Source organism: Cynocephalus volans, chromosome 2 (assembly GCF_027409185.1).
Source record: "Cynocephalus volans isolate mCynVol1 chromosome 2, mCynVol1.pri, whole genome shotgun sequence".
Classification (NCBI taxonomy): Eukaryota; Metazoa; Chordata; class Mammalia; order Dermoptera; family Cynocephalidae; genus Cynocephalus; species Cynocephalus volans.
The window spans coordinates 97,139,574-97,200,521 of NC_084461.1; the positions used below are offsets into that span (position 1 = coordinate 97,139,574).

General features: G+C 39.0%; 1 protein-coding gene and 1 pseudogene across 1 annotated transcript; both read left to right on the forward strand.

The window, feature by feature from the left end:
• Positions 1 to 4,442: 4,442 nt before the first annotated feature.
• On the forward strand, positions 4,443 to 4,883 carry LOC134370547 (transmembrane protein 230-like; annotated as a pseudogene).
• A 42,423-nt stretch (positions 4,884 to 47,306) lies between these two features.
• On the forward strand, positions 47,307 to 60,355 carry TSLP (thymic stromal lymphopoietin; the record flags this gene model as incomplete). The annotated part of the gene is made up of 7 exons (XM_063087618.1): positions 47,307 to 47,486; positions 48,362 to 48,406; positions 48,994 to 49,128; positions 51,120 to 51,282; positions 56,873 to 56,923; positions 58,581 to 58,729; positions 60,194 to 60,355. Coding segments are annotated over 7 exons (885 nt in total), but the record flags the coding sequence as incomplete, so codon positions are not given.
• Between the last annotated feature and the right edge of the window lie 593 nt (positions 60,356 to 60,948).

A 60,948-nucleotide genomic window follows, 5' to 3' on the forward strand; every position in this document is an offset into this window, starting at 1 on the left:
GTCCAGATCACAACATGTTTCTGAAAAGTGAGATTCAAAATGTTTGAGATTAGCACAAAATTAAGACATTTGTGCTTATCTATAAAAATATTCTCCACGAAAATAATAAGCACAGTGTGTACCTACAATTTTCTTTAAAATAAAAAAAAAAACACAAAGGCACATACAATTTACTGTCTTTCTCATTTATTTTCAGATATTCTTAATTTCTAGTTTACCTTAGACTCAAGCTAAAATGACTTCGACCTATCCTGAAATTTGTTCTTCAAGCCAAAAGTCCATTAATTCACATGCATGTCTTTTCTCTGTAACAACTTTGATGCTTCAGAGCAATTGCATTGCTTTTCTCTGTCCCTTTCAGAACATTTACAATTCTGTTTCAAAAGTAACTAAGTTCACATCTAGCAGGATGGCTAGAATCAAAAAGTCATATAATAACGTGCTGATGAGGATGTGGAGAAATTGAAACTCTCCTCCACTGCTGGTGGGGATATAAAATGGTTCAGCTCCTTTGGAAAGCAGGCTGGCAGTTCCTCCAACAATTAAGCTTAGAATTACCATATGAGCCAACACTCCCAGCACTCCTGCTACTTAGATATATACCCAAACGAAACGAAAACATATGTACACACAAAAACTTGTACATGAATATTTACAGCAACATTATTCATAATAACCAAAAGATGGAAACAATCTAAATGTCCATCAACTGATGAATGGATAAACAAAATGGGGTGGGGTGTATCTACCAATGTAATGTTATTCAGCCATATAAAGGAATGAACTACTGACACATGCTACAACATGGATGCACCTTGAAAACATTATGCTAGGTGAAAAAAGCCAGTCACAAAAGATCACATATTATATGATTCCATTAATATGAAAGGTCCTTAATAGGCAAATCTACAGGGACAGAAAGTAGATTTGAGGTTGCTTAGGTCTGGAGGAGATGGGAAACCTTCTCACTAAGAGTACAGGTTTATTTTTGAGGGAATTAAAATGTTCTAAAATTGACTGTAGTGAGATGGTTGACACATATTTGTGAATATACTAAAAACCACTGCATTATACACTTTAAATGGGTAAGTGGTTGTAAATAATAGAAAATCCATCCACAACTGGCTTAACAAAAAAAAAAAAAAAGAGTTTATTGGCCCACATACCAGTCAAATAATTTCTTGCTTCTGATGGAGCTTGATCCAGGATTCAAATGATGTCTACTTCCTTGGTGTCCTAACTAATAAAGACAAGTTCTGATATATAAAACCACGGTAACCGTGTTTCTTAACATAAGCCTGTATTCCAACTAAGTATACAAAAATACAATTTTCATTTACTTATTTTTTTTTTTTTTGTAGCTGGCTGGAATGGGGATCTGAACACTTGACCTTGGTGTTATAACAAGATACAATTTTAAACTGTGACTTTTAGAATGTTTAGCAATCTTTTATACAATCACTTCACTTCACACTTAATGGAAAACCATCAAAAGTTTTCCATGTCATTTTTTCTTTTTTGGCAGCTGGCCAGTGTGGGGATCCAAACCCATGACCTTGGTGTTATGAGGTTGTACTCTAACTAACTTCTATGTCTTAAATACGGATTTTTAAAATCTATGGAAAAATAATTTTGTCTTAATAAAATGGAATGATTATATTCCAAAGTCAATTAAATGATTGCAAAAAATAAAGGATTTCTTTCCAAAAAAAAATAAAATAAAATAAAAATAAAAAAAATAAATGGGTAAGTGGTACAGTATATGACTTATATTCAATAAAACTGTCTTTAAAAAGTAATTAAGTTTGCTAGGAATCTGTAATTAATAATTTATTGTATGTTCTCGATTGACCAAAAGAGGGGAGCTCAAATGCTGTCATCACAAATTTTCTAATTACCCTGATTAAATCATCATACATTGTATGCATGTATTGAAATATAACCCTGTACCACGTAAATATGTGTAATCAATCTGTCAATTAAAAAAGAAAACAAAAAGGAACTAAGTTGTGTTCTTAGAACATCCAATCAAATCTCAAAACACATCCTCTGATCGTTGTCTTGTTCCTCCTCCTTAAGAAAAAAAATGGAGAAGAACAATAATGGTGATTGCTGTAGCTTAATTATGGGATTATTTAAAACCTTAAGATGATCTTCTTCCAATCAGCAAGAAATATCTCTTCTCTCAAAGGAGAGACATTTCTTGTTTGTATATCCCTTCCCCACAAATTCATTCACAAATAGGAATAGGTATTTCTCCATCAGATTTTAGCTAATTAAATTTTATTAATGAATCTTTTATTTAAAGCTCTCATTTTGATCTTTTTTATAAAATTAATTTAATGAACAGTAAATACATATACAGTAGGGAGGCCTATAAATATATCACCAGCCATTGTCAGCAGAGGCTATGTTTTCTGACCTCCCAAAGAAAATGCCACTCTGCCTCACCTGATATGAAAGAGAAAAGAATAAAATTTGTAGAAGCTGCAGAAAGAACACAAAAATAGGTTGCATCTTGAAGGCATTTTGAATCCTTATTTATAAAAGAAAAGAGAAAGAGAAAGAAAAAATATAAAAATAATTGGCTACATCTAGGCCAGCATGAGAAGGCAGACTTATGTAGTTACATGCATCAGTCTGAGAGGAAGGCTCTATTGCTAGTAACTGCATTCAGGTAGAGCTTCTCAATATAATTTCTCCTTCTTGCATATAAAAATTCAGTCTCTAATTTTAGTGGTTTTTAAACGCACTGTATATTAAAAATATTTTCAACTTTTAAGTTCATGGAAAGTGACCAAATCTTATCATTAAACATGTATTTTTTTGTAGTTGCTATTTTGCTGGCAATGGTTAACTTGCTGTTTTTTTAGCACTTAAAGCATTAACCCAAATAGTAAATATATATTTGTATGTAAAAGTTCTTTTTCTTCTCTAATGTAAAATTTTGTAATTCAATTTCCCTGCGTTTATAAAATTATTTAGATTTTAGTTCTGTTGCATTACTTCTGTTTTTACTTCATTATAGCATAAAACATACACTAAAGTTTATGTAATTTATGTATTTAGTGTCTTTAAACTGATCAGGGAAATCTTGAAAAATTATTTTAAGGATTTAAGTGAAGTATGACAATTTATAACTTGCTTAATGATTATCATTGGACAAATGTGTTGGATTGCACATATTTTATTTTTTATTTTGTAAGCTTAGAAATCAATGAAAGCTTTATTCTTTACTAAAAACGATACATGCAATAAGAGTTTGTGTATTACATATTCAGAACTATTTAAAAGCATAAAAGAACTATAAAAAGAACATTTTGAAGGGCCAGAAAATGTGCTTTTAATATTTACTTTTGAGTTTCTTTTTTGCCAAGGTAAAAAGAAGTCAGTCTTATAATTCTCACTATCAAAAAGGAAGAAAAATACAAGTGTCTCACCAGAACAAAGGTTTTCTGGTACTGAACTCTAAAGTTTTCTGTATCTTACTAAAGAGAGTTAAAATTAAGGATGAGTACAATGTTAACAATAAAATGTTTATAGAAAATATAGTGGAGTCTTCAGTATTGTTTTCTGTAATCATCTTCAAAAAAAGAGAGGAAGGAAGGAGGGAGGGAGGAAGGGGAAAAAGGAAATGAGATGAAAGCAGGAAGAAAAAAAGAAAAAGAAAAAAAAAGACTCTTAAGAAATAGAACAGCAAAAGCAATTTTGCAAGACAGTAGACTCATGCTGCCTCCAAAAATATGCATTTGTGGTAGTCAGATTTAATTGAAGTATATAATTTAAAAATCATAGGGAAATAGAATGAGCAATTTTAATTTGTATATCATAAATATCACTTTTCTTTTTATATGAGCTGAAGAATAGACAGTACAATGGTATAATTGTTATCCAGAGTCTGGCATATGAATATTTTGGTTATCAATTAAAGCCAGATTTGCATGTTGTGGAAAACACAAGAACATGTAATAAAATGAAATTGATTACAAAAACTAAAGAGACCAGAAAGACCTACTGATGCAGATATCAAGCTTCTTCCAATTCTGCTTATATACATAGGAAAATGTTCCAATGGAATATAACAGTAAGGAAAAGAAGCTCTTCTTATTCTTTTGACAGAGGAAATAGTAAAACTCAGGAGACTGTAAAAATAGATGGAGTTTGTCACTTTTTCATTCTCTCCATAGCCAGCATATTTGATAATTAATACTAAAATGATTGTCAGAAGTGCCATAAGAGTATCCGTCTTGAGTTTTGTCCTCAGTTGAGTCTGCTGTCATAATTTCAATATTCTGTCCGGGCTTGACTTCCGGTGGCGTGCTGGTCCTTGCTGGGGACAGCAGGGCAACTACTTGGGCCATGCCATGCTGCCAACCGCGGCCGAGCTCTGTGCGCGCCAGCAGCCTAGGGCGACTCTCCAGCTGTAGTTGGATCAGCATGGTATGATGCCATCTCGTACCAATCTGGTTACTGGAATCCCCAGTAGCAAAGTGAAATATTGAAGGCTATCCACCACAGATGATGGCTATATTGACCTTCAGTTTAAGAAAAGCCCTCCTAAGATCTCTTAGAAGGCCATTGCGCTTGCCACTGTGCTGTTTTTGATCGGAGCCTTTCTCGTTATCATAGGTGCTCTCCTGCTGTCAGGCTGCATCAGCAAATGGGGGGCAGACTGGGCCGTTCCAGGCCTGATCACTGGCATTCTGGTGTTCCTGCCAGGATTTCACCACCTGTGCATTGCCTACTATGCATCCAAAGGCTACCGGTGTTGCTCCTATGATGACATTCAGACTTTCATGACTAGCACCCGCCTCAGCCCTGAGGATAAGAGTCACAGTGGGACTGTACCCAACTTTAAGATGTTGAGCACAAACTATGGCTAAGGGCTAAGGAAGTCTGCAGTTTGCAGATGTATAACAAAACGATGGCCAGATTTTATGGGTCTATCCCAAAGACCTTAACTGAGCTTTCAATTAGCTAATTAGGATATGCTCTATTTTTCATCTTCCGGCCCTGGCAAAAGCTCCTGATAAGTTTTTTTTACATGGATATGTATCATGGAAGAATAGCAGTGTTAACTGTCTGGGGAAGCTAGAGGTCATTCTGTAGTGGGAAGTGCTGAAGCTGCCACCCTCTTAAGAGGTGAGCGTTTCTTTTACGTAGTCTTCATTGTTGGTTTGTTCTTGTAGCAAATGGAAGACTGCAGTATATCTAATTTTTTATTACTGGGTGATTTATTTTTAAAATACCTAAGTATCTTATCTCCTACACTTATCTCTAACTTCATGTTCTAGTGGAAGACCTTGGTAAAATCAAATATCAGTGGGGGTCCATCTGTAATATTTTTTTTTTACTCTCTTTGTTATTGACAGCAATCAGGAATTTTTAAAACCATAGAACAGGTTTTCAATAGGTAAACACATTCTCTGTTTACCAATTTTTGACCAGCTCTGATCTGGTTTACCAGTAGATTGGCCAGCGTATAATTTGGGTCATTTCTTCCTTTGTAGATCAAGATGTTTCATATAGTATGCCTTTAAGAACTGGACTTTTTTCTGTTTCCTCATGAAAAATGTAGATAAGTGGCTATTTAGAGTTTATAACCCTGTTGCTAGCACCTTGTGTTATGATGTCATTCTGCTAAATATTGTCGTATTCAGCCTAGATCCCTAGAGGACTGGATTGCCTTAGACTGATTCTGTTTCCTAGCTTGCAAAAAGTATCTTATATTCGAAAGAAATTAAAATATAAGAATCCAAATCCTAGACTTAAAATGAGTTAACTTTAAACATTTTAATGATTTTTATGATATCTTCAATCCCAATAAGCAGGACTGCCTTTGTTTTTAGGTAACTGGCACTCTGGGTCAGCCTCTCCTTTCCAGTTTTCTTTTACTCTGAGGCTGTAGACTTGAGCAACTAGAAGCCTGGATGTGCTATCAACTGAGATTTGGAAGGCTGTTGGTAGAACAAGTTTTGGGGGGAAAACGAATTGAGGTTTGTAAGTGTTAAACTTTAGATGTCTACTTGACATCCAAGTGGAGCTGTTGAGGCAGTTGCAATGTGTCTGGAGTTCAGGAAGGGGTCTAGGCTGGATATAGAAATTTTGGAGTCTGTGTTAGGACAATATCTTAAGAGCCATGGGGCTGAATGAGATCATCAGTGGAGTGAGTGTACTAGAGAAAAAAAAAGGACTCAGGAAATTAGGGACAAAGAGAGGGTGACCTGAAGCAGCCTCCAATGTTAGGTGCATTTGGTAATGGAAGAGTAGGCTGGAGAGTCCAGTTTTCTGGACTTGGACCTTGATAGCAAAGATGTGAGTTTATATATAAAGCTTTATCTTGGACAATGTTTGCAAAGCAAAGCTTAAACCAGAAAGTTTCAGGCAAACGAAATTCTTTGGTTCTTTTTTAAAGGTAATGATGTTGCTGATAAGAAAAAAAAATCAAAATGGAACAGAAGTGTATAAAGTGAAAAAGTAAGCGTGGGAGGAGGGGAGAGTGAACATTTGTTCCCTCAACCCACTTACCAAGGCTGTCCAATTAAGTTTCTTGTATACCTTTCCCGAAATGTTATAAGTACATAAACATAAACTTGGACTCGTTAAAAACAAACAAACAAACAAAAATTCTGTCTGGGCTTCTTGCTTTTCATGCCTGAGTCTGGCTATAGTAATCAGGTGTGGTTCCCCAATCCCGTTACTGATATATCATAGTACTCACACATGAAGGGGATCTTCAACCTTTTGAACACAATAACAGAATTTGTTAACTGAAGTTGAATCATACTGTAGAATGAAAGCTGAGAATATTTTATTATACATGCTTAAATATAATAAACCATGCAGACTCTGAGGTGAGTTCTGATAATCAATTTCTAGTTCACCCTTATGAAAACATATTTGGAATACTTCACAGTGTGGTTAAGGAAATCCTCTCCACTCTACTGCTCTTATTTTGAATTGCATGACATCTCTTCACACATCACTCTTGACTGGGAGTCTTTTTCTTGCTTTAAGACCCTTTTTCTTTTTTTCTTTCTCAAAACTAAATTTTCATTGAGACTTCATCAATGTGTTTTATAGAAGCTTTTCATCCTTTCTACATAATCTACAGCAGCGTTTCTCGAACTTGAGCAGCCATCAGAACACCTGGAAGGTTCATTAAAAAACGGATTGCTGAGCTCTGTTCGTAGGGTCTTTATTCTGTAGATCTGGGTGGGGCCTGAGAATTTACATTGTTTACAAGTTCTTTGATGTTGCTGATACTACCAGTTAGGGACTACACTTTGAGTTCACAGAATGTGAACAGCCTGCTCTATCAGTTAACACAAATGGTTGCATTTGGCTATAGCATTTGGCTCCCACTAACCTCAGAACTGTGTGTGCATATTCTCTTTGTAGCTACATATTCCTTATACGATCAGTGTTTCTCGTCTTCCAGGGACAGAGAATTTTAAATCTTAAATTCCTAATAGCCAGAATAGAAACGTGCTGCTTGGAATTCAAGATGAGAACTCCATCTCAGCTATTTAGTGCCAGGATCACCACCATCAAACACTGTTTCCCTTGAAAGCTCTGTAAGAACCCAAATGCCCCAAGGGATCACACCCTGATCACATAAGTCCTTCTCGGCCACACCCCATCATGGCGCTGGTTGCCCTTCTCTTCCGTACTCTCCTTCCCGCCGGCGCGAATCGCACACCAATCAGCTCACCCCAAGCCCCAGCGGTATGCTAAGTAGGGATTGTATTTTAAGCCAATCAGCCTTCCCTAAAAGCCCTATATATGTGTGTGTGTGCCACCTAATAAACGAGCTCTCTCTGGTGGATCGTCAACTGGTGCCAACTTGTCCTTTCATTTGGTGCCGAAACCAGGGACGGAGTTTCTCTCTAGTGGCGACACTTTTTGGATCGCAGCGGCAACACTTTCCGAGCCGCCCCTTGGGGCTCCCTCGAGCTGTAACACTTTTCAAATCGCAGCGGCAGCACTTTTCGAGTTGCCCCTCGGGAACTCCATCCCGCCAGGACCGGCCTCCCTTCCACCACTCACCACTGACGGTCCACCCTCGTCCATTCTTTTCGGAGCTGGCTCCTTCCGCTCACCACCGGCTCATCATTAGGTAAGCCCCCTTTCCTAAAGGGCACCAGCCCTTTTTCAGGCTACCACAGGGAGTCTAGCCGTGATCGTCCAGTAGCCCCTAACGCCCATACCCCACCCCACCACAGTCTTCATGACCACCATAAATTCCCAAACTATAACAGGTTCCAAAGCCCCGGTAAACTTTTACTTTCATTTTTGGAGGTTAAAAGCCCCATTCTGTTCTCTCCTTCTCTCTTTCACCCTCCTGTCCACCACTCTCTTCTCTCCACTTCCTGGGTCCAGGACCCGACCAGAAAATCCTGGCGCTAGGTTCCTTCAGGCACCGGGCTTTTGCCCTAGAGAAGTGGAGGTCTGAGTGACGACCCACACCTCCCTTCTCTCCTCCTGGTTCATACCTGAACCTGCCGGGACTGATGTGACCTGCTGGGGATGCCCTCTAGGATTCCACCTTTCCCAACCGGCTGAAGGATCTGTCTTATCTGTCTGATTTCTGTCTAAATTCCTATTAAGAGACCAGAATGGGCGCTTCCTCCTCCTCCCTAGGGGACTCTCCACTTCAATGCCTTCTGAAAAACCTCACCAACCTTTCCCTCAGGCCGGATATTGAGCCCAAACTCCTCACCAAATTCTGTACACAAGATTGACCTTATTATCATTTAGATAATCAAAACACATGGCCCCCTGAGGGCACACTAGATCCTAACATTCTATGAGACCTCTTTAAATACTGCCAGCACCTAAAAAAATGGAAGGAGATCCCCTACATCAAGGCTTTTTGCCTCTTGGCTCAGAACCCTGCCCTCTGCTCCTCCTGTGCTCCCTCTCAAGTCCTTTTAGCCTGTAAACCATCTTCACAGTCACCCCTCGATTCTTCCACCTTTGACCCTGCTGATGAATGCCCACCCTACCGACCTCCTCCTCCCCCAGCGCCTCCGGCGCCTGCTCCTCCTCCCCCGTCATCTGCGTCACCTTCTGCACCTCCTGCACCATCCACTCCTCTGTCTTTACCCTCACCTACTCCTGACCCACTAAGCCCTCCTTTCACCCATTCCCGAGGACCACCCCCCACCCCTTTAACAATTGCCCCATTACGTGAGGTAGCTGGGGCTGAAGGAGTAGTTAGGGTCCATGTTCCCTTTTCCCTAGCTGACCTTACAGAATTAGAAAAAAGACTAGGCTCTTTCTCTACCGACCCTACCACCTACATTAAAGAATTCCAATGGATCCTGCAGGCCTACAGCCTCACACATCATGACATCTTCATGCTCCTAGCCAATACCCTCCTCCCTAAGGAACGCTGCAGGGTCTGGGATACAGCCCAAACCCATGCCACTGACACCCATCATACCAATCCGGATCACCCATCAGGTCCCCAAGCAGTCCCAGAACAGGAACCTAATTGGGATTATAACACAGCCCAGGGAATCCAGGCTCGAGACCGTTTTGCCTCTTGCTTAATAATTGGCCTCAAAAAATCGGCTCGCAAGGTCGTCAATTTCCAAAAAATTCAAGAAATTGTCCAAAAAAAGTAAGAAACTCCCTCCGAGTTCCTCAATAGATTAACTCAGGCCTTTCAACAATACACTAACTTAGACTCCAACTCAGAAGATGGCCAGCATGTCCTTTTGACCTATTTCCTGGCCCAATCCTACCCCGACATTAAAACTAAACTTAAAAAATTAGAGCAGGGTCCTGCAACCCCTCAGACTGAAATCCTGTCAGTGGCCTTCAAGGTTTTTCATAATCGGGAGGAGGAAAAAGAACGTCGAAAACAAAAGGCCGACCACGCCAACTTCCAGATGTTGGCCCGGCTTATCAAACCCCCTGGGCGCCCTCCCACAGCCTCCACCTCTAAGCCTCCACCTGGAGCCTGCTTTAAATGTGGAAAGGAAGGGCATTGGGCAAAGGCTTGCCCCACCCCCAGGCCACCCACAACTCCTTGTCCAAAATGCAAAAAGAAGGGACATTGGGGATCTGATTGCCCCCTTGCCCGAAGGGGTGAGGGACCAACTGCCCCAAAGTCCCCCGAACCGTGGACACCACCTATGGTGGGCCTCGCTGAGGAGGACTGAGGGAGCCTTAGGCCCTTCCCGACCATCTCTATAACAAAGCAAGAGCCCAGGGTATCCATGGTTGTGGACGGCCACCCAATATCTTTCCTCCTGGACACTGGAGCCACCTTTTTGGTCTTAAGAGAATATAAAGGCCCCACCACCTCCAGCAGCTCTCCTATAGTCGGGGTAGGAGGTAAACAAATCTTTCCCCAAAAAACCCCTCTTTTAACCTGCTGCCTTCAAGGCACTCAATCCGTTTTCTCCCATTCCTTTCTAGTCATGCCACAATGCCCCGTCCCCTTGTTGGGTCGGGACATTCTATCACAGCTTCAAGTCTCCATTACTTTGCCCCTGTCCTCTTCCTCTTCCCCCGTTTCCTTCCTCCTAGTGCTAGTTCAAGCCCAGGATCCCACTAATTCCACCCCTCCAAAGAAGTCCTTACCCATGCCAACGCACCCTGTTAACACCACAGTTTGGGACACTGCCAGCCCCGCTCTGGCCCAGTGTTCCCCTGTACACATAAAACTAAAAGACCCCTCCAATTATATTTGTCAGGCTCAGTATTCATTAACCACAACAGCCCTCCTCAGGTTAAGCCCCATCATTCAGGACCTATTAACAAAGGGATATCTCCATCCCAGTCACTCCCCTTTCAATACTCCCATACTCGCTGTAAAAAAACCTAATGGCACCTTTCGTCTTGTCCAAGATCTCTGCCTTGTTAACGCCTCTGTCATTCCCATTCACCCCCTTGTATCAAATCCATACACTCTTCTTTCCAAGGTCCCAGCGACCTCTACTCATTTCTCAGTTCTGGACTTAAAGGATGCCTTCTTTTCCATACCCCTGGAAACAGATACTCAGGACATTTTTGCCTTCACATGGACTGACCCCCACTCCCGTCACTCCGAACAACTCACTTGGACGGTCCTGCCACAGGGATTTCGGGATAGCCCTCATATTTTTGGGCAGACCCTAGCACAGGACCTCAAATCTTTTCGCTTAAACCATCCAGAGTCCACCTTATTACAATATGTGGACGATCTCCTTCTATGCAGTCCTTCATGGGAACAATCCCAAGCTGACACTGCCCATTTGCTTAACTTCCTAGTGGGTAGGGGATATCAAGTGTCCCCGCCAAGGCCCGAATCTCCTTACCGTCTGTAACCTACCTTGGTTTTCTCCTCTCCCCGGGAAAGAAGGAAATCACCCTGGACAGAAAACAGTTTCTTACTGACCTGCCCATCCCCAAAACCAAAACAGAGATCCTATCTTTCCTGGGTCTAGCCAGATATTTCAGAGCATGGATCCCCAATTTCTCTTTGCTAGCCCGATCTCTCTATAATATGAGTAAGGGTCCTCCTGAAGAACCTTTACTCTCCTCACCTCAGTGCCCTTTTCTCAAGCTTTGGCAGGCCCTTCTAACAGCCCCTGCACTTCATCTCCCTGATCTAACTAAACCCTTTTTCCTCTATGTTCATGAAAATACGGGACAAGCTCTAGGCGTCCTAGGACAGAATTATGGCCCCTCCTTTGCCCCCGTAGCATACCTATCAAAACAGTTGGACCCCACTGTACAAGGCTGGGCAACCTGTCTAAGAGCCCTAGCAGAGGGGCAGTTACTGCATAAGGAGGCATCCAAATTAACATTTGGGGCACCTCTCACCATTCTCTCCCCACATCACCTCAAAGACCTCCTTACCTATAAGGCTCTCCAATTCCTCCCACCTTCCAGAATCCTAACCCTCCTATCCTCGTTTCTGGAAAATCCTGCCCTATCCTTCACTACCTGCCCACCCCTAAATCCGGCCACCCTACTGCCTATACCAGATTCCCCCAGAACCCCTTTGCACAGCTGCGTAGACAGCCTTCAAAATTTTATACCCTACTGCTCTTCCATCCCTGAGGGACCCCTATCTCAAGCTGATCTCACATGGTTCATGGATGGGTCCTCATTCAAGGAAGGAAACACATTATGCAGGGTATGCCATAGTCTCCCTTGATTCGGTTATAGAGGCCCAACCTTTACCCAAGGGTACTACCAACCACCCAACCTTTACCCAAGGGTACTACCAACCAGCAGGCCGAACTTATCGCTGCCACGCGAGCCTGCATTCTAGCTGAAGGAAGAACTCTTAACTTACACAAAACCAACTTCCCATTCCTCCATACGGCTCCCAAGGTTCACAGACACCCTCTCAGCCTCAACCGCCTAATGATGATAAGTCCTCTCTCTTTCGCTTGCTCCATGACCTGTTTCACTCTAGCCCCCAAGCTTTATCCCAGTTTTTACAAGCCTTCTTCTCAATCACCCCATCTGACAAAGCCCTCTTGCAAAAAATTTCCTCCTCATGCACAATCTGCCAGCGTACCAATCCTAACACCCCTCTCAAACCTGGGCCATACCCCTCCCACCAGGCCAGAGGTCTCACACCCACGGCGACTGGCAAGTCGATTTTACACACATGCCTTCTGTCCGGCGCCTCAAATACCTCTTGGTGTTTGTTGATACCTTTTCAGGATGGGTAGAGGCATTCCCAACATCCAATAAAAAGGCCTCCACCGTAGCCCAGACTCTCCTTTCCCAAATCATCCCACGATTTGGGATGCCCACTTCCATTCAATCTGACAATGGACCTGAATTTACTGCCCAGATAATACAAAAACTCTCCCAGTCACTCTCTCTCCCCTGGCACCTACATTGCCCTTACCGACCTCAGGCATCTGGAAAGGTAGAGAGAACCAACAGAACCTTAAAGGACATACTAACTAAATTGTCTCTGGAATTACACCTTGATTGGGTCCGTCTTCTACCTCTCGCTCTACTCAAGACCAGAGCTCTCCCAAAAAAGCCCTCCAATCTTTCCCCTTTTGAAGTCATGTATGGTAGGCCCCTCCTACCCCCGGGGATCACAGCAACTGAAGGACCCATACCACCCACCATGGCCTTATCCTTGCTCTCCCACCTTCGCACCGAATTATGGAAGTACCAGGACTGGCTACTTCCAGATCCGTCACTTTCCAAAAATAATCTTTCACTCAGCCCAGGCCAATACACTTCCCCGGAACCCAAAACCCCCCTAAACCCTAAGTGGGAAGGCCCGTGTCCTGTCATCCTTTGCACTCCAACTGCTGCTAAGCTTGACCTGCCAGGTAATCATGTTACTCCATGGATTCATATTTCCAGGCTGAAGCCTTACACTCAGGATCCACCCTCGGCCACCGAGAACTCAAATAACAAGCTGCAAAAGAACTTAACACACCATTCTTTTAAGTGTATCCCTCATCCTACCGACCCTTTCAAACTCCGCCTATTCCGGACCTCAGCCTTACCCCCAATTCCGGAGACATGAACCTTCTCCTTGGCCTTCTCCTGTTCTTTTCATTTCACCCAGGGAGCTTTCAGGCCCCTCTGCTAGCTCCCCAGGGTCATCCATTTACACCTGGCAACAGATCGTTTCTGAAACACTCATCTTTCTCTCTCTCTCCCGGAAATTGTTTTCTCTCATGCAACCGCTCCTGGCGGCCGTCCCCTTAAATGCTTCCCTTCCTCTCGATGTTACCTCCTCCCCACCATCAGAACCCCTTAACCTTCCGGACGTCCCTCTCTGGGAGCCCAACAACAAACACAATAACACTTTGTTGCCCCGTCACTGTTTCATCGGAAACTCTTCCTCCCTAACTTTTCCTCCGTCTTATCATAATCTTAACACAAGCATTCATACCCACACCATCGCCTCACCAGTCTCTTTCTTCGGATGCAATGGAACCCTCTCTACCTCCATCCTGCCTAATCTTACTGCCCCATGCCTTCTTGTCACCATCGTCCCTCAACTCACTCTGTACACCAGTTCAGAACTATTCCATCTTCTTCATCCCCCCTCAAGGCAAAAAAAGGGCTGCCTTTCTCCCAATCATGGTTGGTATTTCCCTAACAACATCAGCGGTCAGAGCTGGCCTGTCAGGAGGAGCCTTAGGACACAGTTTATGGGCGGCCGAAGACATAAATGCTAAACTTGAAGGGGCTCTGACCTCCACTGCCGAATCTCTTTCCTCTCTACAGAGACAAATTACCTCTTTAGCTCAGGTCACCCTCCAAAACTGTAGAGCACTAGACCTCCTCACCGCAGAAAAAGGAGGTACTTGCATCTTCCTTGGGGAAGAATGCTGTTATTATATCAATGAATCCGGTCTAGTAGAAACAAACATCATCAAACTCACCGACTTAGCTTCCAGCCTACGAACCACATCCAGTTCTAACCCTTTTTCTTCTTTTATCTTAAACCCTATCCTAACTTGGATTTGGCCCATTTTGGGACCTCTAATCATTATCCTCATAACCTGCCTTTTCTTGCCCTGCATCATTAGGTTTCTTCAAACCCAAGTGGGAAAAATCTCTAATCAGGCCTTTAACCAGCTTTTGCTTAGAAACTACCAGCTTCTAGGTACCGATGAACCCCCCGCCTCATCTCGTGAGCGCCTCAGCCGATGCTGAAGAGACACCACCTTACATAGGAAACCCATTCCTACACGCCCTCACCACCGATGCCTGGCTGCTCCCTCCAGTCTCCAACTGCGAACAATGGAACCGGTGCATATTCGACTTGTGGCTTCAAGGAATGTTTATGGACTTTTCCCCTTTTGAAATTACTTGTTTCTCCACCCTCCTTTGGGGTTTCATAATGGGTATTTATGTACCTTCCTCCCTTTGCCCCCCCCCACAATGCCCCAGTTCAGCAGGAAGTAGCTTGATGACTTCAACGTCCCCTTTCCTAAAACAAGAAAAAGGGAGGAATGTAAGAACCCAAATGCCCCAAGGGATCACACCCTGATCACATAAGTCCTTCTCGGCCACACCCCATAATGGCACTGGTTGCCCTTCTCTTCCGTTCTCTCCTTCCTGCGGGTACGAATCGCACACCAATCAGCTCACCCCAAGCCCCACGCAGTATGCTAAGTAAGGATTGTATTTTAAGCCAATCAGCCTTCCCTAAAAGCCCTATATATATATATATGTGTGTGTGCCGCCTAATAAACGAGCTCTCTCCGGTGGATCGTCAACTGGTGCCGACTCATCCTTTCAAGCTCAAGGTTTGAGTAAATCTCTTCAAACACAATACAATGTGGGTTACACTGAAGCTAAGAACAGAGAAAAAGAAAGCTTCATTTCCACATTAATTCATTCATTCAAGAAAAGATTTATAATATGAGAAAGCACTGAGCTTTAGCAATAAAGACGTGAACAAGACATAAATATTCCATGCCTAAGTGATCACACAGGTAAGTGTGACACTTGTGATGGCAGAAGAAATAGAGCTATAGGAGCACACAGCAAAGAGCTCTGACCTGCTTAGAGAAGCCCTCCCTGCAGAATATTTCAATTGAGACCTCAAGGAAGAGTAGGGGACAGCTAGTCAAAAGCGAGTATGCTGGAGTGCGCAGGACCAAAGCCATGTTGAGAACTAAAACCACCTGGGCTGTAGGAAAATTTTAAGGGACATTATTTTTTCTCCTCTCTTTCTTTCCATGCCCTGACTTTATCTTGCTTGCTAGGTAGAAAAACAAGGCCATTGAAAGCTAATCAGTAACTTGCAAAATTAACAGTTCTTCTTTTGCGGCTTGCAGAGTTCCAAGAAGTGATCAAACCAGATGTCTGCAAGCTGACCTTAGGCAATAACAAGGAATCTCAGCCCCACCTATGAGATAACAGGAGCCCTCAGCCAGCTAGAGCTTTGAAAAGAAGCTGACTCCAAACGCATTCCATTCCCTCCACCTTCCTACCTTTAAAAACCCCTTGGTAAATCTGAGTTTTGAAGATGGGTTAGTATATCATCCCCTTCGGATTTCTGGTCCTGAACAAAGCTGCCTTCCCTTTTCACCAACATTTGACTTTTGAGTCCTTTGTTTCTGTTTGGTGCAGGCAGCCGGACTTGGGCTTTGTAAGAGGCAGAGTATACGAACAGCACGTGGGTAGGTCCAGAGTCAAAAGTGCTCTGTGGTGCTTTCTAGAGATGAAAGAAGTTCAGAGGAGGTAGAGAAGAGAAAAAGGAAGAATGGTTCAAAGCTGAATAAGTCATCAAGGTCTTATAACCCCTGTCACTTTATCCTTGGGAATATCCTTGAGATTCTGGATTTTATCATCAGGAAGATGGGGAAACACTGAAAAATATAAAGTAGAGCAGCCACAGATTAGGATCTTTGTTTTTATAAAAACCTTTCTGTTTGCTGTGTGGAGAACATGGAAGCATCACAGAATTAGAGGATGCCAGACTTCACATGACTCTGCCTCAAGTTCAAGCAGCTGAGTGTGAATCATTATCTAGGACAGAGTGAAAGTAGTTTCTAATTATCCAGCTGTTTTTGAGCCCACTCAATCTGCACGTCTGCTGTGACCTGAGGCAAGAGGTCCTTATGTTCATTCTGTGAAACTTAAGCTGAGTCAATTGTTCTGCCTGAGTTTCTCATCAGTAAAGTGGATATAGTGATACCTGTCTCATTAGATGGTTAACGGAATTCATGGAGATACATCATCTGAAAGAGTGGAATATTTAATCAAAATCTATCCAATACTTGTAGTTCAAGTATTTAGGGTGGTTTGGCTATTTTATTACTAATAAAGGATCATTTTTAAAAAATTGGCTCAGGGTCCAGCAAACAATCGTATTAGTAGAGTTCAACTAGTATTGATTGTGCCTACATGCTGTACTCATAGTTTTTGTTGAGCTCTTTTACCTGCCTGTAATTCTGCCGACTGGGCCAATTGTCAAGCTAGGGCTGAGTCCAGAGCCTGCAGACCCCTCAAGCCCTTTGTCCAGACCGGGTCACAAACCCTCCACACGCCAGGCTGGGTCAACAGACTCCTCACACCCAGGTCTATGAGCTAGGTAACTGGCAAAAAGGTCCTTGGAGCCATAGGTTTGAGAGCATGGCTGTGTGGGGCAGATGCCCAAGGCAGTCAACACCAGCCAGGGTGACAGTGCCACCGCCCATGTGCATTAACTCCACACATACACACACAATTTGCTTACAAAGAATGTGCCACACCACCCCCAACCAGACACAAGGCAAGGGGCCTGACCAAATTATTCCATTTTCCCAACAATCCACTCTTTCAGGACCCCTCACCATACAATCTGCGCGTTCAGAATCTTCCGTGATGTTCCCTTAGTGAGGATAGATGGCCCTTACATTCACATGTTATACATTCCATCCCAGTTCCAAAAGTCTTTAGCATGTTGCAGCACCAACTCAAAAGTCCAAAGTCTCATCTGAGATTAAAAGCAGAAGTTCTTCCAGCTGTGAACCTGAAAAACAAAACCAAATTTATCTACTGCCAAGATACAATGGTGGAACAGACATTGGTTATACATTCCCATTCCAAAAGGGAGGAATAGGCCAGAAGAAAGGAAAAACAGGCCCCAAACAAGTCCGAAACCAGCAGGGCAGACATTATGTCTTAAAGCTCCAAAATAATCTTCTTTGACTCTAAGTCCTGCATCCTGGGCACAATTGGACATCTGGGCCCCCAAAGCTTCAGGCAGCCTCATTCCCACAGCTCTGCCAGGTGCAGCCCAATGGGCCATGCTGGTGCCTGTGGCTTTTCCAGGCCTGCGTTGCATGTTACTAGTGGTCTTACAGTTCTGGGTTCCTGGTGGCAGCCCCGCTTCCTTGGCTCTACTAGACATTTCCCTGGTGGGGGCTCTCTATGAGGGCTCCGACCCCACTTTTCTGCTCAGCATTGCTCTAGTAGATGGCCTCTGTGGTGGCTGTCCACCACTGTGGCAGTTCTCTGCCTGAGCCCTCAGGCTTTCCCATACATGCTCTGGAATCTGGGTGGAGGCTGCCATGCCTCCACAGCTCTCATGTTCCACTGGCCTGCAGATTTAACACAACGTGGATGCCACAGAAGTTTCAGACTTCTACTCTCCAGAGCTGCTGCACGAACCACACTTGGGGCCACTTGGGGGAGGGCTGCTCCAGCCAAAGCAGCTGGGATGCTGGGGGCAGGTTCCTGAGGGCAGGTTCCCAGGTCTGTCCTTTGGGACAACTCAGCCCTTCTAGGCCTCAGGGCCTGTGATGGGTGGGGCACCCTTCCAGACTTCTCAAATGCCTTTGGGGTTTTTCTCTCATTGTCTTGGCTCTCAGCATCTGGCTGCCTCATCCCCAGCTCCTGAATTACTTGAATCAGCTCGGCTTACACTGGCTATTCACTCACAGTCTTGGGCAGTTCTGCAGCATTCGCCCACAGTTCGAACAACTGCATTCACTCAGTCACTCTTTTCTAGGGTTTATATGGCACCCATCAAGCCATCTGCTTTCTCGGGTTTATACGTTACCCACACAGCCATTGGGTTTAAGTGGCACCCTGAGAGACTTCTGCCTTCAGACAAATGCGACATGCATCTACTATATCATCTCCAGAGCACATTATACCATCCACCCCTAGGTCCCATTGGCTGTTCATGCTTCACTTTAATGAGCAGGTTGTTCCAGGAGATGCACAATCTCCCCCTACTCACCACTGGGTTCATCATCTTCCCTAGTGTGAGAAGCAAGAGTGGCCAGTCACTGCACGTCATCCTCCAGGACATTTATCCATGCTTCCAACAACTCTGTTTTCTGCTGCAAATCTCGATCAGTTTTCAGAATAGTTAACAGTAGCCAGGCTCTGGTCAGCAGAAAAGTGGCCACCAATAACCACACACTCAAGGATAGCCATATTTCCTCCCCCTCCCAAGGGGTTTTGCATTGTAGTACCTGGTCTATGCCGCCTTGCAGTACAGTGTGCAGCAACCATATCCCAGTCAACAGGAAGGTGGCCATGGGGCAGAGCATATTCGAAAGTAGCCACATTTCCTCCTTCTCCCAAGGGCTTTTTGCTCCTGTACCTGCTCAGAATACTGTCTCAGACTACACTAATTGTAGTGCTCTTTTACCTTCCTGTAATCCTGCCGACTGAGCCAATTGTTGAGGTAGGGCTGGGTTTGGAGCTCGCAGACCCTTCAAGCCCATTGTCCAGGCTGAGTCCCCAGACCCCTCACATGCCAGGCTTGGTCACCAGACCCCTCACACACAGGTCTATGAGCTAGGTAACCGGCAAAAAGGTCCTTGGAGCTATAGGTTTGAGAGCATGGCTGCATGGGGCAGATGCCCAAGGCAGTCAATGCCAGCCAAGGTGGCAGCACCGCCCATGCTCACTAACTCGACCCCCACACACACACAATTTGCTTACAAAGAATGCACTGCACCACCCCCAACCCAATCCAAGGCGAGGGGACCTGACCAAATTATTCCATTTTCCCAACAGTCTTATAAAAAAGGAAGACATTTGTCAAGCAGCATGACTACAGCCATTGCTGGGTTGAGGCAATAGCAACACTAATTGTATGGCTAGGCATTTCATAACTAAAGCCAAAATATTTCATTATTTTAGTTATACTAAGTTTCTATCTGTATTGTCAGGACTAGGGCTCAGACCCTTCAAACCTGTTGTACAGACTTGGTCACCAGACCCCTCACACGCAGGTTCATGCTAGGTAATTGGGAAAGATCCTGGGAGCCGTTGGCAGATGATGTGAGTTCAGTCCTCAGCAGCAGCAGGAACAGCACCCTGGGGGGGGGGGTATCCTGGGGGGGGGGACCGTGGATCAGAGCCACTCATCCTTTATACTTAAGTCCATAACCCAGGACACCTGAGTGCACATATGCACTTACACCAGACAATAACCAAGGAACAAATGGGCGCATGTGCATATTTACATCAAATGCTCAGCAAGATTCTGAGCATTTGAGGGGCCCTGACCATTTTCTTTCACTTTCCCTACAACATTTAAACAAGTAAGTTTGTCATCCTGAGAATCACACTCATTCAAGAAAGGACAAGAACCAGAGTAGAGCAAAAAGGACAAGGGTTCAACAGAGTACTTGGTTTATGAGATTAATATTTTTTTCCTTATGAAGACTGTTGTATTAGTAACATTTTCTCTTTTTGATCATAGTTTCCACAATAACAATCTTGTTCTTAATTCTAGTATCAGATTCAAATTAAGTGACATTTTGTGACCCACTTTGAGGAAATACTTCCAAAACCATGGCAACCCCCAACAGGCCATGCCAAATAGATTTTTAATTCCAGCTATACAGTTATATTTTTTGACCATGTTCACATCTCTTCCTTTCTTCTCGTTTTTCACACCCTCCCAGCCTGCCCTTTACTTATAACACTGTCAACCACTGCTTTAGATGTTCTAGAAAAATAAATCAGAAACAGAGTTTGTTTTTCCTATTCTGGAATTTGTGTACATAAGCAGTTTTCACTTGTCTAATCTGAATAAGTGCTCCTTCAGAAAAGGCTTGATCTGGTAACAACTTTGGCCATGATAGGATTTGGTACACATGTGAGGAGTAAACCCATAATGATTGATGGAGTCCTGCCTGCAGAAGAGGATTGTTTCAAGCTTCAAGAGCACCCATTTATTAGCAAGATTTTTATTTGCTGAATTATCACCCAGCCCTATTTATTATATCAAAATGTCAAAAATAGTCTTCTAAAAATCTAACTTTACACAAATTCAGATTGGCACTTCTTATCTACTGCTTCAACATATGTCTCTTTCTTTTGGTTGTTGCCATTTATATTGCTCCCACTTTACACTGCCACAGTAGGTCATGAACGAGCAAGTAAAAACGATTCTGTGGTCAAATAAGTTTGGAAATTCTAGTTCAAACACAAATTAAAGAAGCTTTTTTACTGCAAAATTTATCAGGCATGTAAAATGTTAATGTGTATCATCATTCTCCAAAAAGTTGACTAGTTTCGGAAACTTCAACGACCGCAGGGGTAAGATATTACAGAGCACCTTGAGAGACTGATATTCCACAGAATACACTAATGAAATGCTGCCTAGAGTTTCATCATTAATGATGACAAAGACATTAATCATTATGAGTCCTTAAATCTCTCCCAGGATCTCCTGCCAGGGAATACTTGAACGTGTGCAAACTGCTTTTGACTTTCGTCTTCCTACCCTCTCTGCGGTTTGATTCACCTCCTAGGGCAAAGTCAGCATTTTCTTAACATCAAGAGTCAGGAAGCTAGTAAAGACCTTCAGTGGTTCTGTGGTTTTCATTTTAGGCAACTGAATATCGCCTCAGGCCCCAAGGACCACTGAGAGGCAGAAGGTTCTAGGGAATAATAGGGATTAAATGGTAAGAAAACATACTTGTGAGGAGGAGGCAGGGGTGAAAAGGGGAGAGAGGAGGTGTGCTTGATGTTTATGTGCATTTAAATTTATTTACTTGTTTTGGAAAAGGTTTATACTTGCAAATAGTACCAGATTCGAAATATACAAAAGTGAAAAATGTCTCTCCCTCTCTCTCTCTCATTTCCTCCACGTACCATATTTCCTGTTCCCCTTACAGGAGGTACCTGCTATTACTAGCTTGTTGTGCATCCCGCCAGAGACACTCTGTTTTGGCAAGTGAATGCACAATTACATTGGTAGGTAGATAGGTAGATTATAGTTTACTTCTAGACAGTTCCAAGTGATGACTGTTAGCATAGACTAATTACTAATAGTGCCTTCTTTGATTCTGAAAAATGCCCTGGTTAGACATATTTACTTATATATATATATGATTTATTCATACAAGTAATAGCTACTACACGCACTGTCCAGAACCTTGCTTTTTTCATTTAGTGTGTTTTGACAACGTGCCCAGAAAAAACATATTGTGCTGCTTCTTTTATTTCTTATAGCTGTATAAAATAATTTCACCCATTGCAGGGGTGTACCATACATTTTAACCAGTCTTCTTTCAATGTATATCAAAGTTGTTCCTAATATTTGATTCTTATAAAGCTGGAGTTTATTTATTTGTGTATGGGGCATTTTACACAAGTTCAAGTACATATGTAAGGTAAGAACCTAGAAATGAAGTTGCTGGGTCGAAGAATATATGCATTTTTTATTGTGATAAATATTGCCAAACTGCCATCTATAGAGATTGTAACAAATGACACACCTAATCAGCCATGTGCAAGAGTGACTGTCACCTATACTGTCACCAATACAATGTGTTAGCAAATGTTTTATCTTTGCCTAATTGTTGAAAATGGCACATTAACAGTTTAACTTGCATTTCTCTTATTGTGAGTAAGGTTGTACATCTTTTCACATGTGTTAAGAGACATTTTCAGTATTTTTTCCAGTTAACTGTTTACATCATTGACAAATTTTCTCATTGATTTGTTACAGCTTATTTTTCAAATCTTTATTCTGCAATGAGTCAAAAAAAATTTGCTACAGCTCATTCTTGGCTTATTTTGATTCTGCTTATGATATGTTTCTGACATAAAAATATTTTTATCTACATAGATTAGAATTATTTTATTCCATAGCTTCTGTTTTTTGTGTGTTATATTTAGAAAGGTCTACCCCACTCTAATATTATAAAAAGTTAAATCATACTTTGTGGTGTCTTTATGTTCCAATAATGTTCACATACAAATATAATATTTTCTATGTATGAAATATTACAGAAAAACTGAGTGCCTAGAAAATTAAATATATGAGATTGCAAAGAAAATTTGGGGAACAAAAGTAATGGGGGCAGAGTAGTCCTATAAGACATTATAACGCATTACAACTTGAAATTGGCATGGACCAGATCAGTTAAACAGAATTAAAAAATCTAGGAAATGAGTGTGAGGTCATCTGCCTAGTTAACTGAAGAAACATAAGCTGATGACAACTGCCAAAACTTTAAACTGACACTACCAAAGTGCTAGAAAAAATAATGGGTGGGTTCATTTGTATATGTATGTATGGATGTACATATATACACCATCTTAGCTAGGTAAGGCTTTTCTAAGTCACAGAGTAAAAGATTATTAAATTTGACCATGTAAAACATTTTAAAATAGCTTTACTGCAGTGTAATTAATATAAAAAGAACTGCATATATCTAATGTGTATAATTGATGAATTTGGTTATATCCAGACACCCACGATACCATCACCACAATCTGTATGATAGATATATCCAATACTTCCCAATTTTCTTGTGTCTTTGTTTTTGTTTTTTGTTTGTTCATTTTGTCTTGTTTTGTTTATTTGTGGTAGAACACTTGAAATGAGATCTGCCCTCTTACCAAATTTCTAAGTACACAATACCCTATTGTTAACTATAGGCACTGCATTATATAGCAGATCTCTAGAACTTACTCATCTAAGAAATTAAAACTTTATACCCAAACAACTCCCCATTTTCCCCACCACCCAGCCTCAAGCATCCATTGAATTCTCTGCTTCTATGAGTTTGACTATTTTAGATACTTTATGTAAGTGAAAGCATACAGTATTTGTCCTTCAGTGACTGGCTTATTTCATTTATCATAATGTCCTCGAGGTTCATCCATGTTGTTGCAAATGGTAAGATTTCCTACTTTTTTAAGGTTGAAAAATATTTCATTATATGTATATACCGTATTTTCTTTCTCCATTCATCTGTCCATGGACATGTAGGTTGTGTCCATATTTTGGCTATTGTGAATAATGCTGCAATAAGCATAAGACTGCAGATATTTCTTTGAGATCTTCACTTTAACTCTTTTGGATATCTACCCAGAAGTAGGATTGCTATATCACATAGTAGTTTTGTTTCTAATTTTTGAAGAACCTCCATACTGTTTTTCATAGCAATTGTACCATTTTGTACTCCAAACAACAGTGTATGAGGATCCCAATTTTTCCACACCTTCACCAACATTTGTCTTTTGCTTTCTGTTAATAGCCATACTAACAGGTGTAGTTTTTATTTACGTTTCCCTAAAAATGGATGATTTTGAACATCTTTTCATGTACATGTTGGCCATTCATATGTCTTCTTTGGAGAAATGTCTTTTCAAGTCTTTTGCTGAGTTTTTAACTGGGTTCTTTGAAATTGAATTAAAGGAATTTCTTAAATATTGTATGCATTAACCTCATTAGATATATGGTTAGCAAATATTTTCTGCCATTCTTAGCTTACCTTTTCACTCTGTTCATTGTTTGCTTTGCAGAAGCTGTTGGTGGGAATATGAGATGGTGTAGCCGCTGTGGAAAACAATTTAGAAGTTCCTATGATCTATCAATTCCATTTCTGGTATATACTCAAAAGAATTGAAAGCAGAATCTCAAAGAGATATTTTTATACCCATATTGATAGCACCATTGTTCACAATAGACAAAAGGTGGAAGCAACCCAAGTGTCCATTGACAGATGCGTGGGTAAACAAAATGTGGTATATCCATGCAAATAGAATATTATTCAACCTTACAAAGAAAGGAAATTCTGATACATGTTACAACATCGATGAACCTTGAAGACATTATGTTTAGTGAACTAAGGCAGTCACAGAAAGGCAAATACTGTATGATTCCACTTATACATGTGTGTTTCAAAAATTTTGTGGAAAAATAGGCTACACAGTAAAAAACCAAATAACCCAATTAAAAAATGGGCAAAGGAGCTGAACAGACATTTTTTTCAAAGGAAGACATACAAATGGCCAAAAGATACCTGAAAACATGCTCAACATCACTAAGCCTCAGGGAAATGCAAATCAAAACCACATTGAGATATCATTTCATCCCAGTTACATTGGCTGTCATCAAAAAGACAGAATAACAAATGCTGGTGAGGATGAGAAGAAAGGGAACTCTTCTACACTGTTGATGGGACTGTAAATTAGTGCAGCCACTATGGAAAACAGTATGGAGGGCCCTCAAACAACTACAGATAGATCTACCATTCAATCCAACAATCCCACTTCTGGGCATATACCCAAAGAATAGAAATCATCATGTCAGAGGGATACATTCACTCCCATTTTCATTGCAGGTCTATTTACAATAGCCAAGACATGTAGCCAACATAAATGTCCATCGTCGGATGATTGGATAAGGAAAATGTGGTATATATACACAATGGAATACTATTCAGCCATAAAAAAAGAATGAAATTCTGCCATTCACAGTAACATGGATGAGCTTGGAGAAAATTATGTTAAGTGAAAATAAGCCAGGCACAAAGGGAAACATACCAGATGTTCTCACTTATACGTGGGAGCTAAGAAAGAAGGAAGGAAAGAAAGACCACAGTAGTGCATTGGACTAGCAGAGGGAGAAAACATAGCTAGGATTGCCTGGGGTGGAGGTGGGAAGGAGAGGGGGGTCTGGGAGAGCTTGGGGGGAAGAATAGAATATAAATTAGGTATTTCTACTATCTGGCATTGACACATTTGTATAAACCTGAAAAGAAAAGAAAAAAAAAATAGAATTAAAAGATAATATGAATCTTTCCATGAACTTTTTGAAGTACCTTCACATAAGGCATCTAGAGTAGTCAAATTCAGAGGAATATAAAATACAACTGGTGGTTGCCAGAGCTGAGGTGAGGAGGAAACGGGAAGTTGTTTAATGAGAGTAGTGTTTCAGTTTTGCAAGATGAGAAAGTTCTGGAGATTAGTTGCACAATAGTGTGAGTATACTTAAAACTACCCAACTATACACTTAAAAATGATTAAGATAGTGAATTTTATGTTATGTGTATTTTACCACAATTAAAAATAAAAATTAAAAAGTGAAATAGAATTCTATCAGACATCTATCAGGTTAGCAAGAATAAAGCCTTTATGGTGATGTAGGGAAATGCACACTGTTATATACTGATGATGTGAATATAAACTGCTGCACTGTTTTGGGAAGGGTAATTGTGTAATATCTACAAAAATTTTAAGTGTACTTGCCCTTGTGCCTAGCACTTGTGCTTTTTAGGATTATTTTCTAGACATGTATAGTAATCCCACTTCCTAATGATATATGTAGAAGGTATTTATCTCAGCATTGTTTGTTAGAATCAAAGTGGGGGGGGGGGGTTGGTGACTGGTGGATACAGAAATCAGACCCTAGACCTTGGTGTTATCAGCACCATGCTCTAACCAGCTGAGCTAACCAGGCAGCCCAGAATCAGTTTCTAATCAAAGATTAGGAACAACTTAAATGTTCATCAACACTAGATTGGTTAAATAATGGTATACCTATGCAATGGAATATCACACAACTTTAAAAAATAATGGGCATTCAGCATGTTCTTTTGTGAACACATTGCCAAAATACACTGTTAAATGAGAAAGCAAGGTTCTGAATAGTATGTATGTATAGTATCTGCCATTTATGTCAGTAAATTATATGTATATATTTATAAGTTATATGCCCAGCCAAGGTATTTTTTTAAAGAGGGCACTATTAATAATTACTTTGTGTCAATAGGCGTCACTTAAAACTGAGAAAAACAAAGTATCCTTTCTATCTACCTTTTTTTTTTAGGCTGGCCTGACCTGAGTGTTGATCTGTCATATTTTAGTTTGCTAAAACACGGAGCATCTCTGGAGGGATACACAATAAACTAATAATCACAGGTGACTCTTGCAAGGGGAACAAGGAAAAGGGTGACTGGAAGAAATGGGAGAGAGAGACTTACTTCTTATTGTATATTTCTTTCAATATTGAATCTGGTACCATTTGCAAATATAATCCTATTCAAATATAAAAGAATAAAACAAAATGGCACATAAACATCAAACACACCTCATCTCTCCCCTCTTCACCACTGCCTCCTCACAAGTATGTTCTCTTACCCTTTAATCCCCTTTATTCTGGGGAAAATTCTGTGTTTCCTCTGAGGCCCTCTTCCTTGGGGCCTGAGGCAATATTCAGTTCCTTAAGATGAAACCTACAGGACTGTTTAAGATCTCTACTAAGTTCTAGAGTTTGCCTTAGAAGGTGAATGGATCTGCAGAGGGGGCAGAACAATGGTTTTACTTTAATCTGTCTTAATTTTAATTCTCAGTTACCTGAACAATGTTATTAGGTTGTTTCCATCGTAAGCATTATTTTAAATAATACTACATGGCTCTGGCTCATGGTAGGTGCCCAAGACATTTTTTCTGGAATTGAATCAAATGTTGCAAGTTTCATACACATACGTGACAATCTTCAGCAAATTTTAGAAAGAAACTTGGTAACTTGCTTTTGTTTTTCTAAAATTGGTATTTTCTGTTGTGACCTCTACTGAATTTAGCATCTCGGGCTGTCCAGTAGGAGTGGAGTAGAGGTGGTACTTATTTTCTAAAATTCCTCTAAATTCAAGGCACTGATAAAATAAACTTGGTACATCTATATAATGACTCACTAGCCAACCATGAAAAATATTTATATAGATTGATATTCTGTAACCAAGAATGATGTTCAAGATATATTGTTAAGGGGAAAAAATCAAGTTGCTGAAGAGTATGTTTAGCAGAGTTCCATTTATTTTCAATCTAGACCTTATCTCTGTGGACACATACATACTTAGATATTTTCTGAAAAGCACACACAAAAAAGGTATCAGAGGTCACTAACCCATGGGGAGCGGGACAAGCAATGCAAATTAGAGGATGCAAAAGGACACTTGTACTTTTTAACTGTATCTTTGTGTCTGTCCTATTTCAATTTGTTACCATGAAATGAATGATGATTTTTATGCTTAAACAAGGCTAATTTATTGTAAAACTTATTTAAATATTTAATGAAAATACTTGTTAGTTCACATAATAGAAGAAAACATGAGAATTAGAAAATTCTAGAGCTTAGAAATAAAAAAGTCTTAAAACCTGCCGGAATTCCTGACTGATTAGCACATAAATCATGGTGTTTGTGAAGATTGTAAATACCAAATAGAAACTCAGAGTGAAAAGAACCCCTGGAAGATCATTTAATCTCTTTTCCTCCTTTACTTTCTGGTAGTGCCACAAGGAAAATTAAATGGTGTTTTTTAAAATGTCTCAAAGTGTGTTAGCCAGGGCAAGCTGTGCATTCCCAAAAAGGGTCGTAACACCCTCAAGGTAGCAAAAATTGGTTGGGGGAGTGGCAAAGAAACCTTATTTTTATTTATCAAGCACAGGTATGCATATAGTACATAAACAGAAATGCACTGTATCTGTGATTTTAAAAAATTGAGAAACACTGGAGTAGGTTAAAGTACTATAAAAAATCCCCAAAATATCAGTGGCTTTAAAAAACAACTTCTTACTCCTATCACAATCTAATGCTAGTTAGTGGGGATGGTAGAATGTGCTCTTTTCCAGACAGAAACCCAGGCTCCTTCCACTTCGTGGCTCCACCATCCCCTAGAGCCTTCGAGAACCTTCCAGGATCCCAAGCACCTGGCTTGCCCAATGAGCAAAGAAAGAGAGAGTAGAAAATAACACAGGATGTTTTAGAGGCTAGGCCTGGCAGAGGGCACAGAAGTTTCACCTACTTTTTATTGCCACAGACTATTCAAATGGCCTTTTCTAAATGCAAGGCAACTGGGAAGCATGATCTAGTCCTACAAAGAAGAGAATAGAAATATTGAAGAACTGGCTAGTCTTTGCCACAAAAGACAAGGATTATGAAGCTTTACTGGAGTCTCATGGCCCTTAGGTTGATGAAAATTGAGTTACATATAATTTCCTCTACAATGATAAAATATGTCCTGGAAAAAAAGGAAGAAGAATTTATTTTAATCCTATTGCTTGATTCTGATCTCTTCAGTCTTCTCCAAGCTTTGCTAGTGGTCAACATTTTAACTGGTTAGTGACAGAAGGAAAATAAAACTAAGTGTTTGTTTCCCAACATCATCAAGGAAATTATGGAGAAAAAGGCAGAATTATACGTTGTGTAAGTTGTGAACACTTATGACGGGCACCATGATAACATCTATCATAATTGTAATGCACATACGCTCACTGACCTAGAAATTTCACTTCTAGACATTTATCCTAGAGAAACGTGTACTAACTATCTCAAGTAAAAGTGGCTTACACTTACATACTGCTTGACATGTGTCAGAAGGCACACAGCAGGTAGCCACCTGCCCACAAGCTAATGACTGGCAGTGCTGGGACTTGAACTCAAGTAGCTCAACTCTAGAGCCTCTGCTTCTATGTTATCTCTCTCACACATACAGACACGTTGAAGCAAAGAACTGAAAACAACCTAAATGTCCATTAATAGGGGATTATTCAAGTAAATTATGATAACATCCAAACACCCAATGGACCACCACAAGGCTATTAAAAATAATGAGGTAGTTTTATATTGATGTGAAACAATCTCGAGGATATACTGTTTAGCAAAAAGATTAGAGGGCAAAGCAATGTGTATAGTACATTATCATTGTGTAAAATATTTTGAAATGAGTTTCTTGGAAAAAATTCACAAAGAAAAGGTAATAATATGAATTTCATCTTAAGAGAGGAACTAGGAATTTGGTGGGAAACTTGCTCTGAATACCATTTTGTACTATTTGAATTTTTGAACAGGAGCTGGTAATTCCCATTTGAAACGAAAATAATCATATTTGTTAATATGCAAAAATATATAAACAGTTGATTAAAACAATGGCAATTATATGTGCATTGATTTAATCTTTTCTAACCCATAAGCTTCCTTTGCCTAATCCAGCTAGCAGCAAAGTTGATTAATTGATACGTATTACCTTCTTTATCCCATACCTGAGAAGTAGCAATTCACAGCTCTGTTAAAGTGCAAGACAGGCAGGTGCTCCCATTACGTCAGCACATGTCACGAGTCTGATCTATTGCTTCAGCGTGCTTCTCATCACACTGGTCATTTTTGTTATCCTTGGTACCTGCTAGCTCAGATTGAAATCCTAGCTGGGTTCTTTCAGAACTCTCGATTGTAGCTCCTGGGATTTCCCTGGGTCTGATTCATGTTCTACTTAATTTTTTTAAAAAAACAAACTTCTTCCTGTGAGTTCTCTGCAGCATGGGTAAAAGAATTAATAAGATGTGAATCAGAACTGGGTAAATCCCCCTGGATTAGAATAAGCATTGTATTTACACATTTTTGAGCATGTTATTTTTTAAACCCCACAAAAATAGGAAAATGAAACTTTCACCAACATTTTCAGGAACGGAGTTCAGTTTTGTTGAGGGAAGAGTAAGGAGAAGGTAAGTAGAAGAGTAAGTAGAAGTATCAGGGAGAGAAGAATTAAAAGGCCTTACAGGATTGGCCAATTGGACAAAACCTTATGACCTCACTTCTCTCGTTCATCTAGGAGCCCAACATCCAAATTTTCTGAACATTTGTAGAATTCCTCTTGTCAGGCCCTCCTATCTGAAAGTACAAGAATCTCCATTTTTCCATTTAAGGAATATTATACTGACTTTCCTCACCAGGTGACAGCGTCCAGCATTTTATGCTTTTAGACAGACTTTTTCAATGCCCTAGCTGTGCTTATCAAACTTCTATGTACTTCTCTGGGCATTTTGTTAAAATGCAGGTTCTGATTCAGTAGTCTTGAGTGGAGCCTGATTCACAGACCACACTTTTATTAGAAGGGCCCTAGACTGATCATAATGCTAAGAAGAAACCACAGCAAGCACCATTAAGAATATGTGTGAACATGTGTATGGACATAGGGAATATTGTTATATGACTATGGTACTTCCCCCAGGACCTCAGGACTGGTGCAGGCTGGTTTAAGGAACTTCCTTGTTTGCTGTAGCCTGCTCCTGCTCCAAAAAGATAGGCTGGACTGGAGCCAGTGTTGAAATTGTCACAGACAGTCTCTGTTCAGTACAAGCACAGTTTAAGACATGGGTCAGAACTATTATCTCTTCTTAAATATTTTGTAAAAGACAATGTGGCTCAGAGAAAAGTAGTAGAAAGCACAATTAATGGGAAGTAAGAGTGGAAGCTGAGAAGGAAAGTTATACTTGGCTCCCTGGGATGCCTTGAGTTGATTGAGTTTTAGATGGTAGCATCCATGATTCAAGTCCATGAGGCTTGAACAAAACAGGTAACACTGGAATTAACATTTTTCCAAATAAAACACTTTCTAGAAAATTATATCAAAACATATTGCAGTCCTACTTATTTTAGAGCTAGAGGGTTTATCCTGTACTTGCACTCTGTTTTGATAGAGTATCACTATTTTAGTTAGGATATACACAGCTGCCGGAACAGAAAAAAGTAGATCAAAGAGCAAAGATTTCTTTTTTCTCATATAACAGAGTATAGCATGCCTAGCTGCAGAAGAGCCAAGAAATGCCGTCTCTAGCTGGAGAATCCCTTTCAGTCACAATTCTAATTAACAACAAGAAGAAAACTGACCTAGGAGGACAGCTAGCAGTCTCCACTATATCCATAAATAGGATTTAATTAAATAATACCCCATAGTGAGAATTTAAAAAATCATCTGAAAGCTAAGTATTGAGCTAGCTGGCTAGCTTGGTTGGTTAGAGCGTAGTGTTATAACACCAAGGTTAAGGGTTCAGATCCACATACAAGCCAGCTGCCAAAAAATAAAATAAAATAAAATAAAAGATAAATATCATTTAAGATTGATAGTAAAATAAATATCATCATTTAAGTCTCTAAACTGGTTTATGTCAGATTTTAGTATAATGACTTTACATACAGTAAGATTCATTTTTCCAATTCTACCATTCCACCACCACTATCAAAAGTGGTTTTTTAATGAATAATTCCAACCCTCATTGTTCTTCCTTTTTTCTTATATCCTATAATATTTATTCATATCAGGATCTCTAGAACTTCATTACATTTTGGTGTTCTGTGCACACTTCTAAAAGACTGTAAACTTATTAAATATACTCTAATATCACTAATACTCAGCACAATACTAAACTTAGAAGGTACTTAATACTCAGTGATTTGAAGCAAATGCATCTGAGCCAGAATTTGTGCACTGTGAATGCGATGGAATAGCTGCTAACATTTCAATAGATACAAAATTAATAATTTACTGTTAATACTGTTCAATTCCATGCTATTAAATAGGAGTGAAAATAAAAATGAATATCAACACCAGGCTAGACCACAAAGCAAGAGCTGGTCCAGGAAAGTAGCAAAATAAAGAAAAATGGTAGCAAAAGCAAAAAACAGCAGAAAGCAAATGTAGAAATGAAACAGTAAAAAGCAAGTGGCAAAGCAAGATGATTCCACCTAATGTGAACTTTGTGTAATATAAAATTAATATTGGCCAAATCAATCATAAAGTTAACAAAACTGCAAAGAGACAAAGTACATTTCAAGTGGACAAAAGCAAATGTTGGCTAGATCATCAATTATGGCAGTAACCTGCCATAATTACTCCCTTTCTACCCACCGCTATCCTTCTGGTAGAAGATAAACTGTAGGATCCTATGGGGGAGAGGGGAGATAGGAGAAAGGGTAAGTGTAACCAAGTAACCATAGATGGAGGGTGATGAGGCAGATAAGACAAAAGGGTGGAGGTAAGGGGTATAGCCACATACATCAGAGCAGTCTACAGCCGGTGACAACCAACCCCAACAAATCCTCATCAAACACAAGCCTGTCCTGTCATTGTCTACACAACACTGAAGCAGTTGTTTCCTGCAGTGAGAACAATGTCAGCCAACATTTGAGATCTCGCTCTCTCTCTTTCTCTCTCTCTCTCTCTCTCTTTCACTGGCCTCTCAGTCTTAAAATGATTTCTTAAAAGAAACATCCAACGTGTGAAATGAAGTGAAACGAAATGAAGTAAAGCTAGAGAAGAGTAGAAACAAGGGAAGAAAACAAATGATAGTGCCTCAAGAGTGAATGTTGAAGTAAAAAACACACTGAATTGAGAGAAGAAACTTTTATAATCAAATAAAACAAAATAATAAAGGATCAATGAGACCAAATTTCTGATTCCAAATATGGCAAGGTAACCAAGTAAAGTTGCGATGACTGGGGCAAAATAATACCAAGCTGATGCTTTTGAAAAAATAATATTATGGTGGATGATTAAAGAAAAAATTATTCTGATATCTCTAAGCAAAAAATATTTTCACTTCCTCCAGTCATCTTGTGTAGAGATGTGGGAATATGCCTGAATTCTAATTTTAGTTCTGTCATTGATATTTTGTGGCCAACAGTAAGTAATTTAACCTTCCACATATATAGAAAACATTAAATTTTTGAAAAAATGTAAAATAAAATTATATTTAATCAAGGTAAAATTAGAAGTTGCACTAAGATTCAATGATCTTCAGAGTGAAAGAGTGATTTTCTCTTTACTTTGATCCCTTTGGCACATCTTTAGCAAGAACCTTAAAAGAAAGGTGATAATCCTGTTCATATAATCAACTACACATGATCCATCTCTGAGAAATTTTGTTTTTAAATTTTGAACAGAGTGTTTCACTTTTTATATTACATTCTATAAAATTATTCACCATCTCCATGTACTTTTATTGTCTTTTAAAATTTACCATGTTCTGGTCACTGCGCTAGGTCCACGCAACAGACATCCTGCACAGACATTATTTTTTTCCCCCATTTTTCACTTAAATTATTATCCCCATTTTACAAATGAGAACTGAGGCTAAGAAAATTTATGCTGACCAAAATCACCCACCTCACATCCGGCAGAGCTGGTGTTAGAATGCAAGGTTGTGTAACCATAAAAAAAGAAAGCCTGTTCTCTTTATATGACATGATGCTGGTCCCCTGGATCCTTCAGCTGACTACTGATCAGTGCAATGTGTAATGATGCTACCAAACAGCAGGAAAAGAACCACCTGAAAGGATTTGTGGAAAGAATCACCAGTCCTCACACAGGGCCAGGAATAACATGTGACCAAAGTAGAAAAGCTCAAAATTCATGAGTCATCAGATAAACTACTCAGAAAGTTGTTGCCCTTGTCCTGAGGAAAAATTAGTCCTAGACTGCTCTGATTCTTCCTAACAAAGCTTAAATGCAAGCCTCAGAAGAAGAAAACTTCTCTATTAGCTATGTCCCAATACAAATATTGATACAAAATATTTTATTTTTTAATCAATCACAAGAATATTGATACAAAAATACCTTACTCCTAACAAGGTAAAATCCATAATGTCTCATATTCAATTAAAAAAAAAAGATCATGATGCAAGAAAGAAGAAAAATAGCACCCATAATGAGGAGAAAAATCAATCAATAAAAACAAATGCAGAAATGACAGAGATGATAGAATTAGTAGAAAAAACACTAGTTTCAATAGTTAATGAAACTATATTCCATATGTTTGATAAGAAAAAGATTGAGCTCGTTAAATAGAAACATGGAAGACATAAAAACAATCCCAAATCAAATTTGTAGAAATGAAAAATATAACATCTGATATTAAAAATACATGAGATGACATTATTAGTATATTAGATGCTACAGGATAAAAATTGGTGAACATGAGAGTATAGCAACAGAAGCAATTCAAAATGAAACACATAGAAATATTGGGAAAAAATGCATAGGGAATCATTGAACTCTGAGATAACTTCAAGTGGCCAAATATGCGTGTACAGTAATTGGTGTTTTCAAAGAAGGGAGAAGAGAAGAAATATTTGAAGACATAATAACCAAACATTTTCCAAATCCGATGAAAGCTATAAACTCACAGATTCAAGTTCAACGAAGCACCAGAAACATAATGAAAAATCCTTTTTCAGACATGCAAAGACTGAGAGAATTCATTGCCAACTAACCTGCATTACAAAAAATACTAAAGAAAGTCTCTCAGGCAGGAAGAAAATGATTACCAGAAGGAAATATGGATCTAAACAATGTAATACAAGGCATAGGAAACAGTAACTACATGAGAAAATATGTAAGGTAAATTTTTCTTATTTAAAAAATCTCTTGAGTAGAATTAACTGTTTAAACAAAAAAATAGTGTATTATGGGGTTTATAAAATATATAGAATCAAAATATATGACAGCAATTACATAGAACTCAGGAGAGGAGACATAGATGTACACTTTTGTATGCTTTTATGCTACACATCAAGTATTATAATATTACTTGATGGTTGACTGTGATAATCTAAAGATATGTACTTATTATCAACTTTAAAGTAGCTATGCAAAAAAGACCTATAGCTAATAAGCAAATAGAGATAAATAAAATCCTTAAACAAACACTGAATTAATTCAAAAGAAAGCAGAGAAAAGGAAAAAAGGAAGCCAAGAAAATATGGGAAAATAGAAAAAACAAGTAGTAGGATGGTAAATTTAAACCTAACATTATCAATAATCACAGTAAATATGAATGGTCTGAATAATTCCATTAAAAGGCAAAGACTGTCAGATTGTATTAAAAAGCAAAACCTACAAGAAACTAACTTTAAATACAAAACATAAATAAAGTAAAAATAAAAGTATGGATAAAGATAGACCATGGTACCATTAATCAAAATTTGGGATGACTCTATTAATATTAGACAAAGTAGATTTCAGGGCAAAGAAAATTATCAGAAAGAAATTTTAATACAGAACTATAATAATTAAAGTGGCTTCATACTGGCACAGATATACCTATATATCTATAAATATATGATTGCAATATATGATAAAGTGCCTTTATGATTCAAAATTAATATTCAGGTAACTATATGTTGAAAAAAAGTAGCTGCCTACCTTACAGTTTATTCTAGAGTAAATTCTAGAAAGATAAAAGATTTAAATATAAAAATTCAAGCAATGATAGTACTAGTATGAACAAAAAATGTTTCTTTGTTGTAAACCCAGAATAGTTATGCCTTTTGTAACTATGAAATAAAAGTAGCCATGAAAAAAAAATACTGATGAATTGGATTAGATTTTTTAAAAATCTGCATAGCAGAAGTCACTATAAGCAAAGTCAACAATAACAAACCTAAAGGCAATATTTGCAATTCCAATGACTGACAAAGGGATAATTTCCCTAATTTATAAATATCTCTTTAGAATTAATAAGAAAATTACCAACAACCCTTTAGAACATCCAACAAAGCATTTAAGCAGATGGTTCTCATGAAAGGAAATACGAATGACCCCTATATACATAAACTAAAGATGTTTACTATAAACTCTAAAGCAACTGCCAAAAAAAGGTCAACATGACTTATAATAAAATAAAGGTAAATTCATATCTCCATACTGGCCAACTGCCAGACAAATAAACAAACAAAAGTTAAATTAAGACAACACCAAAATATAATTTTCTTCCATTAATTTGGCAAAATCAGTAAGTTTGATTACATTCTACATTGACAGAGAACCCACTTTCTCGTATGTTACTGGTGTGAGACTATTTTATCGGTATCTCTATAGCCAGATTGAATAGATAGATAGAAAGAAAGAAAATATCTTTCCAAATTACAAATGAACATACCTTTTAACCTAGCAATGTTACTTGTAAGAATTTATCTTACAGATAATTCACAGATGAATAAAATGTGCTAAATGATTAATTTAACCAAATGTGCTAAATGTTACATGAGGTTATTCACTGAAGCATTGTTTCAAATAGCAAAAATTAAGAATAATTTTATAAAAACAAACTTTAACTAAATGTTTATGTTTTTATACTAATGGAATACTATGAAGAAGCTCTGTGAAGTAATATGGAACAGTTTCTAAGGTATATTGTTATCTGAGGAAAAGAAAACTCAGAATAGTTTATAACAATGTTACCATTTGTGTCAAAATAGCATATAAATAGATCCAAAGTTTACTGGCATGTGTAAACATATGTATGTATATGCATACATATGAATTTATATATGTTTGTATATAATATCTCTAGAAGAATATGTGGAGTACACTAACATTTATAAAGCAAATGTATTTCACAGGGCCTAGTTTCCAAAGCCCTGTAGTTTCAGGTATAACCCAACCTTTTAAAATTACATATAGTAATGTTAAGTTTGCAAAAGACAGGAAACTTGCCCCAGGCTAAAGTCTCTGTTGTGGATATAGAATTGTAAAACAGCAAAATTGCTGGCTCAAGGACATATGCTCTTGAGAGCAGGTTAACCTACTGACTGATATGTTAAGAAAGTTGCTTTATTGATATGTAAAAATACTGAGAAAACTGATATAGGAAAACACAGTATTTGCTATGAACAAGCTTTGGTTGGTGGATCGACTTAACCTTTTGCAAATTGCATTATGGAATGCCACTTTGTTATTTCACTTATGTTACCAGCTTCTACCGTTAAACAATGCTTAATCATAACTCCACCTATGTTCTTTTTCTGTAGCTTTCTGGCCTGGAGAATAAATACTGAGACAGTTCAAAGTTAATTTCCCAAAGGAGGAATGCCTCTCTCTTGAGGGTTCCAGGAAGTTAACCCCTTCAGGGTGTCTCACTGCTCAGAAGAAATGGGCTTTGAGTAATCCTTTGCATCTCCGTCACCCAGGGGAGAGAGGTGGCAAATCTGAGTGAGGACAAAGAGAGTGCAACAAGAATACATAAAAGATAGCATTTATGTAAAGGCTTTTTTTAAAATTATGTTGTTTTTGAACATATATTTGTTAAAAAAAAATTACAGAGAAATGCATGGATTTGATAAACACCAAATTCAGAGTAGTAATTAGGTTTGGGCAAGAAAAGTAATAGGTTATTGAATGATACACAGAGGCTTCAACTGTATCTGTAATTTTTTTGCAGGTTTTTGTTTTCATATAATTTCAAACTTAAAAAATAGTTACAAGACTAGAACAAAGAACTCCCATCTATCCTTTACCCATTGTTAGATGTATTTTTCACCTTTCTTACTCTCTCTCTCCTCCCCTTTCTCTCTCTCACTCTCTCTCTATATGTGTACACACACACACACACACACACACACACACACACATATATATATTTTACCTTTAAATAACCACGGTACAATGACCAAAATCAGAAAATTTACCATTGATATAATATTATTAGTTAATCCACTGTCCATTGCATCTGTAATGTTACATTTCTTTTTTAAAAATCTGAAGGAAATATGGCAAAATGTTAAATGTTAGAGTTGATTAATGGGGATATGGATGTTTTATAACTCTTTACAATTTTCTGTATCTTTAAAACAATTCCCATTTCCTAAAAGATAGAACATAAAGATAATTTAAGTATATATAATGATTTCATCTTCATCTAGCCCATGCTTTTCATCAGCCATCAATAAACATGTATTGTCTATCTATCATGGAGACCAAAAAGAAGTAGAAGAAAATTTTTCTGGCCTCCAGGATCCAGACACTAGTTTCTACTTAAGGAAGTGCTTCTTCTTTGTGATGTATCAGATAGATATGAATTCTATGGACTGAATTTTTTGTCCCCTCAAAGTTCATATGTTAAAGCTCTAATCCCCAATGTGATGGTATTTGGAGGTGGGACCTTCAGGAGGTAACTAGGTCCTGAGAGTGGAACCTTCATGATGGGATTATTGATCTTGTAAGAAGAGACACCGGAGAGATGATCTCTCTCTCTCCACCATGTGAAGATACAGCAAAAATAAGGCTCTCTGCAAGCCAGAAATAGAGCCCTCATCAGGAACTGAGTGGAGTCAGCCAGCACCATGATCTTGGACTCTCCAGCTTCACAACTGTGAGAAATAAATATCTGTTGTTTGAAAGACAGTTTATGGTATTCTGTTATTGCAACATAAGCAGAATAAGACAGATACTTAACCTCACTCTGCAAATGAAAAATAATACTCATGAAGACTGTCACTTCAAGCCTTTTGCAAGAGGAGATAAAAATGCCTAAGGCTGCTCATTGCAGAACTGCTCAGGAACTCTCCTTGTTTCTCAGGTTCAGTTAGCACTGCATACTCCTCCTGAGACACCTAGTGGTTGGGAGTTTTATCTAAAGATGAAAGGAGATCTGTAGACTCAGTGTTTTGCTTTTAACTCATAAAATGCACACTATTGGTCCTCTCCCCAATAGTCAAATACTCAAGGGCTTTTGTATATATTAGCTCCTCTTAAATCATCCCAGTAAGGCATAAAGAGGAAAAAGAATGTATAACTACATTGCCCTGGGTTAAAGTCAGGACAAAATACCCTCATCTCTCCTGATTCCTGTACTAATTGACTACTCACTGACTAAATACATTGTTTCAATTACTAACTCTCATCATTCTTTTTCAAAATCATTTATTTATACAACAAAATACTGTAGGAAATTCTCTATTTTTCTATTCTGAATTTTTCTACTTATTTCACTGCAACTAATTGTTGCTCAATAAATATTAAATATATTGAGTTACATTAAGATATAATGAGTAAGCAATGCACTAGACCCTAAACAGAATACAGATATAAACATCATAATATGAATTCAAATGCATAGGTCTGAAGTTATCAAGATTATTCCAAAACTATTGTCCTCTGTTAGAAATTTTTAAAAGAATAGTAACCAATAAAAAAAGCTATGACTTTACAAAAATACAAGCATACATGGAAAAAGTAAAGCAATTTATTATATCAGAGAAGTTTGGGGATTTAGAGGAAAAGCAAGTTCGTATTCTTCATTGATATGAGTTGAATGTTTGTCCCCTCCAAAGCTCACGTGGAAGATTGATCCCAATGTGGCAGTGTTGAAAGGTGGGGCCTTTATGAGGTGATTGAATACATCAGTCCATTAATGGGTCAATGGAGTAACGAGTTATGGATGTAGAGTGGCGGCTTTATAAGAAGAGGACATGAAAGTGCTCTTACCCAGTCCTCACCATATGATACCCTGCATTGTCACTGAACTCTATACAAAGTCTTCATTAAGAATGCCCTGATCAGATGTATCTCCTGGACCTTGGACTTCCAAGTCTCCAAAACCATAAAAAATAAATTTTGTTTTTGTGTAACTACCCAGTTTCAGATGTTCTGTTATGAGCAATAGAAAGCTGACTAATAACATTCATTGCATTAAATTACAATGAAGTTATAAATTGGCACATTCTTCTAATAGGCATAATACCCACACTACAGTTCTATAACTCTTTCCTTTCAAACAGGTAAAGCAGTCTATATTCTCTGAGTTAAGGAATTATTGAGTTTCTTTCCTGGTTTTGTAAAATACAGTATGAAGTATTTATTGTATATCATTATCATTAAATGCCATATCTTCTTTTCAAATGCATTTTTAGTATGACTGTTCTTTAAAGGAGATTTGAACCTTTAAATCTGTTAGGAGCACATGAGAAAAGACTTGGGAACTTAAGAGTATTATTAATATACTTAAGAGGTACTTGATGTGAATTAAGAGGTTATACTACAAATGTTGAGAAACAAGGGCTAGCTATCAGAACAAAAGGGAGAAAATTCACTAGATTGAAAGACAATAGTTGCATAGAAATTACAGGCATGGGGCCACAGGACTCTTACACTGTTAATGATCTTTTTTGATAAAAGAATTATAAACACTATAGTCAACAGCCAAACCTCTTATAAGGTTGAGTGGTATTATTCCCTAGACCAGAGGTCTGTAATCTTTTTCTGTGAAAATCCAGATAGCAAATACTTTAGACTTTGCAGGCCAGAGGGTTTCTATCACAACTTCTCAACTCTGTCTTTGCAGTATGAAAGCAGCCAGAGACAATACTCGTACTATTTTTAAAAGGGCATGAATATATTCCAGTATTTTCATCCATTTTGTGTTGCTGTAACAGAAACACCTGACACGGGTTAATTTATAAAGGAAAGAGGTTTATTTGGCTTATGATTCTGGGACAGCTGCATCTGGCATGGGCCTCAGACTGCTTCTACTCATGGCGGAAAGTGGCAGGTAGCTGGCGGGTACAAGCAAATCACATGGCGAGAAGAAGCAAGAGAGAGAGAGAGAGAGAGAGGAGGTGCCAGGGTCCTATAAACAATCAGCTCTCTTGGGAACTAATAGAACAAGAACTCACTCACTACCCCTTCCCCAGGGAGAGCATTAATTCATTCGTGAAGGATCTGCCCCCATGACTCAATCAGTTTCCAACACTGCCACATTGGAGATCAAATTTCCCCATGAGTTTTGGAGGGGACAACACATCCAAACTCCATCATCCAGTAAAACGTTATTTACAAAACAGACAGGTGGGCAGAATTTAACTTCCAGGCTGTAGCTTGCTAACCCCTGCTCTAAAGTCCCAGCATCTTTTCTAGGTAATAGTACCACATGAGGACAGGCCTCAGGCCAAACTCTTAGACCCCATACTCCTTGCCTTCCATTTCTCCTCTTCCCGACTTTCCACTTTCCTATTCTTACTCCCACAAGCCCCACTGTGATCTGGAATTTTCAGGCAGCCCTTTCTCAGAAGCCCTGACTGCCCTTATGGAAAGAAATCAGACCTTAATGAGACACACAAAATGGTTATGAAGGGTTATTACATTTGAGAGAGGAAATATGTGGGATGAAGGCTTAACCCAGAGATCATTACTGTAACAGTAGGATTCACCACAGAGGAGATACTGAGAGGGCCACAAACATACCCCATGAGGAATGAGCTAATGGCTACCACCTGACTCACATAATGGTCACTTTTCTTAACACTCTTTTATACATAAACCATGAGGGCTAAACTGTGAAGCAAATTACACAATAGGGTCAAGTAGGCACATAGCTTTTTTGCAAATCTTGGCTGGCAATATTACTAGGAAGAGCTATCAAGGAAAAATAAAAAAAGAAAAAGAAAAAAGAATTGCAAGAATTTCTTATAATTCATCTTTCACGGTCAAGAGCAAGCAAACATTTTTCTAAAGATTAAAATTTAATTATACATCAAGAGCCACTGTTTCCTGTGCAAGAGTTATAGAACTAGCATGATGTCACAAGGTAGACATAAAAGGTGATAAAAGGAATGTTAGCTGATGGCTTCATGTAATGACATACTGTTGACTACTATAGGCAACTATATCTGTCAGGGGCCCACAGGAAACAAATAGCACATTCAAATTGGCTAATTGTAGGAGAGTTTAGTAAAGAGACTATTTACAAAGGAGATAAGTAGGGAAATCAACAATAATCATACAATTTATAACTGAAACTGTGCCACTTTTGAGGGTAAAGGGAAGCTTTATTAACAAATTATTTCAAGACAATAAGTATAAAGTAGGTCTGGCCCAGCCAAATTTTGGAATAGTGCAGGCTAGCAAGAATAAGGAGCTGCTATCACCACTTGACCTAAAAGGACAAAGGGAAAGGATTGTTACCTGAACCTAACAGGTAGCAAGATGAAAAGGTCAACTAACAGAAGCTGTGGCCCTCAGTTGAGGAAAGCATCCAATCTACGGTGAGCCAACAGGGAGGGGCTGGATGAATTAAAAACCTAACTTCACTATCCTCCTCCCTCTGATCTCTTGCCAGATCTCCCACTGGCTGAATCCAACCAGAAGCTTGAGGTCAGGGGAGCCTGCTAATGTGGTCCTTATGGGTCAGCTTCCCAGGGTACAGAGCAGGATAGTAAAGGGCAGAGAGTACACCTAGGTGGGAAAATCTAAGATATTCAGTATCATAAATACCCTTGCAAAGTATCCAAAATTGGAATTGTCCTTCAGCTCTGACCTCTTCTACAACTCTTTTGAAGCATTCCAAGAAAGCTCAACTCCTACATTCTTCTTGAGCAATCTTCTCTCGATTCATGTCCTATTATGTTGCAGAAGAACAGTAAAGTAAGCAAGAGTTTCTTTTACCTCCATCCAACTGGCTGAAGGTAAGACTCTTACAGAGAAATGAGATCAAGCACTAGGTATATAGGGATATATTTAGCCTCCTTCATGCCCTAATTCAAAAAGATCTGACAGCATTTCTCAGCCATTGGCTGATTATGAAGGTATCATCAGCCTGGGAATAAAATTAAATGAAAGAGTTGTTTTACACGTTTGTCACAGGAAACTTCCTCATTCTACTTTCTGGTCCACAAATGTCTCCAAAGGATCTTAGAGGAAGTATGGAGTGGGTGAACCAAATCAATGGTTCAGATGAATGGCAGAGCCACTTGAGCACAAATATATAATGCAAAAGAAATGGGCAAAATGGACATGTGTGCAGTCATCAAAAACCATACACTGCCCACTTCACATTATATAAATACTATTCCTAACTATGAGAAACACAGGTAGAACATAAAAAATGAAACAATGTTCACCTCTGCAAAGTGTGGCCCTTCCTTTGTTTATAAGTATATGAACACTGAAAGGTAGAGTTATTTTATGACTAGCTCCTGGAGGATCTATGGCAATACATTTTACTTACAGGCCCAAAAGAACACTCTTCTGGAAAAAGTCCATTATTACATTTTCTAAAATATTACGAAGATAATGTTGGTGTCATTGACTTTTCTTACTCCATAGAGCGAGATCTCCCCCATCTCATCAAGAACTTGTCTGATGTCCTTTCTGTTTTTATCAGCACCGCATTCTACGGAGTGAGCCACGGGCCGGCCTGTCCTTTCTGTTTTTAAATCTGCTAATTCTATGATTTAATAAGGTAACAAAAAAATAGCAGCCTTTTTTCTTGGCAACTTGGATATACTTTTTCAAATCCAAACTGAGTTTTGCATGAGGATTAGGCTACTTTAAATTTTCAGGACAGTTCAAAGAAGAGGATAAAAGAAGTAAATTTAAAAAGAGTGAGGGAAAGAATAGGAGAATAAAACAAAGAATGGAGCAATTATCAAAACAAAAAATAAAAATGTTAAGGAAATAAGTGAATGATAGATCTTTCTAGTGAGGATAGGAGAAAAGAAAGAGCTATTCCATGGATTATTTTCTGGCCCATATCATGGGTGAGACTGTTGCCTAAGCTCCCTGAGTAATCACAGAGTGCTATGAATGATATCACTTCTATTTCCTACCATATGGAAGACACATCATTTCTGATCTAACCTAAGATTTCCCAAACTACTGATGTAGATACAGTTCACACCTTCAGAATTTGAACAAATAGACAGGGATAAAAATAGGAAGCTCTTCAGTCCACCAGGAATTTTTACAAAGATACCCTGGCCTGAATAGTTGCCCCAGGTGAAGTATAAGTGGATTCCAGGAAGACAGAAGAAAGAGCTACAAAAAGATACCTTTATAGAAAGGTTCTTTCATTAGGAAGTAATTGTCATCCCGACAATGATCTTCATAGAAGGTTAATATGCTTCAACCTATTGATGATTTATTGAGTATCTATTATACACAGAATACATAAGACTGAGCCTTACAGTGGTTGTGGTGATGACCACAGGCCTAAAAAAACTTGACTTCCCCTAATGAATTTATATGCTGGAGTGCCCATGATAGTCTGCCCTTTGTTGTAGTTCTTTGAAAGCTCAGACCTCACTTTGAGCTCAATTGTATTAATTCTCCAGCTCTTAAGAGTGCTTTTCTATGGCCTTCTCTGCATCTAATCCTCACCTCCTTTATTCCTTGGTTCCATTCCTTTGGCTGTTTTCTACCTTTGGGCACCAATGCGTTTGGAAGTCACTTCAAATGCTGTTGGAAAAAGTAAATAGATACTGAACAAATCAATTATTATAAAACCTTTTCAGCTGTTAAAGAACTCACAATCTAATAAACAAGATAAGGTTGAAGAACATCATTGACATATTATGTAACCTATGGAAACCATAACAAGGAAGTCCAAAATAAATATGATTTAAAAGATGGTAAGGTCACATCTAGGTAGGGGACAACTTTTGGAGGAGATGTCAAATAAGATGAGCACTGAGTGACATGAGAAAGCTCACACCTGGGGGTGTGAAGTTGAGAAGAAGAAAGCATGTTTAGAGCAAATTACCTTCAGATACTCATTGGCAGAAGCCTAGGAGAATGAAGGAGATAAGGCTGGAAAGAGCTTCTAGTCAACAGTGGAGGGACGATTGTAAATCTTAAAGCAACTGCAAGTCTACCAAAAGTTTTGGAGCAGAAAAGTAATACAATTAAAGTGATTGAAGAGGTCACATAATTACAGATAAGAAAATTGGACGCCACATGGACAAGTGTTTAGCAACGTGTTTAACAAGTGAAGAGACACCTTCCAGGATGCTGGAGGAGGAGGGACCCTGCCTGCCTCACCTCTACAAAGAGCGCTACAGAGATACAGATCGTAGACACAATGTTTTAAAGGAAGAAAGGAAGGAAAGGAGGCGGCCTGGTTATAAGAAGAATGCAAATAGAACTTCAGCAGGGACTGCTTTCTGCCGGCCCTGCCCCCATCAGCAATCAAGAGATGTGGCTGGAGGTTCTGGTGGGGACTCACACACACTCTCTGACCCTGTAGCAAGCCACTACAGGGAAAGAGCTGGGGGTGGCAGAAGCAGTCCTCATGCCCTTTTCTTTGTCCCTTGGAGCTATTCCAACCCAGTGAAGAAATCTGGGTCTCTAGCTCTGTCTGCTTATCCAGTGTCCAGCTGCCAACGAAAATCATCTCTGATGTCACAACAGATGAATCAGACTTTGGCATTATCCCACAATACCCTGAGAAGTTGGTGATAGAAGATGGGCCCAGAGCAGGGGGACTTCTTTTCCGAAGCATGATGTCATGATTTAAGTCCAAGACTTGGCCCCAAAAGCCCATCTTTGAAGTCAGCGGTGAATCAGAGGCTTTCCCACATTCCCATTATTGTCATAACCCCCGTCCTAGCACCAGCGAACTAGGTCCAGCTGTTCTGATACAGCTGTTGAGCGCCTTCTACGAAAAGCAAGTTCACCTCTGGCTGGAGTTTTCCCCACAGTCTGTGCTTTTCCCGCATCCCTCGGCACTCCCCGCTTTCATTCCCAGTTGCTGCATGGCCTGTGACATTTGCTGGGACTCACGTGGGGCGCCCAACCTCGGAGGCTCTCGGCGATGACTCCTAGGAACTTCCCAAGGACCAAGGCGATGCAGGCTCTTACACGCAAGGTGGGTAAGAGAGAGATGGGAGTGGGGTGTCAGGAGGGCCCGGCGCGGCGCGGGCCAAGCTCGGACAGAGCGGGGCTCGTCCTAGCAGCCGGATCGGTGTCGGCCTTCCCTCCCTTCAGCCCTCTATTAGCGCCACTTGAGCTCAAAAGGCTGCTAGACATCCTCTCCGCACTCTCCCTGACGCGCCTGGCTGCGCTTAAACTAAACCTTTTTTTTTTGGATCAAGGGTTTGCGAGTACAAATCCTAGCCCACCATCTCGCTGCTTCTCCCGTCCCTAAACCCGGTGCCCGGGCTCGGGTCCAAGGTGACCGAAGTTGTCCAGGTTGCGCTGCGCGGGGCTAAGCGCCCGGGATGCAGGGCGCACAGAAGCGTGCGCCGCCGAGGGAGAGCCTCGCGCTGGACAGCATCTTCGCGCGCTCGCCGCGGCGCACCAGGAGGTGCGGTCTGGCCCCGCTTCCCTTCCGCTTACGCTGGCCTCAAGAACAGGGCTGTGAAGTCTGCTGGGCGCTGAACTTTGCGATTTCAAAAATTCTTAACACCTGACAGAACGTGCTAAAGGAGACTTCGGTCCCTCAGGCGCCCGCAGTCACTGAGAGTAGATACTAGAAATTAATATTGGCGCTTTGGAAAGGAGGGATTTTGAGGACGAGGCTCATCTGATCTTTTCCCATTCATTCCAACGTCTTATTGTTCCTACTCCTAAGGGTCTGGTCAGCATAGCACATTTAATGTCTTCACGTGGAAGCGCCTCCCAAGCCTGAGGCTGCACGCATCCTCTGAAACATTTCATAAATAAGCGTATCGGTAGCCAAAGAGAAGGGAAAACACTAGTGGAAAGGAGCCAAAGGAAATGCTCAGAAATACACAGATGCACGGGCAGCTGTACCAAGTCCTTAGAGTGGCTGCTGGTTTTAGAGAGTGTTTTTCCCAAGAGAAGGAGTCGGTCATGGAAACTGCCCCATAGGAAAAAGATGCAGATATTCATTTCTTAAAGTACACTCAAGTACATATCAAGGGTTTAGGGCAAAGATAAAAGGACGATGGTGAGGGAAATTCCTGATGATTTTACCAATGTTAAAATTCCATAGATTGGGCTAGTCTTTTTTTTTTTTTTTCTTTTACATCACCAATTCAGAATTCTATAAAGAAAGGGAATGACATGGAAGAAAATCATTGGCCTAGGAGAAAAGAGCCCGTAGGCGTTCAAGTGTTATATATGTGGAGCCAAAGTCTCTGGAGCAGCAGGGAGACTCCAACTTAAGACAACAGCATGGGTGAATATGGACCTCCTATGGACTGGGGATGAGAGGACAAGACTGGTGCCTCCTGAGCACTGGCCCTAAGGCAGGGTGTGTGGATCTAGAGGCCATTCAGTCTTGGTGGGGAGAATTTAGTGTGAAACTGGGTTGGCACTGGGTTTCCAACTGCATTGCCCAATGCCTTACTGTTTGTTCTGTCAGTTTTTTTCAGGAAGATCCTCATCTTGCAACTAGTAGGGCTGGTGCTAACTTACAACTTCTCTAACTGTGACTTTAACAAAATTAGAGTGGAGTATGACCAAATCATTTTTAGTGACCTGAAGAAATATATGAATGGGGTAAGTGAAGAAAATTTTTTAAAAAACAAATGTTCTCTCACTGGAAGGGTAGGCATATAGACATACAAACTACAATTTAACTTTCAAGAAAAGAAAAACAATTTGGACAAAGTCATGACCCAGCATTTTGTCAAAAATTTTTACAAGTGATATTCAAATATATTGGCATCTAAAATGACTATGTAGAAATTAGTGCATTCTAAGTGTGTGGATGCTAATGAGCAGGTATGGATAGGTAGCATCTAGGGTGCTTACCCTCTGCTAAAGTGCTACTCTGGCTACACAGTAAAAAGAGTGGGTAAGGGCTTCAGAAAGAAGGTGGTACAAAGAGAGGGAATTCTTGTGAGTGAGGACAGCTAAGGACAGAAGCTGCTGTTTTGGTCTTTCTGGTGTCCTAGATTTTTCAGGAGGCTATTATGGAACATGGTGTGCTTTGATATTTTTAGTACACAATAGTAAACACTTTCCTGATTATTTAAACTTCTGGATAGAGTGTGCCTGTGTGAAATGCATGAATGGCTACAGGGCAGATGTGGACATTCAAGAAGTGGCATTATTGCTCAAAATGGCCTTTTTGCTCACATGTGTAGTCCCATGTGCAGGTGTGCCTGCTTGGGGGCAGGTGGGAAGGGAAGACTCCCTCTAAGACGCAGACCCTTTGATGTGTGGTTTCAAACATCATCCAGCACCATCTAAAGACTAAACTGTTTCGCTGCCTTGTCAATGACATAGGAAACAAGTACCTCAGTGGAAACTGCTTTCAGAGCACCTTTAAAGCATGGGAGCAAGGGGCGGGAGAATGATTTTTTCCTGTGGATTTAAAAGGTTTTACCCTTCTTATCGTTTTTTGTTTTTTGTTTTTTTCTGTCTTCCAGACCAAAAGCACCCAGTTCAACTACAACATCTCCTGTAACAACCCGGTGAGTGAAGCGGTCAGTGCTGCCGGCTTTCAGCCAGGCATTGCAGGGAGGGGGATCCTGCAGAGCGTAGAACTCCAGGAGGTGGCTGGGCTCCGGGGCGACACCAGCCGGGTAGGGGACACCCGCTTGAGATATGGCACTTCTGTTCCAGTTTCGAGGGAGGAAGTCTCTCGAGAGAGCCGGGGTTCCAAGAGAGGTTGCCCCCGGCCCCCCCCCCCCCCCCCCCACACACACACCCTCAAGGAAAGGCAAATGGGGAACTGAGACTGGAGAACAATGTCAGGGGCACCACCCGGAGCTCTTGGCACTCTCCCGGGCCGGGAGCCCTGGGCGGGGCGAGCGTGGGCGACGGTCCTTTCTGGTTCAGCGCCCTCAGCTACTCTCGCAACGCCCCTTCTGCTGGTTTTGTTCTTGCTCCCACTCCTCTACCGTGACCTCTTCGCTCTTGAGACATCTTTGTGTGCATCCGGCTCTTCCTCCGCCCCCGCTGCCTGCCTCTTTCACTTAATTCTTACCAACGCTCTACACGGTTTTTTTTTTTTGTTTTTTTGTTTTTTTTTCTTTCTCTTTCTGCCGCCTGTGAGCAGCCAGATTGCCTCACTGAAATCCAGCGCGTTACTTTCAGTCCCACCCACGGCTGCACGTCACTCCACAAGGAAATGTTCGCGGTGAAAACTAAGGCTACCCTCACTCTGCAGTGCCCAGGCTACTCTGGAATTCAGGTAAGCCCGATGCATCGGACGCTCGCTTTGTAATACCTTGGAGCTAACTACGAGTTAACCTGGGGCTTTGGTGAAGAAGTCGTTCTGTGATTTTTATTCAGATTTTATCTTTTGAAGAGCAAGTTAGCCAGGTAAAAGCTGTAAGTTGTCAATTAGTCCCACGCTGACAACCGGACCCAAACCCGTCTATTTCTAGTGTTCTGATTCTGAATCATAAATATTGGCTGAATTATGGTTCTAGTCCTTAGGTCAGTGTTTCAAGGTATGATCAGTGAGGCTCCTACATCAGAATGTTCTGGCTGCTAGAGCATGGGAAGGTGACTGTTCAACATGCCAGTTCCTACGGATCCAACACAGACTTTCAAAATCAAAATCTCTGGGATGGAGCTCCTTAAGAGATTACTGTCCATTTCAAAGTTTGAGCAACACTGCTTGGACTTACCACTTAAAAATTGTAGGCCTCTTTCTGATAATGTTACATTACACAGTAAATCTCTATCCTGTGTTTGCTTAATTGCTTGTATGGGTGCTATTACTGTCTCTTTACATAATAGATTTGTGCATATGTGGTTACATGCATTTGAATGAATGTGTAACTTTAAATATGGACACAGTATAGTGGACAGTTGTGAGTAGGAACTCTGGAAACAGCCTGCTTTTGAATCCTAGCCCAGCAACTTCTGTGAAGACTTGGATAAGTTACTTAGCCTCGGTGTGCCTTGGTTTCCTGGGAAAAATAAGGATCATAGTAGTAAGTCCCAAACAGGATGTTTATGAGGATTAAATGAGTCAATACACTTGGAACAGTGCACAGTACATAACGGGTACTCAATAAATATTTATTTATCTGGTAAGTAAACTAGAGAATTTATTTTCATGATAACAAGTTTAAGAAAGACAGAGACAAGTGCAGATACATGTGATTGCTGCTTATTGACCTTATGTACTTTATCAATCTGAAATCTGAGTGTCTGGATGGTTAAGAATGTCATTTTTTAGAGGCTGAGGATTGAAGCCATAAGGCTGATCCGTACTGAGCTTGAGTTAGAAACTCGATACCAGGCAGCCATATGAGAAAAATGTTTGGCTCTATGCCTTATTATCAAGGAGACCCTGGCAAATCTACAGATGGCCATAATAAATTTATCTATAGAAGAAGAGCACAGAGGACAGGCTAGATCAAGTTCTTGGACAGCATGTGAGAAAGGGAGAATCTGGAGAAATTTATTTCAGTTTCCTCCCAAGCCCAAAAGGGAACTCTAAAACCAATAATACTTAATAATTATATATCAGATTTTAGACTGTAAGATCTTTGCTTGGTAACTCAACAAACTTTATCAGTCTAAATACCATGTGTCTAGTAGGCCCAGTCTGCCACTACTCAAAGGTAATTCAGGTGAAGGAATACATCATAATCCTCTTCAGAATAAGTCTTCAGGTGTCTGTGGCACATGTAGGTGGTGGGAAGGAGCAGGAGCACTTTGGGTCCAAATAATAGACTAGGTTTACTGAATTATATCTTTAAAGAGTCTGAAGATAGGTCCTGCCTTTGAAGAATTTGTCAGGGAGATCATGAAATCATGAATTTATTTATTCATTTAATCATTCAATAAATATTCAGTGTTTCCTATGCATAAGATGCTGTTCTCAGCACTGTGGGGAATACCCATGATGCAATAATAAGCACATCATGTAAGTGGCAGCCAAGTTAAATGACAAACACTCTTGAACACTAAGAGTTTCCAAAAGAAAGGTCTGAGCAATTAGCAGAGGCTTTGTGAGGGAGGTGCTTGACCTTGAAGCCAGAGTAAATGGCTGGAGAGACAGGAGGGCATTCCTCTGGAGAAAGTACATACTAGTATACAATAAGCAGGTGGTTTGGGGATATGTTAAGAGATGGAGTTGCATAGAGAAAATAATATAACCTGTTACTCAACAATTGTTAAAGTTAGATAAACTTCATTTTGACTATTGATTCTCCTATTCTACAGATAAATAATACCCAGGCAAAGAAGAATAGAAAGAAAAGAGAAGTCACAACAAACAAATGCCTGAAACAAGCCTCGCAATTACTAGGATTGTGGCGTCGTTTCAGTCGAATTAAAGGAAACAAAAGAAACCATCTAAATTACAGTCATATCTTGAAGCACCAAAGTAAATCATCTTCATTAAGTAGATGAAACAGTAACTCACAGTGACATTTAAAAGACTACCAATAGTTATTCTTTAATTACAGAAGGGTTTCTTAACTTATTTTTGTAAATTTTAATTGTTTAATGTATGTTTTTAATGTGGAGGAAGTACTATCCCTCAAATGTCAGGAGACACTTCTGTAATATCGATGACTGGCTTCATGGAAGGAAGAAAGAAGAACTTCCTTGAAAAAGGAGAAAAAGTTGAACTCAGTGATAGCATCTAAACCTCTGTTTACAAGGCAGGCATTTCTTTTACATGTAATGACACTGCTTGTGTTCTCATATTAAATATTTACAAAAGAAGGAAATGAAAGCAAAAGAGAGTGCACAAATAGTTGTATGTATCATGAAGCAATTTGAAAGAACTTTCAAGCAAAATATTGTGAAAGTTTTCTAAGCCAAGTTTTAAAAATTATCTGACATGCAAGTAGATTCTGAAGAAGTGCCTTCGTTACAGCTACTATATATATATATATATATATGTATATTAAATTTATAGAATGTATCTTTAATTTATTTTCTGATCACTTTTGAAAATGTACATGGTCCTTTGAAATTGACACTATATATTTCTTAATAAAATAATTCTCAAATAAGTTTCTTATGAATGATCTTTTAAATTGAGTCAGTAGACAATTTTCACCTAATGCTTTTCTAAGGGACATCACTTTTCTTCAGGTCTTTACCTCCACTCATCCTTGGAGCACACTGACCATTCCGCCCTTTCATTGTGCCTGTTGGCCCTGCCCATAGGAGAGAATATCTGGAGAGGCGCAGCTTCAGGATACATTCCAATGATCCTTTTCTGAAATTATGTCACTATTCCTTCCTTCTTTCTCCTGTTGAACTTTCCTCAAACAAAAAAAAAAAGACAAAGGAAACAAAGATGAACAGCGGGTGACAAATCCATTCCTGAAGGCCTGCTACATGCTAGAGCCACTGGCACCCTCTCATTCACCCTCCACGTAGAATCTTCTGAACACCAGAAGGAGGGGTAACCCTAGCCATAGAGCTCAGGCCAAAATAGAGCACATGAGAATACACTGAATTTTTTCAGTGAGTAGAAATATTCCACTGACCACTGCCGTAAGTGTCAGAGCTGAGTCTTGATGGAAGAGAGGAAGTCCAATGTCCCTAAATCTGTCTTACCTGGCTGCAGGTAAGAGGAAGTTTACATTATGTATCCAATATGTACTTAAGGAGCACCTACTGTGGGCCAAGCCTTCAGCCCAGTAGTGAGGACACAAAAGTAAGTAAGACACAGCACTTACCCAGAGAAGCTCAGAGAGTAGCTGAACAGGCAGTTTCCTTTGCCCTGAGAAAAATGAGGGCATGCGCACTTTCCAAAAATCTTTCCCTAAAGACCTGGCCCAGGGCCTTAAATACCATCACAGGAGAAATTCCTTTGGGTCTAGAATAGGCCAGTAGTTATTAATTTCCCATGCAAAAGGTGGGAAGGGGGATGATGCTTTAAGCCTATTAAATCCATCTTAGTTATTTAATTCACTGACTGTAGATTTCACTAAACTGTGAAAAGAAATATCTTCATAATTTTTCTCAAAGTTTTGGGCCCAATTACCCTATCAACAGAGAGGAATGAAGGGTTGGGGAGAGAGGAGACAGAGCAAAGTCATCCTATTAAACGTAGTGTCTTCGAGTCTTCTGTTTTACCTTTAAAATTTTTTGTAACATATATTTTGTTCTTCTATATATGTGATTAGGTATTTTAATACAAAAAGAATTATTTAAATCACTTATACCCTCAAGTAAAAATAATGTGCAAGAAGATATACCATATTAATCTAGTAAGAACTTTCCCATATGTTGTAAAAAATATGGATTATACATTTCTGGGTTTTTGTAATATTTTGAGCTTTTCATGGTAGACTAGTATATGGTCAGTTTTATCTATGTTCCACGGCCAATGAAAAGAAAATTGCAAATTCTGGTCGAAACATGTAAAGCTGGATATACTTGTATACCTATTGGGACTACCTTGTTAATTATGCTGTTTACAAAATCTATATCTTTACCTTTATCTCCTTCAGTCACAGGCTGGGAGAGCTGTTAAAGTCTCCTACTGCCGTTATTGTTCTTTATTTCCCTGTATCCCTAAAGTTTTGCTTTCTGATTGCTAGTACTATTTTTATTTAAAGCTTAAAAATTCATGAGCTATTTATTGAGCCTTGTACCTATTCCCGTTACAATATGTCCACATTGTACTTGCCAAGTAATATATGCCCACTATGTTACTCCTTCTGGAACCCTTTGTTTTAGATGTCTCTTGTATACAGCACATCATTTTAGTGTGTGTGTGGTGGAGAAAGAGTTTTGGAGGGGAGGGAGGTGGTAAATCCAAATTTACTGTCAGCTGTGAAACAACTGCCAGTGCCTCATATTCACGTAATAGGAGTCTCCTAAAGAATGAAATATAGAAAAAAATATGGAACAAAGGGTGTAAATTTCCAATTTTTTTATCATTAACAATATTATTTTATTTTAGTGCTATGTGCCAAACACTGTGCTGTTTTACATATATTATTTAATTTAGTTCTACATATATTGTTTAAAAATGACTTTGCACAATTGAATTTTTTTATCATGTACAATGTAGTTGATTTTTGTGTCCCTTTACTGATTCCCCCTCTCCCTCCCCCCCCCCCCCACTCATCAACATCATATCTGTTCACTTGTCTTAACAAGTTCAAGGAGTTGTGATTGTTGTGTCTTCTTCTCCGCCTCCCATCTCCACCGTTTGTTTTTGTATTTATCTATCTATCTATCTATCTATCTATCTATCTATCTATTTATTTATTTTTAGCTCCACAAATAAGTGGGAACATGAGGTATTTCTCTTTCTGTGCCTCACTTATTTCACTTAATATAATTTTTTCTAAGTCCATCCACGTTGCTGTGCATGGTAGTATTTCGTTCTTTTTTATAGCAGAGTAGTATTCCATTGTGTGGAAATACCACATTTTCCATATCCACTCATCTGATGATGGACATTTGGGCTGGTTCCAACTCTTGGCTATTGTAAATAGTGCTACGATGAACATTGGAGTACAGGTATCCCTTCAACATGATGATTTCCATTCCTCTGGGTATATTCCCAGCAGTGGGATAGCTGGGTCATGTGGTAGATCTATCTGTAATTGTTTGAGGAACCTCCAAACCATTTCCCATAAAGGCTGTACCATTTTGCAGTCCCACCAAGAGTGTAGGAGGGTTCCTTTTTCTCCACGACCTCACCAGCATTTATCATTCATAGTCTTTTGGATATTAGCTATCCTAACTGGAGTGAGATGGTATCTCAGTGTGGTTTTGATTTGCTTTTCCTGAATGCTGAGTGATGTTGAGCATTTTTTCATGTGTCAGTTGGCCATTCATATATCTTCCTTTGAGAAATGTCTATTCAGCTCCTTTGTCCATTTTTTAATTGGGTTACTTGTTTTTTGGCTGTGAAGTTGTTTCAGTTCCTCGTATATTCTGGATATTAATCGTTTGTCAGATGTATATTTTACAAATATTTTCTTCCACTGTGTTGGTTGTCTATTAACTCTGATAATTATTTCTCTTGCTGTGCAGAAGCTTTTTAGTTTGGTATAATCCCATTTGCTTATTTTTTCCTTTGGTTGCCTATGCTTTTGGGGTCATATTCATGAAGTCTGTACCCAATCCTACTTCCTGGAGTGTTTCCCCTATGTTTTCTTTAAGGAGTTTATTGTTTTAGGATGTAAATTTAATTCTTTAATCCATTTTGAGTTTATTTTGGTATATGGTGAGAGGTATAGGTCTAGTTTCATTTTCTTACATATGAATATCCAGTTTTCTCAGCACCACTTGCTGCAGAGGCAGTCTCTTCCCCAGTGTGTAGACTTGGTGCCTTTGTCAAAGATCAAATGGCTGTAGGTGTATGGGTTGATTTTTGGATTCTCTATTCTATTCCATTGATCCATGTGTCTGTTTTTATGCCAGCACCATGCTGTTTTGGTTATTATATCTTTGTAATATAGTTTAAAGTCAGGTAGTGTTGTGCCTCCAGCTTTTTTTTTTTTTTTTTTTTTTTTTTTTTTTTGCTCAGGATTGCTTTGGTTATGCATGGTCTTTTGTCATTGCATATAAATGTCTGGATTCTGAGAAAATTGTCATTGGAATTTTGATGGGGATTGCACTGAATCTGTAGATCACTTTGGGTAATATGGACATTTTCACAATGTTAATTCTTTTGATCCAAGAGCATGGGATATCTTTCCATCTTCTTATGTCCTCTTTAATTTTTCTCAACACTGGTTTGTATTTCTCTTTGTAGAGATTTTTCACATCCTTGTTTAACTTTATTCCTAAGTATTTTATTTTTTTGGTGGCTATTGTAAATGGGCTAGCTTTCTTGATTTCTTTTTCTGCATGTTCATTGCTGGAGTATAGAACTGCTCCTGATTTTTATGTGTTGATTTTATATCCTGCAACTTTGCTGAAATCATTTATCAACTCTAAGAGTTTTTTTGTAGCATTTTATAATTTAAATGTAGCTTTTTTGTTAAACAAGTATTTTTTGAGCACCTCTTTTTTCTAGTCACTGTTCTAAGTGCTTGTTATATGTTAATGAACAAAACAAAAATAAAAACAAAAAATCTCTGCCTTCATGGAGCTTACCCTGTAAAATATTAAGACAAACCTAATAAATAATAGTACAGTAAAATGCTCTTTCTCTCTCTCTCTTTGAATTTGAATAAATATTTACATACACTTAGTGTCTTTGCCTTTTTCAAGACATACCTCAAACATGGCTAGAAATGTGCACTGAGAAATCCAGGGTGAAAATGAAAGTATAAGTACAACATGTCAAGGATCAAATAACAAGCTATCATTCTGTTAGCATTTGCTCTTTAATTATCTGAACATCCCAATTGTTCAAGACTTTTTGTGCCAAGTACTATAAAATAAATCAAAATTTTCTTGTTCAGGAATGTATGGGTTTGATTTAAAATTAGCAACAAGTTACTCTCATTGCATAATAAAATAGTAACACTTTACAACTAGAAGAAATCTAAGAGATTATCTGCTCAGACCTGTTCTTTAGATATAATTGGTAAGACCCTCTTTATTACCATCAAGTACAAATATGATCACATTAATCACTTGATCCAAACCTTGTTAGGATGCCAAAAAAGTTTTTTTCATAAATGAAAGGCACATGGAAATAAAACAATAAGATAAGAGTTTATTCTATATGTTGAACTTTGGTACTGGGTTCTAATGTCACCACTGTTTTAGTTCATGTTCACATGCTCAGAGTGTTCCCTACACCTATATCTTGTTAAGGCAGCTGGCACCTGAGGGGTGGAGCCTCCAACACCCACTTTGCCATAATCAGTCTTCTCCAACATTCGAAGGTACTTAGCTCCAATCATCCACCAAGATTCCCCTTTCCATTATGATGAGCTTTTCTTCAGCCTTTAATGCCTGCTTTTGACAGAAGATCTCAAAGAATAATAACTTAATCCAGGGTTCCTAATAACATTTAACATTAATCTTTTTCTTCCCAGGAGGCATCTTCATCCATTCAAGTAGCCCAAGTAACCAGTTCCCTCCCCCAAGTAATCAGTTCTACTCCCCAGGAAGTCTATAAGTGCTCTCCCCCATAGACTTTGAAATGTCCCATTGTAGCTTTCACCCAGGACAATAAAATATACTGGCCTCCCCCACTACATTACTGATCTAGTTCATTCTTGTTTTTTCTTTTTTTAAATAGTAATGATGAAAAACTGCTCCAAGGATACCTACTGTCTTCTGTATAGAGCCAAGCCACAAGCACCAGTTGCAGAGGAAACCCAGGCCTAGACAAGTTAAATGATAGGTACTGGGTCAAATGGCAGATAAAAGACAACACCCAGTTTGGTACAGTATTCTCTCTATTATACTACACTGCCTTTCTTGTTGGATTCAGGTGCCCATCTTTTTATAATCACTCTGTGTTTCTGAGGATTTCCCATATGGCTTGGGATGAGGCAAAGCTAGTCCATAGTGTTCTCCCTGGCTGCCCTCATGGAGAATCACTACCACATCAACATCTCTGACACACACTTGGGCCATGCGGATACACTGTAAATGGGAGTGTCCACAAATGCAAGCATAATGCAAGTTATTTGCACCTCTCACATACTCTTTCCTACTCCTTATGACTAAAGCTTCTGAGACTGTTTAAGTTTGCTTCTAATTGTTTCCTATGTGCACATACTAAGTCACCTCAAAAAAATGGAAGTATAATTATATATTCTAGACCAAAGCTGAAAGATATTTAAATGATCATGATACCACATCACTGGTTTTTATAATTCAGAAACAAATTTTAACAAAAAGCAAGACTATTAAACTTTATGTGGTAAAGTAGAAGAAACATTATGGTAATTTTTTGCCTTTAATGTATAATTTTATTGAGCAAAAATAATTAGTTTTTACATAGAAACACATTTCTGGAAATGGAAGAGAAAGAGTAGAAACTGATTGACTAGAATAGAGTTGGCTCACAGTGTTTTAATATATTCCAAAGAATATATGGAAATATAATAACCCTTCTTCTAGACAAGTGTTCTGAAGTAGCCAAGCATTCCCTAAACTAGAGTTATATTGTTAGGATATTGTTTTGGGTGATTTTCTCTTGCTTTTTCTGAGACAACCTGTTTAGGATCAAGAACTTGATTTCCAGACAAGATCGAATATGTAGATTTAACACCATATTCAAGGTGACTCCTTGTAAAGACAGCCAACTTAGGTCAAGTCATACTAGCAAAATCTTGCTCTCAAAATTGAATTCAATGGGTGTTTCCTGCCTTTGTTTTCAGTAAAGAGGGAGCCTGTATACTCTTTTACTCTCAATCTGTCTCTATTTTATTCCTCTGACATCTTGTTTTTTAGTCTTTCTTTGTGTTGACCCCACTTTAATTTTTGCTATCATGTTTCATTGTGTGTATCTTTATAAATCTCCTTTAAAATGTCCTGGAATAAGGTAGAGTAGCAATGTGAGTACTCTATGTAATAAAATGGTATTATGTTTATTCCTTTGCTTTTATAACTAAGAATACTTCTGGGCAAAAGTTGTCAGCATGATTTCCTTGCCAATCTCATCCTCTCCACCAGTATTTGTATAGCACTGTATTAAGCCATCATGCTTTCTGACCATATACTGGGGTGGCCTGTTAGAAAGATTAAGCACACAAATGATGGAGTGATCAAGTTCTTCCCAATGTTCAAAAGACCTAGACAAATACCCAAAGACGTGGGAAGAAGACAAACCATGGCAACAAGTACGAGCCTCAATGCTCATCATAGAAGATAATGGAAAAGGACATCTAAAATTCCTTCCTCCAGAAGACTTTGATTCTCATCTTGATCATGAAACCAATGTACGATTTTTACTGTAATTTCCTTAAATCTTTTGAAATATATTAAGGTTTTCCTTATCGCCTTCTATTTAATTAATTTTTGTAAATGTTAAAGGGCATTTAACAAATATGCATTCTGTGTATAGTATAAGGTAACTATTTTAAGTCAATATTTAATTTCTCTAAATTCTTGTTTATCTCCTTTAAAATTCAAAATTAAATGTTAAAATTTTTCTTTATGATCATGTTCACCATGGTGAACATGAATACCTATGGGCTTTTTCTTTATTTGTTTTTGTGCTGTCATTGAGCACATAAAGGTTTATACAGATTAAATATTCACTTTAAATTGTGGCTTTGATGAACATAAAATGTTTTGCTTTGTCTTGCTATTTTCTGCCTTAAATTTTAATTTGGGTTTGCCTATGGTCTTCACTTCAAATGAAGTCTATTATTTTTGTTATTATTGTCTTTTACGTGCAGAGTTTAAAACATTCACAATAACTGTCATAAAAACATGTTTGGTCTGTTAATGTCTTCTTGCATGTTTATTCTTTTCTATTCCCAAAGAAGAAGGACACTAGAAGAATAACACATCTCATTTCTTTATCTTTTACTGCAAAATTCCTATAAAATATCTTTGAATTCAGAACCAAGGCATTTTACTGAAACTACTTACTAAGTCAAAAGGTAGAATGGATGTGTCAAAAATAGCAAGTGCCAAACTTGATTGAGTAATTATTATTTGACACATGCTTTTTCTCAATTTCTTGCAAGATGCAATATTCATTTACAGCTTTTCAAGTAAGTTTTAAAAGACTGTCACCTTAAATACAATAATGTAAATCTACATTAAGCACATCAGTTGTATGATGTATCCCAAGCTCCAAAAAATTAAAACACAGAAAAATGAGCAACTCAGAATTGAGAAATTATGATACTCCAAATTCTAATTTAATTACTTTAAGTGATTATTACAATTACCTTCAAATTGGGGGACTATACCCTACCCCCAATTTTAGGTATCATGTTACAGAAAAATAAACAGAAAGTTGTTTAGGTAGCCATTGTATGAAGGGCTTTAAAAATGCAATGTTCTTGCTTCAATAGAGATATATTCTTATTTAAATTAATATATACAGCTAACAATGCTTAACATTCCCCTTGAAGTTTCTCCAACCCTACAGTTAACATTGATTTAATAACCAATTAGTTGCCAGTGTATAAGGCTAACATTGCAATTGAAATTTGGGGGATATGAATACTTTTGCTTTAGTAGGTAATGATGTTCACTGGTACTATTAGTCAGAACTCAACACCACATCTGCATGATAAAATAATGTTCTATTCTCAACTAAAGTGTTTGGTGTGAAAAGGATCCCCACTGCAAAGGTATTTTTCATTTTCCCATAAGTAGTATTAGCATTACTACTACTAAAAAGAGAAAAAGAGAAATTATATTGAACTCTTTCTCCATTTCTGTAGATTGTGCTTGGAATGGCTACATCCATCTTGCAACCACAAGGAGAAGATATCACCTTGACATCACCACATCTGCAAGCACAAGGAGAAGATATCACCTCTAACAATGGCAGAGTAGAAAGTTGGAAAGCATCTGGGTCTGTGATGACGCTGTTGAGCAAGTGAACCAATTCTGGAACCACACCACCTTCGAACTTCTTGAAACATGACATAATAAATATCTCTATTGTTTAAGCCACATTTGACGGGTATTCTAGTACTTTCAGCAGAAAATAGAATCCATCCCTGCATGTAACAGAGAAACTCCATTTAGCTCACTTAAATAATAATAAAAATATACCATCTTACATGATAATATGAGAGAAAAGATTTAATTATTTTTCGTTTTCAGGGTTTGGCAATTCAGTAGCTCAGAGGCATCATCAAAGACCAACATTCTTTTTGGTTTTTTGCCCTGCTTTTTCAGTACATTGTTTTTTCCTCAGGATTTTCTCCCCATGGTGGAAAGTTGTCTGTAGCATTTTTAGGTGTTACATCCAGATACAACTTCAAGCAGAAGATATCCATTTTCAATTACATATCCCTTTTTAACAGATTCTTCCCAAATGACATCCCTTAAAAATCTCATTGGCCAGAATTAGATCTAAAGCCATTTCTTAAACTAATCACTGATAAGAACAATATTAACTAGCTTAGATTGATTAGCTGAAATTGACTAGCTTAGACTGAATACTATTCACCCACTGGAGTTGAACAGG